Genomic DNA, 69,196 nt, shown 5'->3' on the forward strand with positions numbered 1-69,196 from the left:
CGTGGAGTTTTTGTAAGAGATATATTGCCAAAAAAACCGAGAAAAAAAGAATGCAGGATTATCAACACGGGGGATTCGAGCACGGGAGGATTTCATTGAGTGTGCTGGTACAAAGACGGAGACGCAAAGTTCAGCTTTGACTCTTACGCTCAACTCCCTCTCGTCGAGCTCGTCGACTATTTAAAAAGCCCTGTCTTTTACAACAGCGAAAGGGTTCAATTTGGAAACACGTCTTATTGCGGCCACTTGTGTCTTTACGTCTTGAAAAAATGTGAAGAGGGAAACAGCTTTCAAGACGTCGTCAACACCCTTTGGTGATTGCAAATTGAATTTAAAAAAAATTTCGCCCGTTTAAAAAATGATTGACAAATTCAACAGAAGCGAATTCAGCGTTTATTTCGACAACCTTGCATCAGACTCAACAAGCAACGTTTATATTAAAACGGACGGGTCCAGCACCATCACTGCAGACATTGATTTTAATTCTCAAAAAATCATTAATTTGGCAGAACCAACCAACTCACACGACGCCGCCACAAAAAATTATGTGGATACGCGTGAGTCAGGAGAAACTTCAGTTGGAACAGCAGACTTGGATTTGAATTCCCATAAATTGATCAATGTGCTTAATCCGTCAAATGAGCAAGACGGGGCGACAAAAAGTTACGCAGACGTTTTGTTACAAAGATCCAACTTTTTAGGATTTGTTCCAGGATCAGGATTCACCAGTTTGGGTTAAAAGCAACAAACGATTGCCGCTGGATTGCCTGATGCGGCTACTGTTTTCACTTACTCAGACGGTCCTGGAGTTCTGAGAAGGTTATGGCTTGCTCTTAATGGAACATCTACAGGAGTTCCCGGGCTAGTTTTTATTCGAATATTTACAGACGGAGAAATTAACGTTGGGAATTATTCAACAGCCAACGATGGAATTGGAGTGGACACCACTGCACTTGCTTGTGACTTGCTCTTTTCCCCTCTCGGCGGACCGGTTTACGCCAACTCTTTGCAAGGATGCAACGTTTTCAATACCAATTCATTGGGAGGATATTTTACGCTTAACATGCCGTTCAGAACAAACATCACCATTCAATTGTACAATAAAACAGCAAATCCAGTAAATAAAACAGCAAATCCAGTAAATTACTGGATTCAACCCTTCATTTCCACATTCCCATCCATCCCTCCTCTCCTTTCCTCTGTTAAATTGTACTGCAGGACGTTTAGATATTTTAGCACCACTTACGGAAGCGAATATGTTTTGCTGGACACCAATGGAAAAGGAAATGGAGTTTTTTTAAAATACATCAAGATGTACCTCATCGGAGCTTCTGGAAGCTGGTGGGAATCCAGAGTCAGAATGTACGACGGAAATTTACCTCCAGGAAATGGAACCGTTCTCAGTCCTTGGACACCTTACAATGCAAACAATTACACCACTTTTCCTGGATATGACGGTGACAGCAAATGCATCTTCTCCTCGTCTGGATTGGAAGATTTTTATTTGTCTTCGTGAAACGGAGCAAACTTAACCTCGTTCAACAACAAATCGTCAGGATTGCTGTACCAATCCACCGCATCCATCGGCCCCACCACCATCATTTCCTTTTACAGAAATTTTGCAGAGGCAGATTCCATGCCCAGCGTCGCATCCGGCAGAAGGCTCGTCGTCACGCTCAACTCCGGTGATGCACAAGTCGGTCAATCCGGAAGCTTTTACATTATTCTCGGACAAGCGTATTATTACGCCTAATTCTCAAGAGTGAAAAAAAAGAAATTTTTTGGGCAAGATTTAAACAGCTTTACAATAATTAAAAAGTTTTTTCATTACGCGTTATCACGTCATGAAAAAAAAATGTTTTGTCACCGGAATTTTTTTTGAATTTTTTTTTTTTGAATTTTTTTTTTGTCCCAGAAAATTTTCACCCCGCGATTATCAAAATTTTCACAACCAAGATGAAAAAATGATTTTGTCCCAGACTCTCCTTTCCTAGTAGTGATGCACTTTCATATACATATTGACTTTCAGTATTTACATGTTTATTATATTTACATCATTACAATTAACACTATTTAAACCAATATTTACAGTTTTTTCTTGCTTTCTTATTCCATAAAAAGAACGTTTACATTTTCTAAGACGTTTAGTTGAAAAATTTACTCTATCAGTAACACTTTAACACAATTTGCTATTTTAGATTTGTTCATTTTTACTCAATTACAGATTTGTAGCTTGAAAAGATGACCTAAAATGAGGAATTTTAAATATGAGGTTTTGAAATATGACTTGTAGCTTGCGTTTCTAACAAAACTGAAAAAAAATAATGCAAAAAAAGGGGTTTTATTGATATTTTTCCTGTAACCAGGGACGTTGCTAAGGAAAAATGACACATAGATGACCATACAAAATTGTGATTTATTTAACAAAAAGTTTTGCTTTTTAAAAACTGTTTTTACCATTCAATTTCTTAATAATTTTACTTTCGTATTAGCAAAAAAAAAAAAAAAAATCATAAAATTCCTAAACTTTGAGGGACTTTCCCCCTTAATACCTACACACACGCTAATTGCATCTTAAAGACGTTATTCACAACACCATAATTTACAAGCATGGTGACGGCTCCATCTTGTGTGTTAGAAAAAATCTCTAATGCAGATTTTATGAACGAAGTTCAAAAGTTTCCAGTTTTGTATGACAAATTTGATAAGGAATTTAAAGACAAATGGAAAAAGAAAAATGCATGGGAAGAAATCGGTCGTCTGTCAAACTTCTCTGCTAATCTAGCGGAAGAAAAATATAAAAGCATTCAAAGTAGTTATGGAAGGTGGCTGAAATCAAATTGAAATATCCCATCAGGTTCTGGAAGGAATTCAGTTCCACCTCAGTTTCTTCAGCTCGATTGGCTAAATAGTTTTATAGAATATCGTGAAACAACATCTAATATTTGTTAAACCACTGATTCCATATTAGAAACAACGAATTTGGAGGAAAACGTTGAGGTGGTTTGTGAGCAAGCTGAACATATTCATCATCCATTGAACAAGGAGCTAAATAATCATTTATCTGAAGATGTGACTGAAAAAAACGATTATGTTAATTCTTGTGTGTAAGTAGAGTCAAGTGAATTGACAATTCATCTTAATAACAATTCATACTAATAACAGCCTCTGGGTTTAACCTATTAATGTGAATAAAAAATGTAAATATTACATTCTAGCTTATTATTTTGTTAAAACAACTGATGTGAAAAACTACACATTCTGTAAAAGCCTTTGTAGTTGTAAAAAGAAGAACCTGATTTTGCAGGAACCTCAATCCGTACATGTTTTCCATCTATAGCTTCTATGCATTGTGGAAAGTTCCAATTCTGATTAAACTCTTTAATGATGTTTTGCTATTCTTTTATGTCATTTTGGGGCTCTTAGAAATATTTTTTTGAGAATTTCCCATACAGCACAACAAGTTTCTTCGATTATATTACAAACTGTAGCTCTCCCAACTCGAAAATAAAAGGACTGAGTTTGTTGTGATTCTCCTGGGTATCGAATCTATAATATAATTCCTACAGAAATGCTTAATGTTTAATGCTTAATGTTTAACGTCGTTTCGTCATTAGTTACTAGGCTTTGAAAAAGCGCGATTTTAATATGCACGCGGCCATTGGAGAAAGATCCATGAAGCGAGTTGAAACTTTCTTTCTTTTGGAATTTAATTATTAGTTTAGATATATTACGTAAAGAATCATATGAAGATAAATAATAATCGTTAAGATCATCTTATAATTGAAGTAAGTATATAAAATAGTTATATATACATTTTTATTAGATAAAGTAGAAAGGATTTAAATTTTAATTAGATAAAGTAGAAATGATTTAAATTTTTATTAGATAAAGTAGAAAGGATTTAAATTTTTATTAGATAAAGTAGAAAGGATTTAAATTTTTATTCGATAAAGTAGAAAGGATTTTAATTTTTTAAATCGTTTATATTTTGTTTGTTTTAGTTTTTCTTTTTGCAGTTTTGTTTTTATTATCTTATTTTTTAGAGGGAAAATAGGGGTATGTGTGTTATTTAAAGTTATACTAATGGTATTTCCATAAAATGGTTATTACTACATTGAAATTTCTGTGATGCTATTAACTATTTTTGTTCTTTTTCAGAAAATTAAGAAAAGTAAATTAAACTTTTGTGCCAACACTGACATGGCATGTCACATGTTATTGTATGTAAAGGTTAAATTTTGTTAAGAGGATTACAGTTCTTATGAAGAAAAAAAAGAAGGTAAAGAGTATTGTTTGTAAATATTATTTTGTATCTTTTTAAATTTTCTTGCATCATTTTTAAAATTTTTGTTTGCACACGTTTATTGTTTGCATATATGCTTTTTTGATATGTATATGTATGTGGTAATAAGTGCTTTATAGTTGTTTTATCAATGTGTTTTTATAATAATGTAAAGTGTTTTTTTACTGTTTGTGTATGTGTTAATATGTGTTATATAATTGTTTTAAAAATGTGTTTAAATATGTATATAAGGAATATATTTAACCTTATATACATATTTAAACACATTTATTGTGTTTATAGTTAGTACATATGTTTATATTATGTTGTTTCTTTGTTTTTAAAGTGCTGTGACTTGGTAAACATCTACCTGAAAATCAATTATTGTATTTTAGAGAAGGAGCAGAACAAATGGCTTTATATTGTGCAGCTCAACGTGATACTCACCAAACGGCATGGTTTAAGTTAAAAACTGAAAATGAAAGAGCACATTGCTATTCTTATGTAGACATTCCTTATCACTTTATATTTGATGATAAACATTGTAAATGGAAGGTTAGACAAAGGGGTGGTGATAATCTGGTAATAAGAATGTATAAAGTTAATCCAACTGGAGAATTGTTTTTTCTCAAACTGTTACTTTTGCAAGCAAAAGGAGCAACATCTTGGGAGGATGTGCATACTGTTAATGGTATTGTTCTTGAAACGTTTCGTGAAGCATGTGTTTTGAAAGGATTGTTGTAAGATAACACTGAATGGCGGTTTTAACACGTACGCCAAAGCAAATTAGACAGTTGTTTTCAATTATTTTGACCTTTTGTGAATCTGACAATCCTTTACATCTCTGGAATACATGCAAAGCTTTTATGATGGAAGATTTCATTCACCGCTCAATTCCACTTCTAATAGCTGAACAAGCTACTCTTCATCAAATTGAAAAGATTAATAATCAAAGTGGTGAAATGCTGACTGATTACAATCTGCCTGTTATTGATGAGTTTATTGGCTTAAAATTTTGATGAAAATGTTCAACAACTGAAATAGAATAATTGTGTATAAACACAATCAGCTGAAGAAGTGCTTGAATGTCTGCCGGGTGAGGTCAAAATTTATTTAAGTGCTGATCAAATTGATACTGATGATCTTAATGAAAGAGATAATTTTCCTTTTGAGTTGAACAGCTTAACTCCTTCAGGTATCCTTGAGAGAACAGCTTAACTCCTTCAGGTATGCTAACTCATTGTTAAAAATTGAAAATTGGTTGTGTAATTTTGCTGCTGAGAAATTTAGATCTCAAAGCTGGGTTATGTAATGGTACTCGAATGAAAGTTTGTGCTCTTCAAAATAATTATATTGATGCAGAGGTTTTGACAGGTGTTTCTGGTGGTAAATGGGTTTTCGTTCCTCGAATTCAGTTGGCTCCATCAGATTCTAATTTACCTTTTGTTCTGAAACGTCATCAGTTTCCTATCAGATTGGCTTATTCAATGACAATTAATAAAAGTCAAGGTCAAATATTTGATAGAGTTGGGGTATATCTCAAAAAACCGTGTTTCTCTCATGGTCAACTATATGTTGCGTGTTCAAGAACTAGGGCATTTAATAGTTTGTTTTTCAAAATTGATAAACATCTCATTCAAGGTATGGTAGGTGAAAAGTGTTACACAAATAATGTTATATTTTTTTTATTACTTTAATATTTTTTTCATAGTTTTTGATAAGTATACCTGTCATTTAATATGTTTATATGTGTTATATGAAACCATATTTGTTTATAGCTGTATATATGTTTAAATTATGTTGTTTCCATGTTTTCAAAGTGGTGTGAGTTGGCATTATATTGAGCAAGATTGATAACCTTGCCAGCCAAGGGGTGTGTACTTATAGCAGAGGTGTGACTTGGCAGCATTTAGTGTCAGGCGGTTTTACTGCTTTAAAGCTAGGTTGTGTTGTCTAGCCTTTTTTAATTATTCTGGAAACACAATAATGTCTGTTAATGTTTAGCGTAATGTGTATGGGAGAGTATGCAACCTTGATCTTTAAATCAAGGGTGTTTTAATGTCCTAAATTTGAAGTAATGTAATAACTAATATTGAATATAAAAACAAATATACTTTTATGTAGTTATATGTTTAGTAGAAAGATAAATATATAGTTAACTTTAAATTGGTTTTCTACTTTTGCCTTTCATATTTTTATTTGGTTTGTTATTTTCGCTGGATTTTAGGATCAAGGGTGTAAATATTCTATTGTTATGTGTTATTGTTGCGATAGTTTGTGTTGATAGACTGCTTGGCTTACCTTCACGTTGGTGTCTATTGTTAAAAACGAATAATAGGTAGTTTCATTATTGGAACTTACTGCTTTTATTTATTTACTAAAAGTCAACATTATGCTAAAAATGCAGTTTATATCTTAATTTGATTTTTTTTTTATTTTAATTTATTTTAGTATTGTTAATCCTTTGCACTTCGAAACAGATTTTATAGTTACATTTTCGATAAATGTTTTTATTAACTGCCATGTCAAAATAGGTTACTATAAATAGGTAAATCGATTTTCAGTTTTTATGTGTTTTTTTTTTTTTTTTTCTTTAAGATTTACGATTGACGCATTTATACGATTTATAAAAAGAAAACCTGATTACCTTTTATTGTAATTTTTTGTCAGTTAAAATGATATAAATATATGCAATTAGTTCAATTTTTTCTTTAATTATCTCTATTTTGTGCCTAATAATATTTGTTGTACGTAACTTAGGGTATCTTTTTAAACGGGGGGTGAATATTGTAATTTTGCGCATTTGTCAAATATCGAGTTACTTAAATTTTATAAGGTGTTTAACTAATTAAATAGCTTAATTTTGAGGAAAGAAAAAATTCTTATATATGTTAAATTCTTAAACCATTGTTTCACATTTTATTATTCTGGTTAAAGGTCTTCATCAAAAACTTGATTACTCTTAACAAAAATAGCTATATTCTCCTACCACCATTAAGGCAAAAACGGGGAAGGGAGGTCCTTTATTAGTGTCAAAATATTTAAGAGAATTAAATATTTAACAAAAGGAGTAACAAAAGGAATTTTTAGTAAATGGTAGCAAATTACCGTTTACTTAAAACTATTGAAACAAAGAGGCCATATATAAAAATGGTCAGATTAGTGCCATAAATAGTAATGATCAAATGTTCTGTTATTTTTAATTTATTTAGTTGTGTGCATTTAACGTTTTAAAGACAATTTCCTTTTTTAAAGAAACATGTATCAAGGGGATACCAAAAAATTAATAATTCATGTATAATTAACGTTCGCTTTATATTACACTTATTAACTAAAGTTCATGTTATAAAAAATATTACAAGAATTTAGCTTTACTTTTTCGTCAATTTAAAGCATGACGAAGTGTTATTATTTTGTGTCAGTAACTAATAACGTATTGTTTTGAACTTAGCAATGTCGAGAAAAATGGTTCTGCCTTACACTGACATGACCTATGTCAGTTTTAAATTTCTCAAATAATGTTAAATAATTGGTAAATTATTTTACCTCCGCATACTTTTTATTTTAGTTTTACAGATGATTTAATTTTTTCAATTTGAAGGCGTTTTTCTAAAAGGGTATTAGTAATGGTTTCGCAACTTTAAATTGTGGAAAACAGCCACCATAAATTAATAGACCGACCATAACCCGTATTACGGGTTGCTTTTTGCTAGTTGTAATAATTAATCTTTGCGATGGATATAGAGACTCCCCAGTCGGCATATCTAGTATTGTAAATACTCGGAGTATTGATCGCGTATAACATACCGCCGTTAATACCAGAAAAATACGCATTTAGTTTTAAGTTTCTAATTCGAGTTCAATACGACTTATGTATCAAAAATATGTATTGATATAATATTTGATCAAAATCGGGAACGATATCGTACCCGATTTTGATCAAATATCAACATATAATGGTTAAACGAAAATCTTCGCTTTAACTAAAATTGCGAAAGCAAAATTTAAATGAAAAAGGAGAAATTTAGTAAAAAAGCTTGTCTTGAATGGAAAGGAATCGTCAGGAATACATGAAAAGTTAGATGAAGAGATATCGCTCTGCTAAAGCAGTATCACATATCTCCAGTACAGTTTTTACTGATTATCAGTGCAATATTTACTTATTTTTATCAGATAGATTATATATAGAATTTTTTGTTCTGTTTTTTATAAAATTTAGAAAAATAAATTAAAATTCCGAGCCAACACTGATATTTTATTGTTGTTAAACGTTAAATTTTGTTATAAGGATTGCAGTTCTTCTATCTGTTTTTTGTTCTTTATTCGATAAGTATTTGATTTAAATTAAATATGATTATAATTTGATATTTTGTTACAAAATATTTCTTTATATATGAATATATATATATGAATCTTTTTAGATTTTTTCATGTTATTTTTAAATTTTTTGTTCGCGCAGTTCAAGTTATATATGTTGATAGTTTGCATATATGTTTATATTATGTTCATATTAAGTTAAAAAGTTTTTGATAAATATATGTATGTGGTAATATGTGTTATATAATTGTTTTATAAATGTGTTTTTAAAATAGTATAAAATGTATCTATTGTGTATATAAATATTATATGAGGTGTTTATATATGTTATATAAAGTTAAATAAATATATTGTGTTTTATAGTTAGTATATATGTTTATATTATGTTGTTTACATGTTTTCAAAGTGTGTGACTTGGCAAACGTGTTGAGCAAGATTTTGTGTAAAGTTGTTATTTATGTTACTAATGTTGTTACATTTGGCTTACCTTTATGTTGGTGTCAATTGTTAAAAATTATAAGTGGTTTTATTATTAAAACTCACTGCTTTTAATCGTTTACTAAAAGGCACTCAAGAAAAATCATTTTGCCATATATACATTTTGTTTATATCTCAGTTTGAATTTTTAGAACCATGGCGTACCAACATAAATTGTTTTCTAAAAACCAACATGAAATAACAATATTTAACAACTACTACTCTCTTATCATGACATCTTATCTCTATCAGATATATTGATTTAAGATTCATATATGATGTTTTCCTTTGTATTTACTTATCCACTTATCCATTACATTTTTTCATTTCAGATTTATCATATGATGGATTTGTAAGATATAAAAGAGCAAATATATGTAAATTTAAATGAATTTTTTAAAAACATCTGCTAATAATTAGTCAAGTCAACGTTCAAACTTCAATGTTGCATATGTCATTTTTAAGTAGTTTCTAGGCTTTTCTAAATGTGTTTCTTATTCACATGGTTTTACAAGCAAGGTCTGCAAGCAAATTTGAGCTGAAAATATTTTTTTTTAGCCTTTAAGGAGAATTGGCGTAATTCTTTGTTTAATTTAATTTGCTTAAATATAATAGTTCTAATAAATAAATGTTTGTTTTTTCTTGGTTTTTTACTTATCTGTTTTCAGATTCTTATAAACTAGGCAACTCAGCTAAGCAAGTTTTGTTTTATTTTTTAGTGCAATTGGAAAGAGCTGAAAGTTATTTTTTAGAGCAATTGAAAAGAACTGAAGTGTTTTTTAGTTACATCATACAGTGTAACTGATACTGATTTGAGTAAGTTTATTATTTTGTTTTATTTTCTATTGGATTTATTTTATATTTGATATATACTTTATGTATTTAACATGAAAAACTGGCTGTAATCTGTTGGCATGAAAGTTTATAAACATAAATCTGCCTATATTTCAGTATATTTTATATTTCTTTGTATCTATATAAATATTCTTTCTTAGAAAAAGTAACAGAATAGAAAAAATAAAAAAATTCCTTTAGAAAATAGTTGAAAAAAAAAATGATGATATTTTTCCATTGTGCATTGCAGTCTAGATTCTTTGTTGAATTAAAAATAATTGATGTAAATAAATATTGTTTAATATTTTTGATAAACAACTTATGTATATAAACATATAAAAAGATATGGACTTCAATAAATCTTAAGTTTAAATAAAGTCTTTGATTAGAAAAGATCACAATTTGTAAGATTCCTTTATGTTCATTTATTCAGTTGTAACAATAGTAAGATTACTGGTAATATGTTTAATGATAATAGTGAAATTGAATTAGATAGTATTAGGCTCAACGAAGTTGTTAATGTAACTGCTAACAGGCAACTTGAAAAAAGTTGTCAAATGAAAAAAATAGATCTAGGCTGGATGAAATTAATCATTGTTGAAATGTAAGAAATGCTACTCGGTGAGCAGAAAACTTACTTTACAGAATTCAGTGTCAAGCAGTGTTAATGTCTGTTATTTTGATCTTACTTTAGACACTTTAGAACAAAGCAAAGTATGAGTTTAACTATTTATAGTAACAATTAACACTTTTAAATTTAAATGATTTAAATTTTTTTACAATTTCTATCATAATGATGTTCTTTTTTTCTTTTTTTTTTTCTTTTTTTTTTTCTAGTTTGTCTTCTCTTTGTCATCTCTTGATTAGTTAGCTTACTGTTGAAACATGGTTTTAATTTTGTAAGTTTAATATGATGTGATATTTACTCTATTAATCATTAGTCAACATTTAAAGAGAAGCTGGAGCTTAATTAAGAAATGCTGGAAATTAGCTTTTAATCAAGGTAAAAATAATTTTGTTTACTAATAACATAATAAAACCAGTTACTACTATTTATTCTGTGTTTTTATACTTTTGTTAACATGCTGCTTTGGAAACACTTTCTTTCTCTCCCTCTCTCTCTAAGATGAGAGGGAGATTTAATAAAACTTATGTAATTACTGAGCTCTTATGTATTTCTTGATACCACAAATGATAATGACCATTTATAAGAAATATTTTACGAGTTGCTTGCTATTTTATGATATAGTTGCTCAAATTGTTTAACTATAATTGTGCCTTGATTGTTCAAATATTGTAATAAATAAAATCTTTTTAGTCCAAGTATTCAAGTTAATAAAATATCTTATAAAGTTGTGGTGTTATTTGCTAGTGTTACTACATTGTGTTGTCTAGCCTTTTTATAATCTTGTTAATATTATTATTATTATTATTATTATTATTATTATTATTATTATTATTATTATTATTATTATTATTATTATTATTATTATTATTATTATTATTATTATTATTATTATTATTATTATTATTATTATTATTATCCTAATTCTACTAAAAATAAAATGCAAAAAGTACTTTTGTAATTAAAAATTGTAATTTTTTTTTTTCCTTTCTTTTTTTAGGTATTTGCAGGCTTTACTTGACTTCCCTTTTCTGGTACCTGTGTTGTGACAGATTTTAAAAAGAGCTCAACTGATGTTAATGCGGTCTTTAGGTCGTTAACTATAAGCAATGACGTTGCTGATAGGGAATCAAAGTTAAAATATTTATAGATAAAATTATATTTAATTTTTTAGATAATATATCAAGTTATTAATGTGTTTTTATTTTTATTAATGATTTAATAACTCATAACCCGTATTACGGGTTGTTTACTGCTAGTCATTATCATTATGTTATGAATTCATATTAGTTAATAAAATTGTATTGAATATTCTCTGGTTATCGTGTTTTATGCGTGTTTAAATGCGAGTTTGATACTCAGTAGGCGTCGTATTGTATACGCATACGTCTTTATACGCATCTGATGTCTATTTTTAATGCTCGTTCGACACGATAAAATGGCTAACGTATTCGTAAATAACGCGTATTCTGGAAAGTTTTAAATACTCATGTAATACCAGGAAAATATCGTATTGAATATTTTCTGGTTATCGTGTTTTATACGTGTTTACAAGAGTTTCAAATGCGAGTTTGATACTCAGTAGGCGTCGCATTGTATACCTGTCTTTATACGCATCTAATGCGTATCTCTAATGTGTGCTCGACACGATAAAATGGCTAACATACATACCACAACGATACGTAGTTAAACGAGTTTCTAATGCGCATTTACAATTAAATTTGCCGACTGGGTCTCCACTGGGACAATACTTTTTCGTTAACGAAGATCCGATTAATGAGAAAAGGTGCTCAAGTCTGTCAGGAGACATTCTTAAATATCGATAAAAAAAGTTCCCTATCAAATAGCATCATTTCTTGCACCAAATAACTAAAAGCACCTTGTTTAACGCGATTTTTAGATAGTTCTCTGACCCAAAACATATGCTTTCTTTTCTTTACGCTTTTTCGGCGTCTTAAAATTAAAAGTTTAAGAAAAAGTGGATAATTTAGAATGAGATTTTTTTTTATGACGGCCATTTTTTGTTTGTTTACACTGTTTTTTTTTGAAAGATTTTTGCGCTAATTCAATCTAATGGAAACATTGTGTTGCACAACAATTTACTGTACAACAAATCAAACGAATGTTGCACGATCATTGTACGATATTTCTACAACTATTGGAAACCAAGCTTTATAGGTCCATGGTTCACTTTATAGGATAAGAGAATATACCACGGTCATATACGGCTATCCATATTGATAATTTCCGAAAAAGTTATTGTGGAGAGCCGTATCAGATCGTGGTATGTATGAGCCATTATTTCGTAATTCAAAGGCAATGATATATTATATATACTAGATTTCTAACTTCGATCCGAAATGTGAAGCCGTGGGAGCCATTTCTAATTCGGGCAAAAACGTGCATTTTTAACTTTTATTTCGCACGTCGGATATAGTTTTTGCCCTTATTACAAATGGCGGATATAGTTTTTGCCCTTATTACAAATGGCGGATTCAATTTGTAAACAAAAAAAGCGGCTTCACTTTTCGTCCAATAAAATCCCGCAAGTTAGACATCTAGTATATATAATATATCATTGTTCAAAGGCTGTAGCCATCGATACATCGATCACAAATAGTGTCTTAAGTACAATCAATGGAGAATTTTTTGTATATTTGGCTCAAAAAATTTACGAGGGAGGTCGCTAAGCTTCAACATAGCAAGTCTTGAGTGATTGCATCAAATTAAGACGAAAAGAAATTCCTTTGAATTTTTTACAGTCGCTTATAAAAGGTGTCAAAGCAAAATAGAGATATACTGCAGATAATAGGGTTTTTTCATAAAAAAAGTAACTAATTTTTATTCAAAAACAAATGCTTTATTTTAGAAAAAAATCACATAAGTGTTATGTTGAATTAAAATGTTAAGGTTTTTGTTTTGTCCGATAACTTTTGCATCATCCGTTAAACTGGTGTATAAGTGAGAGACTTTAAACCGCTCAAAGATGGATCAAAAGCCTAAGACGAAAATATTAACCGTGGAAAATATACCTCGAACTTTATATTGATTATGAAACGTTAAACTACTCTTTTCAGTTATGACAAGGAAGCCCACTTATAAAATGTGTGCAAATGCTATGTAAAAAAAGGTGTCAGGTAGATCTTTAAAAACTGAAAATATATAAGATTTCCATTTAATTTGCTTAAAATACCGAATTTGCTAAATTGCTTGTTGAACCTTACATACATAATTATCTTATTTAATTATTCCATTACAAGAAACTCTTGTTCGAATGCTTTTTTACAAATGGGGGTGCATGACTTAAGTTCATCCGCAACTAACAAAAAAGGATCTGGTCACTCAAAGCACGAAATTTAGCTAAAATCGCGTACCTTGAATACTCTTTAAATCCAACACAATAATTTATCAGGAAGATTTTTTAAAAATCGAATTAAATATTATAATTAGACAACTTTGCCGCCCCTGTTTTCTTTGAAATGCTGTAATAAATTAACAAATTTGAGAAAAGATGGTACATAAATTGAGTAAAATCTCGCAGACTTCGTAGGTAATAAAGGAGAATCAAATTTGCTGCAATGCATAGAATATTCAGTAAACTTCTTTTTTGGATTTCATATATTACCAAGTAACACTAAAAAAGAAAAATTTTCTGTTAAGCCATTCATTTATGTTGCCTGAAGTTTGACAATTGGTCACTTTAATGACAAAATTGAATACTTTACAATAATAAAATTAGCAACATACTTTACATACTCTATAACATATTTTTTATAACAATAAAATAATATATGCTTTATGACTATACATTTATAGATTTAGTGACCTTTTAAATAGGTAATGGAAACGAATGAAACTCATAAGATATTTTATCTCAAATCATGGGAAAGGAGAAGCAGGAAAGTGAAACGCGGCGCTATCTACCGCGCTGCTAGACTACCAATAAAGGCTAAGATCGACTAGTAAACTTACACTTATAAACTTCCCAGATTTAGGTTTAGAACATCAACGAAACCAAATGAAGAAAAAGAAATTAAAGAAATTTGCAAAGAACTACAAGAAACCAAACTTTGAACATTGATGTCTTGAAAAAAGATTCACAATTAACATAGTCTGTTAAAATACTGTTTTCAAATTATCATAGAATCACATTTGATTTTTTTTTTTTTTGCATGACAGTAGAATGAGAAAACTTTTTAGTTTGGCACAAAAATAATATGAAAAAGCAGTAGGTAGCTTTTTCTTTCTTTCAAGTTATTTTTATAATATTTTAACGAATTCTCTTGACCCTTATAACATTAAAGTTAATGAGTTATTATTGAGAAAAATTAACAATGTAACCGTTCAAAACTAAATTTGTATTCAACATCAAAAGTATACATCAGCAGAGTAATAATGCTGCATTTGATACTCTTGGAATGGCTCATAAATATTATTCCTTTTTTTTTGTGTGTGTAGATAACAATTGATTTAGAAAAAAAAAAAAAGGAATAAAATTCTAAATATCAATAAGTCAATAAGTCAATTTCAACAAACTTCAACAGAGTAAACAAATTCTTATAACTTCTCAAACTGTTATTCATGACTGCTTTATTTACTAATACTAATTAACTATTTTCCGAAAATGGCTTTATAAAATTGCTAATGATGAAACAAGTCATCAAATCACATTTACAATTTTTTTTGGAGAACTTAAGTTTTTAAAATTAAAATATATAGAAATTGCTCGACAAGCCGTAAACAAGCGACAGATAATAGGTATGAAGATGGGCCCACGATCAATAAAAGGAAATAGCAAGAAGATTCTTGATTTCCGAGAAGGTCAAAAATTTTACTAAACATTTACCTTCGAAAAAACAACGGTGTTCATGCAGCTGTTAAAAAACCGATGACGAAGGCCAGAGACTCAAAAGATTAAGGTGGTGAAAGGAGAGAATTGCTTGGTCAAGACAAAGGTGGAAGCAACTAATTTACAGTGATGGAAGTAACTTTAAAGTAATAGACAGGAAAAGAAAAGTTCCCTTTAAAAAATTTAAATTTGAAAAGTATAATAATTGCTTTGTCAAAACAAGGTCGACTGTAGAAGTTTGAAACGGCTTCAATTTTAACGAGTAGCTTTTTGTAAAATCTAACAAGTAACATCTTTGTTTAATACATATACAAGTTGAATCAACTAACACACCTATATAGAAATGCTAGACAACTGCCTGTTTCCATTAGCAGACATGCTGATTGATTGAAATGAATGGTAGCAGTTTCAACAAGATACATCCCCTGCCCACACAACATTAATGGATGCAAGTGAAATAAATTTGCTCTATGCCAGCTCAATCACCAGATTTTAATCCAATCAAACATATTTGAGTTTAGATGGACCAATAATTAGTTAAAGTCTGAATAAGTTTCATAAGAACCCTAAAGCAAGACCTAGAGAAGAGTTCCAACCGAAATGAATTGTAGGTAGTTGTTACTATGACTGGTTGTTTTTTGTAATTGCTTTTTTTCTATTATGGCATTCAAAACTTTGAGAAATATTTTACGAAAAACTTATGGATCAGAAATAATGTGTCTATCATAGCCATTAAATTTGTATATTTTTTAGTGTGTAATATTTAAGCAATTTACATAAAACTTTTTTTTTTATTTGAATAATTTTAAACCCATTTTTAAACTGCAAAACGTAAAACTGCAAAATGAGAATACCAAATGTTTCTCTTATAAAAGCATAAAGAAAATACCCAAAAAATTTTATGGCCAATTTACAGCTCAATTCGGATTTTCCAAAGCAGGAATTTTTAATGTTATCAAATATTAAGAGTTGGGTATTAATCAAGAAAAAGTGCAGGACGACTTGTTACAAACAAGAGAAGAAAGGATCATGTTTTTGCATAGTTCCAATCAACAAATAAACTAGACTTTTTGGAACTATTTTATACTCGTATGTTTTTATTGTAAATTATGAAAGATTGTCATTTAAAATGAAAAAATACCAATAACCATATTTAGTTTTGAGAAACGGAAAGTACTCTAATTCATTTTTTTTTTATTTTCTCAAATTGTGTTTACTGCCTTTTTATTGCGATATTGTAACGTTATAGCTGTTATAACATACTAAGAAAATGTGAGAAAGTAAAAAATGGAGGAAAAGGGATCATTTCATTATAAGACTTGAAAGAGTAAAGTTTAAGTACAAGTTAGGCTTCAGTATTACTTTATTTTAAACCAGCAGTACTCAACCTTTTTTGCCCTCGGGCCGCATTCAAAACTTTTGTGTCTTGCGCGCCACAACATTTAGATATTTTAGACATTGTAGGTATATGCATAGTTACGACATCGATTTTTTAATCTAAATCTGCGACCATTTTATCATTGCGCGCTTGGCGTATGTGTTGTAAGAATGCATTTTGTCGTGTTATTTTTTAGATTTTTATATCAACATACTTATTTTTAAAAAAGTAGAATAGTTAAACTTCATTTTTGTGTGTGTGTGTTTTTTTGCAGTTATTACTGCTATTATTGAACTTACTGTTCTGAAAAACTTCGTTATAGTTCAGATATAAAATTGATATCGAAGGTTTGTTGAGTCTTTTTTTAAATGTATTGGGCGCAGTTTAAAAACTGATTTTTTATGTGCATGCAAAATTTCATTGAAAAATATTATGTGGCAGACACCTGAATTTTTGTAGCAGAATAGGTACCTTAGCTTAACATTTTTCGCAATATTATAGGGGATAGGGGGGAGGATGGAGGGGCCGGCCCTCACAACGATTTCCTAATTAAATGAAATAGATCATCATTACAGCAGATTTCTTCAAAAACAAGAACGAATATCATCATAATACGTTAATAGCTTGAAAAAAAAGCATCCATATGATGCACCTCTGATTTGTTCATAATAATTCCTTTGCACATGATTATTATATTATCATAATTATTATAACTATCATAATAAAATATATTTTATTGATTAATATTGTTAAATAATATTATATTATTTTAATAATAATATGCTATCGTTTAATAGTTCAATTTTATATTTTAATTTATTGATAATTTATTATGATAAATTTTTTATGATGATTATGAGTGAATGATGGTGTGCATTATAATGCATCATATGGTCCTTTTTTTTAAAGAAAAAAGTTTAGCATGCAAATAATATTTATGCTATGATAAAATTGGTCATAATTATCATTAAATGATAATCATGTGCACTTTTGTTATCTTATCAAGCAATTCCTGTGTTTTTGGATAAAACAGAAATATGTATAGTAAAACAGGGTAGAATGAAATAGAGGCTAGAATGAAATAGTTATGACTATGCTTATTCTTTTGTTCTTAATTAATTATTGAATAATTTTTTTTCAAATACTTTTTGATCATGTTGTAGAAGATTTTTTTCTGAATAAGATGATATCAAATTTTAATTTAAAAAAAAAATTTTTTTTTGATAATTTGTTAAGTTTTCGAATGCGTGATATTTTTTTTCTTTTTTTTAAAAATAGACATAAAACTCTCGGAAATTAAATTTCATATTAATGAACTTAATAAGTACACTTGTAGAACTTTTTACGCTGGTCAAGAATCTTTTTTCAAAATTAAATTTGCTATTCAGGGAAAAAAGTTATGAGATAAAAACGAAAACGGACACATGTGGAGTTGAATGAAATACGCTAATTGCTCACTTGTTAAATCGGCTTTTATCAATTAAATCTCAAGTGACCAATCAATCTCTATGAATTTTTTGTATGAATTTTAAATCAATTCGTGTTAAATCTATTCTAATATAAAATATGCCTCGAAACTAGGGTTTTTACCCTATTTATACAACTTTAATCGGTTAAAAAGAGATAACTTGGTTTTTTAATGATCATCATAAATGTGCTATATATGGCACACTCAAGGTAATTTGTCACCACAACCACGCAGGACCGGCATGTCCAAGTTACAAAACTAATTTTTACGTAAATTTCTTCTGATCAGAATATGTAAAAAATAAAATTTGCAATATATTTCAAATCTGTAAATAAAAAATAGCAAAAATAATAGTAAGTTTGTCAGAGATGAATATAAATACTTTAAAATACGTTAGCTTTTCTACTATAATGTAAAGTAATACACTACATTAGTTATTGTAATTGTTTTCATCAAAACAATACAATAGTTATTGTAATTGTAATTCATTAAAACAAAACAATACAATAGTTCTCGAATTTTATCTTATTGTTAGAAAAAAAACAATACAATACATATTGTAATTGTTTTTCATCACAGCAATACAATACCAAAATAAAATTTTATTATTGTTTCTGTAATATTACAATACAATGTTATTGTATTGTGGTGTGTAATTGTATTTAATTTTTACAATTACAATTACAATAGTCCTAACCCTACTCGAAACAAGTTGGTCTCAAAGAAAAAAGAAATAGCATATCAGTAGCAACTCTTCACAGGCGTGTCCACGGCATAGGTGAAACAATTGGGAGTGGTTCAAACACGAGATTGTCGCAACAACTTGAATCAACTTTGGTAGATATCCTAATCAAATTATCCGATTGGGGCTTTGGTAGAACTTACAATAGCTACCGACTTTTTGCAACCCCAAGGTCAATCTCATTTGTTTCCTAATGGTACACCAGGGAGAGATTGGTATAAGCTTTTCATAAACCGGTGGAGTCATAAGTTAAGCATCAGGACCATAGGCAATATTTCATCACTCAGAGCCGCTTCTTGCACACAAGAAATAGTTGCAAAGTATTTCAACACACTGCAAAAAGAATTCAACGAAGCAGGAATCAATGAAAGTACTTCATGTCATTTGTGGAATTTTGATGAAATTGGATTTTCTGGTGATCAAGGAAAGCAACATATAGTTTGCCGGCGTGGTGCAAAATGACCATTGAAATTGGTTGGCAACGATGAAAAAATCCATTATACAGTTGGAAATTGCATCAATGCTGCTGGTAATCGTCTTGCTCCATATATTATTTTTAAATAAAAAAAACGCCTGAACAGAAATTGGTGCTTAAGTGGTCCAGACGATGCCCTTTACGCCATATCTCCATCCGGATGACTGGCGTGTATGCTCCTGCCATTAAAAAAATTCCAGGTAGTTAATTTAATCTTTACTTCAATCAATTAATTACTTAATTAAACAAATCTAATTACAGTTATCCAATTATAAGCATTCATATTTTAGTCGTAGATGGACATGTGAGACATGTCACCTATCGGGTCGTACTTATTTGTATCAAAAACAATATCTTGTTAATTTGCTTACCAGCTCATTCGTCACACATTCTGCAGCCACTAGATGTCGGTGTTTATTGTCATGTCAAAAGAGTTAGGCGTAAATTACTTCAACAGTTTTATGCAGAGACAAAGTTAAACAACTTATTAAAAGAATGTTTTAGCCAACTGCAAGCAAAACTTTTTAGCTCTGGTGAAGGTTTTACACGCACCCAAATAGTTAGTGGATTTCAGAATACTGGCTTGTTTCCACTCGACATCAGTAAAATTGATCAGTCAAAATTGCAAATTGCTAATACGTTTGAAACAATAATACAGCTGCAAACTAAGTGAAGTGTAAAAAGTGCCGTAAAGTTTTAAGCGAAGCTTCAACAAGTCAATACATGGAATGGTATCAGTGTGAAAATTCGAAATGCAAGGTTTGGCTTTGTCAAACATGCATACCAAAGCGATTTGTAAAAAGGCGCTGAGTTTTATTGCACCAAAAAGTACCGCATAAGTGACAATTCAGCTCAACCTCTAGTACCTCTCTACGACTCAACATCATCACAAAAGTAAAGTTTTTTTTTATTTGGTTGTTTTTAATTGTTACTATTGGTTGTTTTTTAAATTGTTGCTATTGGTTGCTTTTTGTTTTTTTTAGTTAAGTGTTGTTTTAATTACACATAGATTTGCGTATTTCATTCTCCCCGAATGTGAGGGTAGAATGAAAAAACTTTTTTTTTTTCAATTAAATTAATTTTTTTAAAAAACTAAAAACTATTTTTACTTGACTTGAATATATTTAAATACAGCTCAAATTTCTCTCCAATTTAAAAAAAACAAAAAAAAAACCTTTTTCCCTTAAAAAAAAGTTAATTAAAATTCTTAACTAATTCATTTGACCCCATTTTACTCTAAACATTATTCTCTTAAAAAATTTTTTTCCTTTTTAAAATAATTATATTTAACATTTTAAGGTATCATGGGACCCAAAAATAATATGTTTGTGATTCATGGTGCAGCAAAAAAATATCATTATAGCCAATAAATCAATCCCAAATTCAAGTTTTATCATTATTTTACACTGTTTTACACTATTTCATCTTTGTCAGTTAACTCATCTCCTAAACATATAGGTGTTTTATCTTTATCTGATTCAAGACTATCATTATCCAGGTTAAGAGCTAACCAGTTGTCTCCTAGAACAAAAGTCCTAAAACGATGGTTAAGTATTTTGGCTAGCGAAATTGCTATCAAAATGCAAAAGCATATAGAGAATGTAAAAGTGTTAAAGTAAAAGGTTAAGGTAAGGGCAAGATTTAAACATTTCAATGAGACTATCGCTCACAAAGACAAGGCAATTAGAAGTTTGAGAAAAAAATTAAAACTCCAACGTTTAAGCTTACAGTTGAATAAGCTTAAAGTTGCAAATTTTCGTTTAAGAAATCAGCTAGAATTTGCCCAAACAAAGCTGTCTAATGAAGAAATCATTAAATTGCTGAAAAGAATGTAGAGATTTATGTCCTTCAGAATGACATGCTTATGTTACAGGAGAAGGTAGAACAAATGCAGCAAAAAGTATAAAACACCAGGTATAAGAATGGCTTCTCATCCAATATTAGGGCAGAAATCTATGACAAGCTGGTATGTCAAGTTCCTACTCACTGTGTGCCACAACATCTTCATCAAACTGGAGAACACATGGATATATATTTAGTGACATTCCACATCGCACAACTGTTGAGCAGATGATGCGTGAGCGGGTGCAATTTCAGAACTCCAGACTGCTGAGATGTCGTAAACTTAACAACTAAATCTTTATGTATGGTTGTAGCCATCGATCAACATTGATTGCTGGAGGTACAGCTTATGACTATTTGAGTCATATTACAAAGTCTTTGGATAATCTTGCTAAGATGTATAGTGACTTTTACCAGAAACAATATACTGATGTACGAAGCACTATCATTGGCAACATAGTTAACACAATAAGTGACAAAGTGGCAGTGAACCATGCAACAATAACAAAGTTAAACACTTTTTGGTAGAAATCATTAAATGAACTGAACTGTCACCTTCACCCCTTAGACACAATCACCGCTGCTTACAAGTAATCACTCAAAGCCTTGTAAACTTCAAAAGGCAAGCTTTTTGTTAGAGATGAGTTTGCAGCAAACATTATTGTTCAGCTCAATAAACTCCTTTACAAGGACAGTAAAGGTAAATAGATAAATAAATAAAGGTAAATGTACATAAACTATTTATATTTTTACTCTAATATTATTTTGCCAATAAAATTATGATTTTGAATAATATTTTGAACATAGAAAATTTTTTGAGTAGCATACTTGTTTCAAATTTACAAACAAGTTCTTCGCATGGCCACACTTGCTGATAATTTTTTTTAAAAGGTGATCCAAAGGTTTTTGTTAACTTTTTGGACAACCATGGCTTGTCCAGAGGAATAATACCCTTAATAATGACCTTTATGGCATATTATATTATATTTAATTTAAGGTATCTGCGAAATGTGTGCCCTAGCTTTAATTGGAAAGCTACTGACTTGTCCTTGGATCAAAAAGTTCTATGTTGCATCAGGTCATGGATTTGACTACTTGTCTGGCATTCAAGTTGTCAAAGATGTTCGCAATGCACTTGTTGAAAGCAGCACAATGGCCCTTTCCCTTATTCACAGAAAAACAGACTTTTTTGGTGGTGATCTTAACGATCCAGTTTTTAATTCAATAACTGACTTTTGCCCAAGGACTGAGTAAATGAGAGGCATATTAGCCAGCTGCCTAAATGCTATAATAAGTGTTATTGACCGTCAGTATGAACGACAGTTCAACATGACCTCAACTGATCAATTGAAGTCCCAGACGTTATTGGTACGACCTCATAAGATTGACTCTGAAGAACTTGTAGGTATGCTTAGTGTTGCAAAGCAGAAAGCTTGTAATTCCACGCTTTGTCTCAAAAATAGGACAACTGATTTCCTTTCTAAAAAACCGACTGATATACGAAATAAATTGATAACTTGATCCATCTCTTCAGCCCGAAAAAAGCGGTTAGCAAACATACAATACCATGAAGAAATGAAGGTGAAGTTGAATAAAGACATGGCTAAAATGATTCAAATTAAGGAGGACAAAGAGAGAAGAAAAGTAGAAAGTATTAAAAACTTGCATGCCTCAGGAGATAAAGCAACTGTTTCCTGATTTTGAAAGTAATGTGGCTGCAGATATTGAAGACATTCTCAATGGTACTGCTGTTAGAAGAAATATACGCCACATGTGACATAATACTGACTCTAACAGCCAAGATATATACTATGGCAGACCTCTTAGTATCAAAAAAAAGAACAGTGCCATACACAGTGGTTTTCATAAATTTAGACGCACTCATTTTTTTTTACATATATGTAAGAAAATGCTTAAAATAAAAATAAAATAAAAGTGCTACAGCTATGTTTGATATATAATTTAATAGAGGAATTGAAACTCTATTATAGAGTACCTTAATTTTTTTTACAGGATGTTTATTACTCATTCTATACCAATTAATACAAAAACGTTAATTGATAAGCTTGATTTTATTTTATTCATAAATTTAGACGCACAATCCAAAAAGTCTTATATCTTGTTAATTGATAGTTAATTAGTAGTTTTTTTCTCCCATATTTCTCATTTATAGGTCTAAATTAATTGATTTTGTCAAAAAACCTTACATAAATATGACTTACATGCAGGAATACAAAAATGTAATAAATCCTCGTTTCATTTACTTAAAAGCAGATCAAGAAACTTTTCTTGAATACATTGTTCCTCCACCTGAGCTTCACATTATGATGAGAGTTGTGGATAAACTTTGTACTTTGCTTTAATATGTTTGGCCAGCTTTTCAAAGCTGGTTGAAAACACATTACATATTAATGAGAGGGTATCATGGTGTAGGTTTAGATGGAAACAATGATAATTTATTTATGCCCCAGTTAGATATTTTGGAGTGGGATGTTACCTTAACTGCCGCAATCAATATTTTACGAATAATGAATTGCTTGCGTAAGTTTTCATTAGTGAAATCAGCTGTGTTTGGTTTGGAAATGGGTACAGATATTTCTGTTAAAATTGAAGATTTCAAAAGTTCATTTTCTAGTCTTTAACTATATACAAAAAATGTATTTGGCTATGACTTGACAGTTTCATAGAAAATACATATTTTAGTGTGTCACATTCTCACCTTTGTAGATTGCAATAATATTAGCTTAGGTAGCTATGCAGAATAATGTGGTGAATCAGTTCATCACAAATTTAAAAAAACCTTGGATGAACTATAAAAGAAACATAGGACAAAAAAGTTATGGAGAGCTAAACACTTCTGTGGTAAATTTTAATTTAAACAAGCATTAACTTAAATATCATTTGTGATACAAATGTTTTTATATTATGGTTTTTTTGTAAATGAAATAAATAAATATTAATGGGTTATTTTAAATACCATAATGGCTGACTTTATTAAAACTTTGGAAGAAAAAAAGCCAAAAATTATGCAATTTAATTTTGGAAATATACATATTTAGCACTTAGTTCAGATTTTTTTGACAACATATATTGTGTTTACTAATGTTTATGTTTGATTAAATGTAAAAAAATCAGGAGTGGGGAGAGTTTCAACCTGGGGGTCAATTTGGAGAACAATGTTGCTTCATTTTTTCTTCACTTTTTCATTACGAATTTTTGTAAAGTTAGACATCTAGATAATATATAGAATTGGGAAGGATTAACTTTTAAAACCGGTAAAGATAGGCAAAAGGACATCTTGACTCGACTTGAAGATTTATAATATATTTGAACTAAAATTTGGCATTTAAAAAAAAAAAAAAAATTGTAATATTGTAAAAAATATCGTTATTATACCGATAAATATCGGTATTCTCGTTATTTTTATGTATTCCGATAAACCGATAAAAAAAAGCCGATATTATCGTTTCAAACGATAGGTTATCGTTTGGTTATCGTTTCAAACGATAACTAAACCGATATTATCGTTTCATAGACAAACTCATATCGTTTGATATCGTTATCGTTTCATATCATTATCGGTTCAAAATAATAACGATACGCAGACCCTTACTTTATTCCGGGACAATCGTTTCATTTGTCTCGTTTCTTTTTCCGGGAAATTTCTCGTCTCGTTACGCTTTTCCCAGTTCATTTCGAGAAAACGATTCCGAGACGCTTAGTTGCCAAATCATGTTTATTTGCAACAAAATATTATTCTTCCCAAAAGTCCTGAAACAATTTTTTTACATCAGACATTTTACGTTTACATTTGGAAGAAATTCCTGGCACTTTTTAACTATTACGATCTCTGTGAACTGCGAACCGATAAAATGCAAACATTTTTGCAAACTAAAACATATTTTAAGGACCATCGCATTTTAGCGCCTGATTTGCTAAAAAAGCACTTTCCTATGGATGTCTCCTAGACTACACATAAAAGCTTGGCGGACCCCATATGACCACAGGCAACAGTTTGACTACCGCTGTTTAAAACACCTACTTATTTGATATGAGAAACTTTTGGTTTTAATGAGAAACATTCCTTAGCCAAACTAGGCAATTTTCAAAAAAAGATTTAAGAGTATGTTAAGACTTTATTTTGCTTTTTTAGATTTTTCTTGAATTTTTATCAGGCTATTCTTAATGTTAAATTATGTGTTCGTACACTCAGCAACTTCTCCTAAAATTTACCACATGTATCAACAATAATAAAAAAAAATGTCACAAGAAATTTGAAGAAAATGTGACAGGTGTAATCAAAATAAATCACATGGAGATGTTTATTAGATACCTGTACAGGTGACTTACCTGCACAAAGTTAAAGATGGCTGATAAAGCGAAGCAAATACAAATAATTAACCAGTGCTTCTGTGGTAAAAAATAAAAATATAAGAAAAACAATCATAATTTACTAAGGGTTAAAAAAAATAATCCTCACCTCATATATTTCTAATTAATATCTTAAAACAACGCTACAGTATGCTATTTGAATATGTAAAAGTCAGGAATGGTCTATACCTTCCCTTAATTTTTTTATATAAATGGATCTAATCTGAAATAATTGCAGGCCGAAAGTTTCCGGACACTTGGAATTTGTTTAATTTTTTAATTAAAACTCCCATAATTATTTCAAAAAAATTCAAATATCATATTTATTTTATAAAAGATACATATAGTCACTATTTAAGGAAAAAAAAAAAAGACAAAAAATGAGATAAAAAAATACTAACAACACTATTATTATTAAACTGTCTTTTCGTCAAAAAATAACCCATGAGTTTTTATCACTTTTTTTGCAATCCGTGGCATCCTATTTATTAATTTATTATTTCGGGTGTAATTGATAACCAAGATTCTTCTAATATCTGCCACAGGTGCTCTTTGGATGTTGGGCATTTTTGTCTGACCTTTCTGTCCAATTCTTCCCACAGTAACTCTATTGGGTTCAAATCTGGTGATTGGGCTGGCCAGGTCATGTTTTTGAGGACATTATTATCCTCTTGTTCCTTTATATATTTGGTCTAGGAATTAATTTGTGCGGTTTGATTACGAAACTAGCTTATTGTCTCAGCGTTTCGTTTAGCCACGCATGCGTGCGAAGATCACTGTTATTGCGCATCATTTTCATTATAAATCATTTGATTTAAGCGTAAACAACACTATTTTTAATTTAACTGATAATGTCGATTTTTGTTCCTGATAAAGTGTTTTTGCGGGGGATTCTTCTTTATTACTTTAACATGAAGAAAAGTGCTACCGAAAGTCATCGTATTTTGGTTGAAGTTTATGGTGACCATGCTCTAGCTGAGCGAACGTGTCAAAAGTGGTGATTTTTGTTTGGAAGACCAAGAGCGACCAGGACAGCCGAAAAAAATGGAACATGCAGAATTGGCAGCATTGCTCGATCAGGATTCTTGTCAAACGCAAGAGGACCTTGCAAAATCGTTAGGAGTTGAACAATCAACAGTTTCCAGACGCCTCAAAGCCATGGGTATGATTCAAAAAATGTCTCATTGGGTTCCACATGAATTGAAAGACAGAGACGTGGAAAGAAGAAAGACCATTTGTGAATTGCTGCTTGAAAGACAGAAAAGAAAGGGATTTTTGCATCGAATCGTTACTGGTGATGAGAAATGGATTTATTACGAGAATCCTAAACAAAAAAAGGCCTGGGTAAAGCCAGGTGAACCAGGTCCATCACAACCCAAACGGAATATTCACTGTGCAACGGTTATGCTGTGTATATGGTGGGATATGAAAGGTGTGGTGTACCATGAGCTTCTGACACCTGGTGAAACTATTAATGGAGAACGTTATCGACGACAATTAATGCATTTGAAGCAAGCTCTGGTCATAAAACGACCAGATTGGGGTAACAGACATGATAAACTCATTTTTCAGCATGATAACGCTCGACCACATGTCGCAAAACCTGTCAAAAACTATTTGGAAAATGTCGGATGGGAAGTGTTACCCCACCCGCCGTATTCTCCGGACGTTGCTCCTTCTGACTACTACTTGTTCTATTGCATGAATAACGATTTGATTGGACAGCGCTTCACTTCTTCAGAAAATATCGAAAAATGGGTCTCTGATTGGATCACTTCTAAGGATGAAGCATTTTTTCGACACGGAATTCGTAAATTGCCGGAAAGATGGGCAAAAGTAGTGACTAGCGATGGACACTATTTTCATTAATGGATTCATTCATTTAGCTTTTGAAATAAACCTTCAATTTTCAATTAAAAACCGCACGAATTAATTCCTAGACCAAATAGTTCTTACATAATTTTGAGGTGTGTTTAGGATCATTGTCCTGCATAAAAACAAAACCACGACCAATAGTTCTTAAGCCAGAAGGTATAGCATTGTTTTCTAGAAATGTTTTATATTGTTCTTTTTTCATAATACCCTCAATTTTAACTAGGTCACCTACACCAGCTGAAGAAAAACATGACCCACCACCATGCTTGATTGTTGGCACTAAACACTCTGGGATCATTTTTTCTTTTGTTGTTCTTCCGATGTAAATTCTACGTCTTAACCCAAACAGTTCAAGTTTGGACTCGCCGGTCCATAGTACTTTTCCCCAGTCTTCTTCTCTCCAATTTTGGTGGTCTGTAGCCCATTGTAACCTTTTCTTTTTATTTTCAATCCGTAGCAACGGTTTCCTGACTGTTATACGGCCAGAAAGTCCTGCTTGTCTAAGACGTCGTTTCGTAGTGGTTAATGAAATAGATTTTGAATGGTTCCTATTAAAGCCTGAAGTTGTTTCCAGGACTATAAGCCTTCGATTTCTTTTACTCATCAATATTATAATATTATCTTTTGCTTTCGTTGTCTTCCGTGGTTTACAAGATCTTTTTTTGTATTCAAAAATGCCTGTTTCTTTCCATCGTTTGATGGTATCTTGTACAGTAGGGTAAGGTTGCCAATATTGTACCCCCTAAGACAAAACTAAAAAATGTAGTCAATCTACTGAGTGGAAACAGGGATTTTCAATTGAATTTCATAATTTAGGGATTGTTTGTTGTAAAGACGTTAAAAAAAACTCAAAATTTAAAAAGCGTTAAGTCTTGAAGAATCAAATTAAAAAAATAGCGCTAAGAGTACAATTAAGGAAACTAGATCCTTAATTGTACCGTTGTAATCCAATATTGTACCACTTTCTTGATTTCAATTACTTTACAGCTTTGCACATATTTTATGATTTTAGATTTAAGGGATTTAAAGAACTGATTAAAAGGAATGGTTTTTATAAAATCAGCAATTAGAAATATTCTGATATAACATAACATAAAACCTAACTGCCCGTAATATAATGAAATGAAGTTTTTTATTTAATAAACTCTATGCAACTTGAACTTTTTTTTCTTCTGGAAATTGCCAAAAACAGGTATCACCACATATGGCACAATTTTTATTTAAATTGTATGTTTACCAATGGGTTAGCTAAGATTAGAATAGAGGAGGAAGGTAGGCATTAAAGATAATTATACTAAATAATGTAAAACAATATATACTATATCTGTTTTAAAAGCAACCACACTAAATATTGTAAAATAAAATACATAAAAACATTATTTTTGGCAAAAGTTTCAGATATATTGTATCTGCTTTTGATAAACACCTGCACAGCCAACATGTCACCAGCCTTGACATATTGGTAAAACTGAACTAGAGAGTGCATCTTTTTAAGGACTGCTTGTCAATACAAGAGTAATACTAAAATTTTTATTTTTTGTTTAAGTGGTGAAGTTCATATTGTAAGTATGGATATTTTTCTAATTGGAATCTCAAAAGGAATTTGTTAAACTTTACACGCATTTTTAGCGGTCAGAATGGTTGCGTCGGTACAATTTAGGACATGCCTTGAGGTACAATTTACGCAACTAATCTGACATACAATTAATTAAAAAATTTGACAACTAAAAATAAGATATTTTAAATTCTAGGTATTTATTTTGAATTTAGATAAATTATGCTTTAACATAAATACACTGAACAAATCATATCTTCTGCTTTTTTTAGTGAAATATGCTTAGCCATAAAAACCTAAAATAAGAAATCTCCAATAACAAACCAAAAAGAGCTTACTCTGGCCTTAATGCAGTTGGATGATAAAAAAAAACAGTTGACTCCTTAATTTCATTCAGCAAAGATAAAAAATAAGTTAAAAAATTTCTTGTGGGTTGTAAAAATAACGAGTTATGTTAAAAGTACAATATAGGCATCGGTACAATATTAGCAACCTTACCCTACTTCTGGCAACTTTTAATTTTTTGCAAATTTTACGAACTGAATAACTTTCTTTATGTAATGTAATTATTTCAGAACGTTTTGCAACCGTTAAAGAAGGTTTTTTATCCTTATTTTTAATTAAATAGTTGAATTATAAAATTTTAAAATTTTTTTGAAGATTTTTTAATGCAACCGCCATGAATATCAAATGAAAAATACAAAACTAAATATTCTTAATCATTTTAGTCGGCTATCATTATATTATAAATATTTACTTCATGTTTCCACAAATAAATAACTTTAAGAAGACCAAACTCTTAAGAGTAATGTAACGTTATATATCAAGTTAAAATAAACAATTAAAAAAACAAACTTACAAAAACACCTAAAATTAATAAGTTTAAGTATTATAGATTAATATTATTGATTAATTTAATGATACAGGATAAATTTTAGCTTTTTATATAAAAATATCAAGTGTCTGGAAACTTTTGGCCTGCAGTGTAGTTATCTAATCAATCTTAACTTTATTTTTAATGTTAAAAAGAAAAATAAAGCAGCACAATAAATTATTAGCATGATGTCAACTCATAATTTATGAATCATCTAGATTGTTTTTGCTATATTTGTGGAAATTTTACAATAAGTTAAAGGAAAAACAATGATTTTGTGAAGAATGCACACACAGCTTACTTTCAGACTAAAACTCATGATTAAGATAAAAGTGTAAAAGTCATGTATTGGAAGTTTATTTCAGTGATCAAAATGGAACTAGAAATAATGGCATTCAAACTGTATGGTGAGAGCAAAAGAAATATAACTGACTGTTATTTTTGTCTCACAAAGACTTTTGAATATTATTTTAAAAAACTCAAAGAAGGTCATTTACTAAAATTTAGTTTTACCAATCCACTCAGTGCCCTTTTTAGATGAAATATCTGTACCTGTTTTCTCACAGCTTTCTTTTAGAAGAAGAAAATGACAGCAATAAGTTTCACAGTCTTGAAAAAAATTAATGATGCTGATTTTGTAGATGCATCAACAAAGACCAAAAACTTTAATTAGGCAGAATTGAATGACTTGATAAAAGCTTTAGGCTTATCAAAAGAAAACACAGAAAAGAGTAAAAGATTATTCCTCATTCTGTTTCTGATTTGTTTCAATATTATCTTTATCAAGAAGAAAAAAAGTGTTTTACACCTAGATAATATGAATTTGACATTTTATCTGAAAGTGAAAGTTATGAGAATTACAAAATTTCCAGGTAATTGTTTGCAATTTTAATGTTAATTATTTAAAATGAAATGATAGTAAATAACTTCATGGTTTACAAAAATAAGTGAAAAATGTTAATTGCATAACTAAAACAGCCTCAATGTTGATAAATTGCATCAACTCATTGATCATGGATATACAGAACTGAAGTAATTGCAGCTGCAATATGACAACAATATAGTAGGTTGTATAAGAAAAGTCAATAATATTAAATCCTTACCAAAAACAGTAAAACTATGTAACATGTAAAGAGCCCACTGAAAAAAAAGTCGCATTTTATAAATTTTGGACCTCCCATAACCTAGAACCACAAATATTAGCTGCAAGCCTCACCATAATTTATTTAACAATCTCAACACCTTATTTGGATACTCATGCAGTACTATTTTCTTTTAATGAGTGCATTTCAAGGCTGATATACATCAATCAGCAGCTGATGAAAGAAGTAGCAGTCAAAAGATAAAGTAAAAGTTAGCAACAAGATTCTTTTAGAGACAATTAACTACCACAAAGAGCTTTTTTACAACAAAAGAAACATGAGCAAAATAACAATTGACATATACTTCTATTAACAAGAGTCCTTTCACTAGCTTTAGATAAAATGTTTTTTGTTTTTTTTAACGATAAAATGCCAAGAAAGGAACTGAGGATGTGGCAAAAATGTAGACCTCTTATAATAAGTATTTTAAATATTACAAGTTATATTCCCCAAAAGAGGTCATTACTATATGAAATATGACCAAATCTTAGGCCTTGTAAACAAAAAGACATATGTTTAAACACCAGCTGATTGGGTACTCCATTTTTATGCAGTAAGAAAAAAACAACATTTTGACCAAAAATCTTGAAAGTAAAAAAAAAAAATTGTATAATAACAGCTGATTTATTTTTTGCAACTTGAAAACTATCTTTCATAAATACTCTATTGGGAATATTTAAAACAAATCTCTTTACTTTAAAGCAGGGAACCATTTCTTAATTAGATAAGTCTATATATATTTTTCCATTTTTCCATTTAATTATACAAGATATATGCAATTGCATGAAAAACATGTCTTTGTAGGAAATGTTTTGTTTAAAAAAAAAAAAAAAAAAAAAACTTCAACCAACCTCATCTTCCTGATCATCAGGGTATTGAGCAATGAATACCAATAGCCTCATGAAGTTTAAAAAGGCACATAATAACACCATCATAAATGATACTTTTCTTATAAGCAACAGAGGAGCCAGTTTTGCTGAACATTTTGTTGCTACATAAAGTATATATATTACATCCTTAATAAAATATTAATATCATAATTAAAAAAGCAGATGTTGAAAAGATGCTAAAAATTACTTCTTTAGGATAAGCCAAAACAAAATAAAAAGCTTATTTACATTACCATAAATATTTATGTTAAACTTAATTTGATTAACTTAAAACAGAAATTTTGTGATTGATAACTATTGAAAAAGTAGGGAGGTGTTTTTAACAGTTTCCATTTTAGCCTACTTTCCCTAATCCTACATATTTTACTTACATTAAAATTTTTATTGTAACAGAATTAATGTAATCCTCTAAATATTTGATCCCCATAAGCAGTAAAAGGATTTCTTTTTTTGATGAAATATGCTCTTTATAAAAACTTAAATTGAAACTACATTAGAACTGTTTTATGAAGTCACAAATTGATTGTATTATAGTTTAGGTAAACCCAATTGATAAGCTTTTTTCTAATCCTCTTCTCCAATTACTCTTCGAATCCATTTAAATTTTGCCAGCATTATTGTTATTATTCCAGGGACATTATCTGTCACCAATCTTTACTTAATAACCCTGCAGTGCTTGATCTATATTGCTGCTGATAGATTTTTTATTAACATTTAAAGGGACAAAAAATCAATCCATAGCTTACTTGGCAGTGGTGTTACTTGTACTGTCTTGAAAAAACTTGCAGATGGTATAGTAGTACTGCCCAGATCTTGTTCTGTTAACTCAAAAGGAGGATTATTTTGAAGCTCCTCAGATATGTGACCCAGTGAAACTTTTGTACAAAGTGTTCTTGTATTATTATAGCGCTGTTTTGTTTTTTGAATTAACCCATCTACAATGAAAAAGTTTCCTTATTGATCAAACACAACTTTTTATCAGTTAATATGCTGCTGAAATATCTTGCATGATCAATAATAAAAATTTTCATCATTTACACTAATTAAAAAACACTTATTTTAAAAAAAGAAATTTATGTCATTTAAATTTCTTTTTTAACAATAAAACAAACTATATTGCCATTAAAGGACATGATACAAAAAACAGCTAACCAAATTCGATAAATGAATAGGGTCTGATAGCCTTCCTTACTGCATCAGGTGTATATTTATTTAAAAAATCTTTCTTCAGTTCATCAAGAAAACTATATGCAAGAACTGGTTGTAGATTAGCTTCACTTATCAAAAGAAAGCAGCAGTCTGATTCACTTGTAAAACTAAAAAAAAAAAAAGAAAAACTGTATTTCCTTTATACATACATACATACATACATACATACATACATACATACATACATACATACATACATACATACACACACACACATACATACATACATACACACACACACATACATACATACATACATACATACATACATACATACATACATACATACATACATACATACATACATACATACATACATACATACATACATACATACATACATACATACATACATACATACATACATACATACATACATATATACATACATACTAGTATTTATGACTCTTAACTTATAAACAATGTTACAAACAATTGAGTTAATGTTATCTAACAACCTCCCAAATTGAGAATTCTCAAATAAATAAGAGCTTAAAAAACCTTACTAAATTAATTTGATGCTTGTTTTAGATACTTTTTTAAAACTTGACTGAAGTTTGATATACCAGGCTAAGCAGAATAGCCTGTTGTTTACTTACAAAATCCTGAACTGCCCAACAGCCATCCAACATCTTGTTCTAAACTGCTTTATTTTCCGAGTTATAATTTTAGCATAGCGCTTGCTTTCTCTCAGCTCAAGCCCAGCATCAATATCTGTTGAAGCAGAAAGAGCAAGACCATCCTTTACTCGATATATAACTGCAAAACGTATCATTTAAGCAGCTAAAAATGTACCTCCAGTATAAGAAAATCCTTAAACTACAAACTAAGTAAACATTAAAAAAAAAAAAAAAAAGAAAGAAAGAAAAAAAAATACATACATACATTTAACTTTTAATATTACCTTGAAAGTATATACCATTTTTATTTCTATTTTAAAGTAATTGAAACCAAAAAGTTCTAAGTTTACTTATTAAAGCATTCAATTTTATTTGTGTTTATGCATTACATTATTTACAACTAATAGCCAAAATAGTGTAAGAAATGTTTTGAAAGGATGTAAGTTAAATTTTCTGAAAGGATTAATTTTACAACTTTGTTGCTGCACTGTTTAAACTTGCTCATATTTAAAATTCCATTAAAAATTGTGGATTTTTTAATAACTTTAATGTTATGTTATGAGTACACAGTTAATTAAAAAAAATTTTTTATTTCATTTACTTTTAGTAAATTTACTGTATTATGAAGTAAACAATTTATTTTATCTAGTATAAACTGACGTAATAAAAAGAATATATGATCAAAACTTTTAGTTTAAAAATGGCTCTCGCATGATACTTTAGGAAAGCCTTCGCCTTTTTTAACAATCTATTGAAGGTCTTAAAATTTATGATTTTGTTTGAACATTTAAAACTATTTTTTTTTATAAATATTCAGTTTGCTTAAATGTTCCATAGATATACAATTTTGACATATTTATCTAGAATTTTTCTATTTAAAAATCGCAAAAATTTGGATTGTTGAACAGCATTGTTCTTCGACAATTAATTTTTTTAAAAAAGCAAACATTTTTGTTACGAACGCATTATGTTCTGCCCCAAGTTATTTTTATTCTATATAAAAGAAATTTCTTCAGGTCCAACAAACTTAGAAACGCTTATGTAAGAAGATTTTCTAGTTTTATGTCCTATTTTTAAAATTATTCAAAGATTGTAACACTTGCTATTATATGCATTTATTTCAATTGTATTTTATTAACATCTAAAAGTAAAAATTTGAGTATTAAAACATTTTCCAATAGAAAATTAAAACTAGAGATGTATTCTGATGTAAAATTAAATTTTACATAAGAATAGTTATCTTCTCCCAAACATAACTTTTGATTAAAAAAAAACAACGTCTCTGAACCCATAAAGAGTTTTTTTCTCTTATGATTAAATCGTGGGCCAGTGAAAAGTTAAGCAACTCTTAACTTTTCACTGGTCCACGATTTAATCATAAGAGAAAAAAACGATTTGTTAAATCTTTTAGTGAAAAGTTGGGCAACTCTTCACTAAAAGATTTAACAAATTTTCGAAATACTCTAACGAATGTGGACGGGATGAGAAATTGTTTTACTGACCAGTTAAAGTTTTAAATAAAAAGAATTTAAACGGTCAAATGCAGTTAAAATTAAGTTCTCGTTTTTGAATTTAATGAAGTACAAAAATGAGAACATAATTTTAATTGCATTAGGCCGCACAGTGACTCAAAACAACAAAAAAATGGTAATAAACTCCTCACAACTTTTCTATAAATTAAGTGCCCTTTTTTAAATAATATTAAATTGCAATAATTTTTTATTTCAAAAGTATAAATAATTGCTTCATAAAACTTTTATTTTGTAATTTATAGTTAAAAGAAGTATAAAAAAATGGTATTATTTTCAAAAAAATCTGAAAAATGTGAGATTTAATTAAGTTTAAATGTGAGATTAACTAAAATAGAGTATTTTTAATTTAAATAAAAGTGTATATTTATTTTGAAGATAATCTTTTGGCTCTATATATTTCAAATTTACTAAAAAGAAAAAAAAAAAGTCTGATTTTTTTGTTTAAATTTTTTTTCTTAAATTCTAAAAAAAAGGTAGCAAGTAATTGTATTTTTTTTGTTTATATATCAGCTAAAAAAATGTTCCACCGAGTTCCAAGAATATATACATTTTTTCTAGTTAATTAACATTTCTAGTTTTAAATTATAAAGGGAATACTGCGGTCTCCTGCGGTATCGGAAGATGTTAAAGAAAAACAAATGTTAATAAACACTTAAAAACCTTGTTTTCCGCCATTTTTGAAAGTATTTATTATTTAATAAGTACAACATGTTTGAAAAAGCTTAACTGAACAACTTTAGTATTTCCTGTAATATAAAGTTAACTTAGTAATATAGTGTTATTACAGAATGTAACAATGTGATAATTATTAAAGCCATTACAAAAATAAAATTTTAAACAATGTAAAGTAAAAAAATATGTAATGTAATTTAAAATGTTTCTGATATATTAGTTTTATTATATTGATGGTTATTAATAACAATAACAATGAAAAGATTAGATCTTATCCCAAATATACGTGAATTAGGAGTGGATAAATTGAGATTATGGAAGGATTTACTTAATGAAATAAGAAATGCTGAAGAAATTCGCAAAGAAAACTTAAATAAAGTAAAGGTTGCTTAAGGTATATTAATTTTAAAGGTGAAGAAAAAAACTAAAACAATGTGGACGAAAGTATCATTTACAGAAAAAGAAAATCTTTGGCTTCAACGAAATCTTATGAACAATAAAATTAGTCATTTTGGTTCTGGAAGGCCTCATAAGCAATTGAGTGTTCTTGGAGAGCAAAGCAAAAGAAAAAAAATAAAAGAACTAGCCACTGAACATCATGAAGCTCTATTTTTAGCTTCTGCAAAAAGTGCAAATGCTGCTGGAGAAAAAAAAAAAGCTTCTATTTTAAAAAACAATATGTCTAATGTTTTAGAGATAGAAAAAGTTGATAAAACTTTGGATAAAACCTTTCCCATTATTATGAGTGTAGAGGAAGCTCTTGCAATGAAAATGAATACTGATCTCAGCGATAAACAATATCAAATGATCAGAAAATCAGCTGTTGTACACAATGTACATATTTATCCTACCTTGCACGATATTTTCGTGGAAAAATTGATATGCTATCCTGAGAATATACATTTTTCTAAAATTTCTGCAAAGTGTACTCTTCAAAGCATGTTAGATCACACTGTGAGTAGAATAACTGAAATGATTGATATGCCTAATTGTGGTCAAGGTAACGAAATATTTGGAGTTTTATATGGAAAGATTGATTTTGATGGAAGACTGTAAATCTTATGTGGAGGACAGTAAATGTATAAGCGAGAAATCATAACGCAATCTTCATGCCAAAAGAAGATAAAAATATTTTAAAGTTTGCTGGTTATCACAAACCGATGCGTGTTCTCTATACCATTTATGCAAACTTTGAGGGGTTAAATTAACCAGTTAACAAAAGTGTTTCAAACTCTACACGTTGGATCTTTAAGCAGCTTGCATGCAGCTATTGTTATTTAGTAGTCCCCAATGATGGAGTGCTGAATGCACCAATATTTTACCGTGGTGAAGACAATGTGGAGCACTTTTTGACAGCCATACAGTTTTTGACTGCTAGACAGTTGAACAGGAAGGTATCAGTGAAGTCTTACGCAATCCAGAAGTGAATGAGTGAATCATGAGTGAATGTGATTGAAAAGCAATTGATAATACAACGCACAGTCGTATAAATGACAGGATTCAGTGCTTGAATTTCTCTCTGGAAACACTTGCGCCAAAATTGCAGACAAATGATTTAAAGTTAACTAAAAATGATTGCACAGAGAATGAGTTAAAATTGTTACGCCGCAAAGGTGCGTACCTATATGAGTACGTTGGAAGTCATGAACGTTTCAACGACACAGAGTTACCACCAGAAGAATAGTTTTATAGTCAGGCGGCTGGATATATTGTGGAGACTGATATTGAATATCGTGAACACTTGCACGACGATCATAGTATATTGGCGCCGGAAACGATGATGTTCCTTAGTCATCGATTAGTGACAATCAACATAGTTAGGTGAATAAACTGACGGGTAAATTCATCGATTTTGTGAAGCTGGTCCCGAATTTATGCAAAAAGGAGCGGTATGTTGTAAATTACCGAAGCCTTAAACTTAAAATTCATTGAGTAGTCAAGTTCAGGCAGGCAACCTGGATAGTGCCATATATTCAATACTAATCTACAAACGAAGGCCACCGCAAAGTTTAAACAAGATTTGTTTAAACTCATGAACAGCATAGCTTTTGAGAATACAATGGGAAATTTCTGCAAATGCATTAGAGTTGATCTAGCCCGTGGTTTTGAGCTAGATGCGCCACCTTGTTGCAAACTTAGCTCATCTATCTCATAAAATATTTGACAGAGACCTTGTAGCAAATTCATACTGAACAGCCCAATGCATGTTGGTACGGTGTCCTTAACTTATCCAAACATTTGATGTACAACTTCTGGTATAACAACATTAAGGCTAGATATGGTGACAAGGCTAATTTGCTATACACAGACACCGACAGCTTATTGTTTCAGGTTGAGACTGAAGACATGCAGGCAAGCTCAAAAGATTATAATTTCAGCGAGTACCCTAAGTATAATCCATATCACAATTTAGAAAATAAAAAGGTTGTTGTTAAGATAATTTTAATTTACGCCTCATTTTTATTGAAGAATTCCTCTTTGCTGTTAAGCCAGATGAGAATCCTATCAGGTGGTGACTCTGTGTCAGATGGAACAATTATCAGCCCTTCACGAATAAATCTGTATAACAGCCCATCAGTTAGGTAGTAAAATGCAGACTGGTTTCTTTGACGGATCACATTTTTAACATCTTTGTGCAACTGCATTGATTCTTAATGCATCTGAAGTTTTCTTTCCTGTTAGACGAGTTGGCTCTTTGTTGAGTGTATGCACAACTTCAGTCAAAGCTCGCACCCATTCATTACATCTCTCTGGCGAGCATCTTGCATTTACCAAAATCCTGTGCATATTGATGTCCAAATATTTTCTCAGTAAGTGTCCGGTTGAATCTCTCTACAATGTCTTGGTCTCTATAAAAATCCACTCTGCCACGACTCACCTTTGCTATCAAGTGACTAAAGGTCATGAACTCATGACCAGAATCTATCTGTTGCAAATTTGGCCAAGTAAAAGTTCCTCGCTTGTGTATTTAAGTCAATACGCCAGCAACCTTTTTATGTAATGATTTTAATAAAACTTTTAAAATAGCGCGGGTGTATACACCAATGCTTGCACCATAACTAATTCTTCTTGGGTGGAGAGAAGGGTTGACATTAACAACCTAAACTAATATCAAAAACTAATCGCAACTAAGGGTTGAGATATGACATGATGTGTATGCATAAAAAAAATACACTTCCTTTTTTTTTCGCTCTATGAACAGCTTGCCAACTTTTTTGTTCGCAAGAGTTAGCATCTGAGCTCCTTCAGCAATATCACATTTCTTACCATACAAACATTTAGAAACTTTAAATATCCTGATCGTTCTTGTAGGTGGTCCCTCATGGGTCAAGTTTAACAATTAAGCTCTTTTTACTTTTAATTTTAAACTTTCTAAATTAAAAGTATTTTTGTTCACTTTGTTGTCAAAAGATTGTTAGACATCAATAAAACACAAAAAAACAAGAAACTCGAATTATTTTAAGTTATGCAACCTTCAAAAAGTTAGACCACTTATCGCTGCCGCAACCTATCGTTACAAGCCCATTTTAGAGGTCTTAAAGACCTTTGATATTGGTTTCCGCTAAGACTTTAATACAAATGCATTTTAAAGACATAGAAGATGACTTTATTTGTTATGACAAAGTAACCTAGAAGATGACTTTATTTGTTATGACAAAGTAACCTTAAAGATGACTTTATTATCTAAGTCCTACTTTGCGACTATTTACTTTCTCTTCGAACTTTTAATTTTTTTGTTTCTGATTTTCATAGCAATGACAAAGGTAAAGACACCAAACAAAATATTTAAATAGTAATGTAATACTATTGCATACTCACTCAGTGCAATGTTGTGGATCTAGCCTTTAAGGGATTGAACAAATGTACCGTTATTTACCTCCTAAAATCAAATTAGCTTATGTAGGATAAAAGCTTGACTAAAGTTTAAAAAATTATCAAAGTTCTTACTTGGTACATTCTAAACATTAGTCAGAGCGTTTAATATTTATTAAGTGATCTGATTAGTACACCAAAGCCATTACCAAACCAAACAATCTTCAAAAAACTTTTTCTTTGAAATCATTTTTCCGAGCTTGACAGTGAAGATGATAATATTTCTGGCTCTGGAAGGAAATCAGGATTTGCTGAGTGCAATAAGTGCAAAGAAGTGATTAAGATGTCTTAAGGTAGCACCAGTGGAGTTAAAGTGTTACTTTTTTTCTTCCTACGATTTAGTATATTTTAAATCCTATTAATTTTGCGTAAATGCAGTAAATTGGGCAAAACCCGGAATTTCTGAATAAAAAGCGACTTTTTTTGAAGAAAAAAAAAATATTTTGAATTATTCAAAACACATCAATGTGTCTTGTGGTTCACGTATTTACTATTTATAAACTATATACTATTGAAATATTGTAATTTGCATCTTATTTAACATTTTTAATTCCACAATTTATTTTAGATCCACCTGGCATATTTTTACCAGATACAAAAAGCGAATCATGAAAATAAAGAGAAGAAACTTCAAGAAAAGAGAGATGCTCAAGCAGGAGCTGTTAATTCTGGCACCATAAGAGGATATTTTGGGCCTGTTAATAAAAATAAGAGGCTTGACAGTCTCCCCCAAGGTGCATTACCAAGTCTCCAAGAAAAAAATTGACGCTTTTACTGAAACCATAAAGTGGCCTCCAAGTGCTTAACAGTTAGAATTACATTTTTCTCGATTTTCTGCTCTTTAGAGGGAATACTTTTACAAAGTGGGTGTTACTGATGCTGCAGCCAACATGAAGAACGTAATCACGGAAAATAAAGAGACCAGAGATCATCTAATCTGTGGCGATCATCTGCTTTAATACTTGCTTAACAAAGACTGGAAAAATCAGGACTCAATGCTATAATCAAGAAAGGTAGAGGACTTGCTCAAAGGAACCACCAAAGTTCACTGGACTGGCAAGACATCAAAAAATCACGTGTAACAGCAAATATAAAACTAATTAAGATCATTCAGCATGTGTTAACAAGATTGAATTCGAACTTCATGATGCTTATGTTAATCCTCAGACTTACGCAGGTTTACTGGTTGCTCTTTTAACCCTAGACAGACCAGATCTTCAAATTCCGGATGAGTTAGAGCTTCAAAAGTTTTCACTCAAAAATTTACCTTTTTTTTTTCTAGAAGAATGTAAAAAATCCTCTTATTCCTGGTTTTCAGAAAAAAAAGTGACCACAAAGTTCAAAGACATTAAATCTCCATCATCTTTGCAAAAGAACCGTAAATTGCATTGAATCCAGTTTTTGTCATTGAATGATAATCATACTTTGCCAAAAACATCAGACCTCGATGAAGCTATGGATCCAATGGACCTTGAGTTTTTTTAAAGACAAAATTTTAATGCAACAATCTTTCGAGTCGAGCCAATCAAAATCAAGCCACCCTTGATGCTTCAATGTGAAAAATACCAGACAATTGCCTTACTTAAAAGGGATGTGGATGCTTTGGTATGGTGAAAGCAAAATGAAAATGAGTTTGTTACCTTTGCTAGCTAGTGTGGCTAGAAGTTAATTGGCTATACCTGTAACTTTGGCTTCATTAGAAAGTTTTCAGTATTAGGTAGTTACAGATTTTAGACATAATGTAAACCCAGAAAACACTTGCATATTAGTTTTTGTAATTTAGAATTAAACAAAGGTTCCTTCTAACCTCAAAGATTGGGAAAAAACTTGTGAAAGTAAACCATATGGTTATCTCATGTCACACAGCCACCGGAGAAAACTCAACAACAGGTAAAATCCAAAACTAAAACTCGAACACAAAGTCAAACTGAAACTAAAAAAAAGAAAAATCCACCTGAAAAGACCCCTAAGTCAAATAGCAGAAACTCTAACTGGTCCTGAGCCTAAAGAGCAACAACAACTACAGCTAGACACTCAGGAGAGCCAAAGGACTCTAGCTCAGCAAGAGGGGACTCAAAATGAAGACCAAACTTAAATTCTCTTTTATTAGAAACAGATGATGAATTTTGAAAACAAAAGTGAAACCACTCCAAACATTGGTTTTATTCGTGGAAAAACCTCTAAAGGTTTCTTATATTGTGCTTATCGTCTAATTTTGATGAAAATGTATTTAGTTCACAAAATTATAAAGTATTTATCAATTTTAAAATAAAATTTACACAATGTTTATGCTTGGTATTCAAGAGTTTATATTTTCAAACACATTAAGGGTGTTTCGACCTCTACATTGAATTCTACAGTAGCAACCAGTACAGCATAAGAATTATTTTGTCCGGTACTTACACTGGTAATGCCATTTAATTTGAAAATAGAACTCAGCAGATTTTTGGAAGAGAGAAGCTCTGACTTAGCAATTATTAAATAGTCGTGAAGAACAACAGGTGAATGCAAGCATACACTGTAAACTTGCGAAACAGCTGGTAATTCTCCACAAAGTTTACCAACAAATTCACCAGATCCAGCTACATCAATACTAATTGCAGGCCATATTCCGGCTTTCGGTTCTGTTAAAATAACCTAAAAATTTTTTTTAAAAGAATAAATTTACGGCAGTTTTAAGATTTTGAGAAACACAAAAAAACAAAATAAATATCTTTGATTTGTTAGAAATTTCAATTATACAAAGTTTCAAACCTCAACATTAGATTCTTTGAACAAAAACAAAAATTAGCTTCTAATTAGTATTATGGCGCTTATTTTACTGCTATATGAAATACGTTTGATAGCAATAGTTTCAAACTGGTACATAAAGCAAATATCTATTAATATTATCACTACAAATGGGCACAATAGAAATGAATAGAACCTGCGAGAGCTTTTCTTATTAACAAGAAACAAGTCCTAAAACACATTAGCCACTCAATTTAACTGAAGCGTTAAGCGGTAATTTTAATGTTTCTTTATACATTTATAACTATAAACTTACGTTGATGTTAAGATCTTTCAAAATAGTGACTGCATTTATAAGATTGCCAGAGGAAGAGTGATATTTTGAAAAACCAAGGCAAAAGGCAGAGAGTAACAGCCGTGATGCTGGTGCTAAAAGTTCTCCATGTACAGATATACTTACTTCCGTTGAACCCTTAACATTTGAAACAAGAGCACCCAATTTCTCAGCAAGCTTCATCCAAGGAATGTATTGAGGATTGTTGATTTGTGAAAGTGCAGGAGCATTAACCTTACATAAAAATTGTTTGTGCATTAGGAAAACAAGTTTACATAACCAAATTATATATTACAACCAACGTAGTACACATTCAAATTTAATTTTAAAAATTTAAAAGGAATTTAACTTTATAAACGTGACAAAAATTTTAAAAACTATAACCCTAAAAGAATATTGTCAAAACTATAATTCTAAAAAAAAACTTAGAAAACGTTGTTTTCGTCTTGATCACGTTATGATGTTTCATGTGATATATATTAATATGAAATTTATATACACAAACAATTACACAACACATTACATAAACAAAATACACATAAAATAGACAATATTCAGATATGCATAAAACATACAACTCATATTAAAACTATGATATAAATTGATCTTTACGGAATTACATTAAAGTCTTCGTGCAAATCACAATGTATACTTGACATGTTCTAAAAGTCATAGGAATTTGCCAACATGAGAAAGCGTATTATCTCCATATAATGGAGTCTCCATCACAACTTATTACATTTTTAGAATAGTCATACAAGCATTTTAGTTCCATCTTACATCGATCAGCTGTTAGTGACCTAAACTACTACAGCGCAAACTCCTTATTTTCTTTTGCACACGTAAAACCAATCAACATGCCACATTGATATGTTAATTCTTAATCTAAACCAAAGAGGCAGGTGGGTATTTAAATATTTGAAGAAGTCTCTCTGACAATATGATTTTACGTGTGCAGAAGAAATTAAGGAGACTGGGCTGCAGTAGTTCAGATAACTATAAGCTGATCAATTTGAAGTTGAACTAAAACATTTATTGGACTTTTTTAAAGATGCCATAAAGTTAATGTTACTACTATGTAATAAAATAAAATAATGTACTGTAACAAAATATTGGTTAAATCCTAAGACTTTTTGAACATGAAAAATAATTTTGATTTGAATGACACTGCTTTAATCTAAAGAATATTTTTTAACATTGTTACACTTCTAAAAAAATTTAACAAAATAATAGTTTTATTGGACATTTTGTCAATAAAATTCAGTTAACTAGAAGTCAATGTCGCAATCAAATGAAAATGAGTCGTTATAGAGGATTTTAACATTGAGAAATATGAATTTATGAAAACTTTCATTGCACAACTTTTTTTATTTGTGATGCAAAAACATCAAACTAAATTAGACTTAAATTTTAAATAATTTATATTTTTATCTAAACTTTTTTTAGAAAAAAATAGTACACAAAACGTTTAAATAAAAAAAAGGAATCATAGTGAGTCGACTATGTGGTTAATTGGTCGAATATCATATTAGTAAGTACTTCGAATATCATATCATCAATTTCCTTCAATGAAACAAACTTTATCAAAATTTTTTCTTCATCACTAGCAAAATAATAACTACAATACATAGCAGTGTAGTTTTTGTAGCAAAATAAGAGGTTTTTTTGGCTAAAGTTATGTAGACAATGAAATATGTAGACAAATATTAGAAGCTAAAAAAAAAAATAACACAAATAAAATGAATCTGAGTTTTTGAAGGAACTAGTTTGTTTGATAATGCAAATAAGAATGCTATGCAAATAATAAAAATAGAGGAAGATAAACAGTTTGTATAAGCACAGAGAGCTGAAAGATAAAACATTCTGAATTGTTAAAAATTAATGACACCTGAACTTACAGTAGTGTTAGTCAGAGTTAAGATGTCTGATTTAAAAGCTGTTTTAACAATTGCAGCTACAGCACAATAGAGTTTCATCAACCAAGAAAAATATCAATCCCTCAATGATGAAGACTTGAAAAATAATCTTTTGAAACACTTGAAAGATGAAACAGTAATATTTGCAACAAAGCGTTTGCAAACAGATGGGAAACAACCAAGGGATGACTACAAAGGGTTTTTAGAACTGATAGCTTTATGTATAATCGTTTTCCTTTTAGAGGAAAACGATTCAACATGCCTAGTGCTTTTCAATATGCTCATTGGTTGTCAAAAACTATCTACTGTATCAAAATATACATATTTAGAAAATAGCATAAAATAATATTAAAAGAAGAATGTCTTCATGGCTTTCATGCATATTTCCTGAAGATGCTGCAATTAATGACTTATAATTATCAAAGAAACTTGACACATACAAATCCATTAATGAAAAATAAGCCAGTCAGCAACAACAGCTGCACTAAAAAGATATTTGTGATATTTGAGCGAAGAACTTATTATATTGTAATTTTTTTCAAAACATGTTTCATTGGAAATAAAACAAAAAATGATTTCTAAATTCAATGAAGTGATTTAGAAATTGCTAATATCTATTTGAAGTCAATTGAAAATTTTGAAACACCATAGTTATCAGTTACTTTTGAACATTTGTGAGGTTGATTTGCCATTGAACCAAGTATCTGGAAATGCTCTTGAAATATACAAAAAAGGCCTAATTAGAATTAAAGGCTTGCAAGTCATTAATAATTGTGCTGAATATAGTGTTGAACTGATTAGTTAATATGATGAAATACTGACAGAAAATGAAGAACAGAGACAATAATTATTAAATGTTGTTCAACAACAGAGATAAATTCAATCAGCAAACAAATTATTGCTTACTCAAATGAACACAGATTAAGTAATCAAGGTATTAGGGTTATGGAGCTGATTCCAAGTACTTTCTATATTTTATTTATTTTTTATTACATAACATTTTTAATAGTTGTATTGTCAAGTTTGATATTAGTTAGTTGTAGATAATCTTAACTTTTAGTTAAAACTATTAATAATACTAATAAAATTAAATGATAAATGACAAGTTAATGATGCATTTAAAATTGAAACTAAAAAATAATTTTATTATTCAAAAAGAATTTATTTTCCATTTTTCTTTAGGGAAAAATCACAGCAAAACTCTATGTAGTTATCATTTTAAAATGAGTTAAGATTTGCAAGTAGTCTTTAAATATTTATAGTCAGTAATTGGCTAGGGATTGCAGGTAACTGGATGGTTCATTCTTCAAATCTTGGAGCTTCATCAGACTTATCTTTTGAGATAAGCTTTCATTGTCTAACATCAATGTTGTCCTAATCTTGCTGAAAAAAAAGGAATTTTTCTCTTTTTCTGGCTGAGGTTTTGGCAGTTTTTTGTTTCCACATAAAGAAAAAGCTTGCTCTCATGAGGATGGAATACAAAGCTAGCGGCATACAACATATGCAAAGATAACCTAGAACCAATAAAATTCTGCTTTGTATAATCATTATCAAAGTTATTGATTGAAAATTAATTACAATAATAAATAAAATTAAGAATAAACCAAGTTTTGAAGACTTAAAGAGTTTTTTGATGTTTTAAATACTTTTTCATTCAAACTTATGTCTACAGAAAAACATGATTTTTTTTAAAAAAAAAATTCAAATTCAAATCACCTGTAAATTGTCTGACATTGAGGACTAAGTTTTGAAGCTTTCATGATTTATTGATGTAGTGAATTGTCAAGGACTAATATGGATCAACCAATTTTTATGTGCAGACATCAGTTAACACTGGAATGCTACTACAGTAGGGTAACTCTTCTAGGAGGACTTTGTCAACTGCAAACCTAAAAATTTTCATACAACAATGTAAGCTTGAATCTGCTATATACTGTTGCTGTTTTGAAATTGAACTTGGAGCATGCAAACTGGAAGAGGTTCTTGATGCCACAATGTTTTCACAATATTGAAAGGTAGGTTGTTTCTTGCAATAAATTTCATAATTTTTAGATCTCATCTCAATTTCTTTGTTGTCTTTAATTTTATTTTTTGCATAAGTACTGAAAAGACAAAGAATAATCGCTTTAGGTATAAGTTGAATAAAAAATAAAAGAGAATATTAACCTTAAAATTTTTTGACTTTCAATCTTCTTTGCTCTTTTTGCTTCTAAGAACTTCTGAGTTATTTTTACACTGCTCTTAATTATCCAGATCCATTCCACCATAGGTTTGATTGTCATGCCTTTGATAACTCTTCAGATTTTTGCACTTTTTTGAAATTCTTTTCATGATAACAAGTAAAACGCAAGTTTGTTGAAATCTCTGCTGATCAAATAGTACAGGATCAAACTATTAAGCTTATCTTAGATCTCAACTATTTCTCTGATGTTCTAAGATGACTAACTTTCACAATACTTGTCTTGTTAAAAATCAATAACAAGAAGATCTTGTTATTTCTTAATTAAGGTTTTATAAAGTTGGTTTTGGTTGATTCAAGTCTTTAGCAAGACAAGACCAAAATGGTCTTGTGTTGCTCAGTGCTGTCCTGTCTTGCTAAAAAATGCTATGACAATATTTTTTGATTCAAAACACAGGCCCTTATTTGAGTTGATTTAGCCAAACAGATTTACAAATAAAATGATGGCAGGAATAAATAACAATTACATACCAGGCCAATGATTGTTTTTCCATTCCGTGCATCAACAATTTGCTTAGCAATTTCCTTTGCAACCCTTAGCTGTGCTTCTGTAGTGCTTGCACCCAAATGTGGGGTACATAAAACATTAGGATGCCTCACCAATTCAATACTTTTTTCTAAAAAAAAAAAAAAAAAAACCTTTTAAATATTTTTTAAATATTATCTTCTGCAAGAAAATAATTTTAAAAATTCATTTAGTTGAGCCTCAAAACAAAATAACTATGATCCTAACCTTTTGGGGGCTCTGTAACAAAAACATCAAGGGCAGCTCCACTGCATATACCCAAATTAAGTGCTTCTAAAAGATCTGCTTCATCAATAATACCTCCACGTGCTACATTTACTATCTTTACCCCAGGTTTGCACAATTTAAATACCTCTTTGTTAATAAAGCCTACAAAATAAATAACATTTAATAAAAACTTTAATAAACTTTTAAAATACATAGTAGTGGCCACCTCTTTCTTTAAATCACTTTTCCTTGTCCAATTTTTATGGCAGTTAGTTGGTATACTGCATTTTATTTTGATTGCTTTCATTACTTTTACTGTGGCATTTTTATTTCATAAGTTTTAATAACATATAATGGAAATTACACAGGCCAAATTCTTGAGACCATCACAGCAAATGAAAAAAAAATTTAATTTTTTTTGTGTCACTTATATAAAATCAAATAGTGAATTAAGTCACATCAGTGAATTAAGTCACATCAATACTTAGATAACCTTTTAAATCAATTCCAAAAGCTTAGTAAAAAAGTCTCATCTTCTTGGCAACTTACATGTAACTTATAATGTAAAGCAAACTTTTCATCCTGTTTAACAGTTGGTTTTTCTGATGTAAATTAGAAAAACTGATGATCAAAGTACAAATCATTTATTTCTGATAGTGAAGAGCATTATTAACAAATACATACACTTTTGGGCTGAAATATTTTTTTTTTAAAAAAAGTTAACAAGAAAGGCTAAAAAATAGAGACTTAAAAATATTATCAAACAAAAATTTAAGACTGGTTTAAATTAAAAGTTATTTAACATTGATACTATTTTTTTTTTCAGAATAAAATTTAAAAACCTTTAGTTTGTGGTATTAATGGAGTATGAACAGTGATAAAGTCAGATTGAGGCCATATTTCTTCTAGAGAGAGCGACTGCACCCCAAACATTTTAGATTCTTCAACACCAATCAATGGGTCGAATCCTACTATCTAGATTATAAAACACTGTTATCACTATTAGCATTAATTTTATACAAAGGTCTAAAAAATCATAAAAAAGATATTATATAACAAAAAAGGCTTTAGCAAACAAAATGCCAACCTTCATTCCGTAAGATTGCATTCTCAATGCAACTTCCCTACCAATTCTTCCAAGACCAATAATGGCAAGTGTTTTTCCCATTAACTCACAACCCATAAACTAAAGGAATTTTTAAAAATAAAGTTATCTATGTCTTGTAGTCTTAAAATCTTTTCAATGGCTAGAATTACAAATATCTTGAAAACTTGTTACTAAAAAAATTGAAACAAAAATAAAATGTTCTGTGATGCAAGATTCTTCATATTATAATGTAAAGATGCTTGTTTTTGTAAAACAAAAAACATTAACTGCGTTTTATGTTTAAATAAAAAACTTCAAAATTATTTTTATAAACTTTTAGGATTACATAAATAAAAAAATGTCAAACACTCAAATTCAAAACTATTTTAGTTAACAATTTGGAAACAAAACAACAACAAAAAAACACAAATGAAAATGATTTTTATGATAGCTTTACAAGAATATTATTGGGTTATTAGAGAAATAAAATATCAGAAGTTTTATTTGATACTGGAAGTAAGGTTAAAACCGAATTTTTCATTGTAATTGACCAAATTTTATAATTGTTTTTCATTCATACAATTTGGTACCTCCATTGGAAACCTTTTTTAGAAGTAAGTTTACACAAGGTCAATCCTCTTTTACTAAAAATTTTAAAATTATGGCAGTGTTGAGAATCTATTTTTAGTTTAATTCTATGAATTCAAATTCATAAAATTGAAGTCATAGTTTAATTCAAAGTAGTTTTTTTTGTAATAACACATTAATTAGTTTGTTTTTTTTTTATCAGTAGTTGAGTTACCAAATTGTTCTAAATAATTTAGATATTAAGGACAGAACACAGCTTAAGGTTTATCTGGTCCTGTGTTCAAATCCTGGTCTTTGCACATGTAAATATAACAAATACAATAATAAATACATTCAAAGACATAAATAATATTCTTTTGCTATAATATTTTTTTCCTTATATCTCATACTAAAATCTCATAATGATTATAAATCATGAGCTCTTTTTTGTAACAAATATAAACTAGGTTTTGTTTTTGAAGAAGTCCATTGAACTGTAATGAGTACCTAACAGTTAAGCAATATAATGCAGTTAGTAATTTTGCTGGCCAAACAATTTTCTTATAAAGATCTGTTCTTATAAAGCTCTGCTCTTCTGCATGAGCAAAAAGTTGTTTTTTTTTTTGTTTTTGTCATTTCTTTAGATTTCTCTTGAATTTCTTTTTTTTAAAGAAAAATTTATTAGTAACTTTGTTGATTACAACCTCCATTTTTATTAATTTGTAGCATAACTTCTTATTGATTAAGAGGTCATGAGACTCAAAAAGCCAAGACGCCAATGTCTTACTGCAGCAGCTTAATGCTATGGTAAAGCAAGATAGAAGTATTATGCACTTAACCACAGTACACAGATGGACTTTATGCAGGACTTTCTCATAGTAAAATTGTAAATTTAAAAAAACAAAAACAAAAAACAAAAAAATAAAAACAAATCAATTCATGCCTTAGAACCCTCCCATTTCCCCTCCAACAATGAGAGATAGCCTTGACCAATATTCCTGAAAATAAAACTTTAATTAAAACTAATAAACTAATTATAATTATTTTTTTTGCCCTTATTCTTTTACCATGTGAGCCAAAATTTCTTCTTTCCAAATTCCCAACAAGTTTCCCATTCAAAAGAATAAGATTTTCTCTTTCTTGAACTTTGTAAGGTTAGAAATTGTAAACCAGTTCTAAATAATGCATCATAATAACTTAAAATACCTTGCAAGAGCAGCAATAAGGGCGCAAGTGAGTTCTGCAGCACTTATAGTATTGCCATCAGGAGTGCTGGAAAATTATACAAGAATTAAACAAAAACATTTAAATGAATGAGAATAACAAGCTGAATATCACAATTTATGAAATAGAAAAATATTAAACTTATATTCATACAGTTAACTCTATTAAAGCACTTAATAAACTTTATAAAAGTAAATTTGAAAATATCAAATAGTAAACTATCAGACAGTAAAGCATATATATACATATACACACACACACACACACACACACACACACACACACACACACACACACACACACACTAGAAGAATACTAGAAGCAATTAAACTTGTATTTAGTATCTAGTTCATAATCATCCTCAAAATCCCATGTTGTTGTTTTTTTCTGTATATCATTATAAAACTCTCAAAACATGTTAAAACTCATCAACTTCTACATTTTAAGTTTTTACAAGTTAACAAATAATATCAAATTGATATTTACTGAAAAATTAAAATAACAATGGATAGCTGATTAAGATTAAAATAAATTTTATATTTTACTATTTAGATCTCTATTTGCTTATTCCAAATAAAAAAATATTTCTTACTTCATTACTAAGACACCATGATTTGAGGCACTTGTAATATCAATATTATCCACACCAGTTCCAGCACGCCCAACTAACTTTAACTTTTTTGCACATTGAAAAACATCAGTAGTTACTTTGGTTGCAGAACGAATAATTAATGCATCATAATTCTAAATCAAAATATAAATTTTTATAAAAATAACTGGAAGTGAATATACATATTGTGACTAAAAAAATTTAAACATGCAAACAAACAAAAAAAACAGACAAAAATACATGCATATATACATGCATATATACATACACACATACATACATACATACATACATTCATACATACATACATACATACATACATACATACATACATACATACATACATACATACATACATACATACATACATACATACATACAAATTTTTAACATACGTCTGTATACCTATAAATACACATGCATAGATATTCTAACAAAATTTTATAATCTTTTAAATTTCAGATCTTTTAACAAAATAAAGGCATGTTTATCTTTTATTCTTTGCTAAAATATTTTCTTTAACAGCTATTTATGCATACATACTCTATAAATTTAGCTTTACAGACATAAACTATATATCATAATACTTTACATTACTATATATAATTAAGGCTTACTGAAATAATTGCCTTTAACTGCTCCTTTTCAATACCAGGTTTGTAATCTACTTCAACTCCATTTGTTAAAAGAAAATCTTGACAACTTACATCCACTTTATCACATATTAATATCTTATCAATATTCAAAATCATTTTGTTATATTTATAATACCTATATATCTAAAAATATCATCATGAACCTAAACTGAATCAAACCATAAGTATATTTATTTAACAACAAATATATTTATTATAAAAATATTGTTAATTTTGAAATTTAAAAAGTAAAGCTTTCATTTGGAATTAACACATGTTCCTAATTCCAAATGTACATATCAAATCCAAAAAAATGGCATTCAATTTAAAAAAGTAAAAAACTTATACTAGCGTAGACCTCTAGCTTAGAGTTATGTAAAAAGATTTTTAAAATTTAAAATTACTTTTATTTTAAAGTAAGGGTAGAACATTGTGTTGGTGCAGAGTGTGCATTACCTATTTATTAGATCCTGTCTTCCAATAATTCTTTGTAATCAGTTAAAAAAAAAAAAACCTTTAAAGTCACTGCCTATTTCTGTTAGTTAACCAGAAGAAATCTCAGTTATTAGGTTTAGGTTGGTTACAGCCTTAGCGAATACTACCCCATTAATCAAATAGTAAGCTTCTAGCTTCATCCCAAAGGCTTCCACAGGAAATACAAAGACAATTGATATGGTAGGGATTACAGCTGGCGGCAGGAAGACACTCAATACTTTGACTAGTAGACATCTTTGTTGTTTTTTTTATATTTTGACCATTTTCAGGGTTTTTTAAGTTTTAAAGCTTATTTTCTTCTTTTTTTTTTAAACTTTTGTTCTTTTAGAATTGCTGAGTCCAATTTTTTTTTCTCAAATAATTATTCTGGCTTCTTTTTCATCTAGTTTTTTTTTTTTTAGCAGCTTGTGTTGCTTCGTCCTGAGTCATTACAGATAGTTCAGTCATGTTATAACTTGTTGTTCTTTTAATTATTGTTCCCTTTTCTTTACTACTGGAAAGAGGCTTTAATCTATCTCTAAACACACTGAGTACTGATTTATTAATATCAAAAGATGCTTGTTTAACGGTATATTTGATGCTATCTCATTCTTTGAGCAATACTTCTTTTGTTGAAAGTTTATTCATAGAGTTTTTTGAATTTATTTTATTAGTTTTATCGAGTGAAACTTGTGAATCGGTAGACTTTCCAGAAAAACAATTCTCAATTTTGTAATTTTGTTACATCTTGGAAAATAGCGCCGATTGCAGTTTTATTTGGAATTATTTTTGTAAGATTGAGTGGAAATATGCCTGTATTTTCAAAACCACTTCGAGCATTTTCCGCTTTAAAGCCTTTATTTGCAATAAGGTCTTTTATCATGGCTGGAAACTGCCGGTTACTTAAACTTAAAAAAGAATTTCTAACCAAGTAAACTTTTACAATTCGCTTCCATTCCGCTTTTACTGTTTTTAAAACTTCAACATCTAGTGGTTATAAAAAATGACTTGTATGAGCTGGCAATCGGAATAAAATTATGTTGATGGATTCAGATAATCTTTTTAATTCAAAATTAATGTGAGATGCATGGCTGTCTAAAAATAGAATTTTAGATTCTTAAAGTTTGTTTGCGTGAACTAAAAAAAATTGAACAAATCCATTCTATGAAATTTTCGCTTTCCATCCAACCTGATTTGCTGGTAGAATAATAAACATCAGAAGCACCACCTTGAACCCAAGCTTTCATTAAATTTCGACCTTTGTAAACAACTTGATGAGGTAGGACTTTACCTTGATCGAATTTCAATCCACTTTCATCACAGTTGAACACATGAAACAGCTTTTCATTTAAATTAGGCTCTCGATAAACAGCGTCAACTTGGCAAAACCATTTATCGATAGTTGCTGATTGCGAAGACACCGCTCTTACAGCTTCCATGCTAATAGCCTTTCTTTCACATATATTTTTCGAATATTTTTTTATGAAACTATTGTATTACTTTCGAGTAGGTTTACCGGTCTTGAATAAATGATTTTGTTTAGATTCCTTCAAATAATTTTCGACCACATTTAAAATATTATTTCTTTTTAAGCTGAAGCCAATGTCACTCATAAACTGTACAAATTCAACTATAAGCCTCTCAGTTATTTGGCTTATTGCTCTGGGCTAACCAACACCAGCAGCTCCATTTATTCCTTTTATTCTGAAAAAAATAGTTATTTTAGGAACGTTATAAAATAAAGCGGGTTAAATATTGTTGTTACTTACTTGTAGGGGAGAACGGGGTGAGATGGGACAAAAAAATTTGCTTGCGTGCTGCGCTTTAAATTTTCCACAATAACCATACAAATCGGTTTAAAACTATAGTCCAATGAATTGTCATGTTAAATTATTGCAAAACCCATTATCTAACCATCAAATTAAGTTCAAGAGCTTGGTTTTTTAAAGTGACACTGTTTGTCCCATGTCACCCCATGTTGGGGTGAAATGGGACAATGGTTGGGGTGAAATGGGACAAAAATAGAAACAAATAATTTTAAGCATTATTTTATTGTTTATTCTACTCCTTATAAAACATAACTATACACAAAATTTATTTATGTTTAACAAAAATAAAATACCATTCTAAATGCATTTGTAACTTTGTTCAACAGGTTGCTTGATGTTTAAATTGAGTCAAAATTACGTTGATGTCTGAGGGGGTAACTTTTTTTCTTTTTCTTATCTTTATCTTCTTTTTTTCTTTTACATTCTGATAAACTTTCAACTAGTTCATTTCTTGTTGGTGTGTCAGTCAATACCAGAGACCTAGAACATTTTTTTTTTGCACTTTTTCTCTTTGCCACCCTTTCACCCGCTTTTGGAAATGGCCTTATATCTTCTGCTGTCCAATGGTAGGCAGAAGTGCTGATTTGCTGTTTCTTTTCATTAACAACTTCAGATACAATACACAGTGATGTGGGGATTGTTTGTTTGTCGGAATTGTCATTTGCTGGAATTGGTCGATCAGATACATAAGAACATAAAAGGTCGACATCACTGAAAACATATGGATCGTACGGGAAAATGCCAGCTGCTTTAAAACCATTTTGAATGTTTTGGGAAGTAAAGGCTCTCGTATAAGCTATTCCTATATTTTCAGAAATGTCATATATCGTCATAGGAGTATTTGGATGCGCCTTTAATCATGAATCACATGCTGAATTGTAAAATTTCTTTAATGGCCCAAATACTGATCTGTCAAGTGGTTGGAGTTTGTGGCTGCAATGGGGTGGTAATGTCAAGAGCACAACATTGCTTTCCTTAGCTTTATCCATCAGTTCAATCGATATATGAGTTTTGTGGTTGTCCATTATTAAAAGTAATGGATGATCCTTGCTGGGATGCCCATACTCCACAAAATGATCAAACCATTTCAAAAAAATTTCTGTATTTATCCATCCACTAGGATTAGCATCACCTTTTGTACCTGTTGGTGCACCTTTAAGCATATGGCTATGAAAGTGGACACGAGGAAATATCAAAAACGGTGGAATAAAATTTCCAAGGGCATTAATGCAACCCACCATTGTAACTAGGGTTCCCCTTTCAGCAGAAGTTACCTGTCCTACTTGCTTTACTCCTTTACCAGCAATCACTTTCACTGGCTTATGAACAGTTGTCAGACCTGTTTCATCAATGTTGTAAATGCAATCAGCAGAAAAGTTATAGCGCTTCTGCACACTGTCAAGGTTTTTGAAGAAAGTATCTACATTTGTGCGATTGAAACTAGTTGTTCGACTGAGGCTGGTAGCTTCTGGCGTACGAATAGATAATTTTGTACGGTTTAAGAATAAATAAAACCATTCAGTTCCAGCTGTTTCACTCTTTTTCCAGTTTTCTGGTATTTTAATGTCATTTTTAATTGCATATTGATATGCAAGTTGCTTTGTTTCTCTAACATCAAGTCCATAATGCATATTAGATGCTTGACGAAGATATATTGAAAGTTCATCTTCTTGTGTCTTATTAAAAATATATTTATGTTGTTCATCAAAGTATATGTTACTGTAAGAAGTTTCTTTGTTAGCCTTTATTTTCCGCTGTAAACTTGATTTTGAAATTGTATACTCTTGTGCAGCTGCTCGTAGTGATAAACAGCCAGATTCGACAGCCATCACAGCAGCTTTTATTGTATGAGCATCAGGCTTTAACCGACTTGTCACTCATTTGTACTTTCTTGGCATCTGAAAAATTATTACTCATATTACTCACTCCATTATTAAAAAAAATTATGCTCTTTTTAATTGCATTAACCAAAATCCAGATTAGGCTATAAATTTTAAATTTATTTTAATGAAAATAAAATAGTATCACAACCCTATAAAACTTATAATGTGATTAAATTTAATAAGGCTATTAGTGAAGAACTTTATTTAAACTGAATTTAAAATACAAAAATGATTGGCATTAAAACAATACTTACTGTGAAAGATGTCTTCAGGACAAAGTAACAAAGAAATCCAATATAATAATTATTATTTTTTATGATAAAAAACACTTTACTATAAAGTAAACATTGAAATCTTATCATAAACATAAACATAATTTTCTGTTCACTTGCTTTTTTACAAAAATATTGATTATAAAAGTTAAAGTACAGTAAATTAAAAAAATGATAAAATTGAACAGTGTCCCATTTCACCCCATATCTCCTGTCCCAAGTCACCCCATTACTCGTAAGTGTGAGAAAACCTTTATTTTATATAGTTCTCGTAGCCATATGCTAATCATATTTCTTCAGTAGTTAAATAAAACAATAGTGAATAATTAAAAACCATAAACATAAAAATATATGCAAACAACACATGAATATTTAATATTAATGATGTCTTCAAAATCCAGGAAAATTGTTAGATTTTTACATATTCGCAAATAATCCGAAAAAAAAATACTTATGAATCTTAAAAAACACAATAATATGAAGAAGCTATTGCAAACTTATAACATATATAAAAAACTTTTGCTTTATTAAATTTTTCACTGAGATATTGCCAAGTCCCATCTCACCCCATGTCCCATCTCACCCCGTTCTCCCCTACGTAAAAACGCTAACTTTTGCAAAAAAAAAGTGCATTCCAAAATCTGTTCGGAATTTGGGAAACGTTTTAATTATGCAGAAAAGTACTGCTTTTAAGATATCTTACGAAGTATTGCTAATTTTTGACTTTTTTTTTCAGATAAATAATCACCATCAAATTCTATATCGAAGAGTGCGCAATTTAAATTGTCTTTTTTTTGTGTTTATACTTGCAATTAAAAAAATTTAATGGTATCAATATATATTTTGATACCATTAAATTTTTTCATATTTTTATTACCCTAATCTTCCAATTTATTTATCAGTTTTCCTTTTAAAAATCCCACAAAAATAAAAAATGTAACAATAAGTGAACTAAAGCTGTTCGTAATTAGGGACTGTTCGGAATTAGGGAAATCTACGGTACATCCCAGCCGGCACGCAACGTTGTATTAACGCTGTATTTACGTTAGATTTTAAGTTTGTACAACGTTGCCGGTTCGGCAAAATGGAAAGGTTTTGTAATGTAAAATTCTTACGTTAGATTTACGCTAGATAGTAACGTTATACAAACGTAAAATTCTAATGTTAGGGCCTGTTTATATGGAAAGCGGGCTGGCTCGGCAAACGAGCCACCCCGTTTGCCGAGATCTCGACGTCATCCTTATTGCAACTTAACTTTATTTTGCGTTTATATGAATAAACGAACTAGCCCGGATCGCTATCCGGGCCAGCTCGTTTATTCATATAAACGCAAAATAAAATTAAGTTAAAATATTGATGACGCCGAGATCTCGGCAAACGGGCTGGCTCGTTTGCCGAGCCAGCCCGCTTTCCATATAAACAGGCCCTTAGATTAACGTTATACTAACATAAATTTAAGTTGGAAAATTATTGGCGTTTTATATTAACGTAAAATATTGATTGTAATTGTGTTTAATATTTAATACTAATATACTGTTATATTCATATAAACCTGCCGAAGCCTATGGCTTCGTGTCATGGTTTTTATATGAATATAACCGTATGTAAACGGTTTATATATACATATAATGTTAACATACTAACATTAAATGTTTAACACAATTACAATCAATATTCTACGTTAATATAAGGGTTTCTAATCCCTTACAAGGCGTTAAAAAAACAGTTTCGGGGATACTCAAACTAAAAATACAATAAATGTTTTTAAAGACGTTATTTAAAGATGTATTATGTATTCTTTTGTATATTATATAGCATATATAATAAATTTACAAAAAAACTCAAAATTAATAACTGTTAAACAATCACTTGCTTCCTCAATTAATTTTTTTTTGCTTCCATTTACAAATGGTGAGAACTTTAAGATGCATCCTATTTGACCTTTTATTTGTGATTGCGTCGAAGACTCGTGCATTAGCAGGATGACTTCTAAAATACAACATGGGATACTGTTAATAGGATGTTAAAAAAACAGTTAAAAATACCTTTTTCTTATAACTGACTAGTTGCTTGATTTTTTCTTAACGCTAACTTTCAAGATTCAAGACTAAGATATATCTAAGTATACAAAACATATGTAAGGAAGAAGAGATAGATAGAACAATATTGACATATTTAGATCTTCATTATCATCACTCATAAGAACCTCAGAGTCTAGGTCAGAACTCTCAGTTCCAGAAGTATCTTTACGATCAGACACACAAAAAAAATCGTTATAGTTCTCCATTTCAATGTTTTGGAAATCAATGCTACTCTCCACTTCATTAATAGTGGATTTGACATGCAATGAGTTGTCAATTTCTTCATTTACAAGAAGATTGTTTAACGCTCGATTACTTTGCCGCCATTCCCTAAAGTATTGATTTTTCTCTTGTTTATTCATTTTTATTATTCTGAATTAAACCTAAATTTTAGTAGTTTTGACAATAACAAGATGATAATAAAAACTGAACATAATAAAAAAATAAGAAAACCTAAATTTATAATATAATTCCTAGAGCTAATGTTCAATGTTCAATGCTCAACGTCGCACAGTGGAGTATTTATGGTAAAAAGTTGATCAAAATTATTTTATGGCTTTTAACAATTAGATAAACAATTAAAAGCAGTATGAAATCATAATATAATATTTAAAATAATTGTGCAGGTTTTTTTTTACTCAAAACACACTTTTGCATATAAACCATACAAAAAGAAGTATAAAAAAAAAAACTAAACAACAATATAAACTGTTAAACTTCAATTAAAACATTAAATGCCTTAAGAGTAAAAATGTTTAAAAAAAGTGATGCAAATACAAACAATTTAAACAAAAGGAAATATACAAATACACATACTATAAAGGTGAAATAAACCCTACTATAAAGGTAAAAACAACATAAAATAAAAAAATATACTTAAAAAACAATAAAAAATAAACATTAGTCTGATTCATTTTCGCTAGATGCCTCCTCTTCATATTGTTGCAGTTCGTTCAATGTTTCTGGTTGCAAGAACTCTATTGCCTCACTGGAAATAGCATTTTTTTTATTCTTGAGCCTCTTTCTGACACTGCTCAACAAAGGATCGGAACTTAACAGAAGTCTGTTTATGATATCCCTATTACAAATTTCTCTTGAAAATTTCCTCGAGAAATTCTGTCTATAATCACAGAAGTGCATGTTTCGAGCCTCAGCCTCCTCTTCCGATAATTGACCAATAGGCAATATAGCTTGATCAATTATTGTGGCACCATGTCTCAATATCTTGTGCATCGTAGGAGTCATTGGATACCATCCATAAATTTCAACATAAAGTTCTGCTATCAGTTCTGCAAACTTTTCAAATTTTTTGATATCTATTTTATATCCACTTGACAAGGTTTCCAAAATGATACTACAATTTTTAATAAGTCCAATGTTAACTCCTGTAATGCAGGATGAGGTTTGACGATCTGAGAAAAATCTTCTTGATGTATTGCCATCATTAGTATTCCCAAAATCTGCAGTTGGAATATCCACCAGCAGCCCCATTTTCTCTTTGAAATTGTTTTGAATGTTTTTTTTTGTTTCAGCTACAATTATTTTATCATCTTGTGTTCTTGCTTGCCATTTTTTTATGGGAATGTGGTATGATAAATGTAGTAAAGATTCGAAAAACCTAATCCTTGTATGCAATATTGATAAACCAAATTTAAGGGCATCTGGATTATCTATGTTTTTTATGGTTAAATTATTAAAGTCTTTTGATGTTAGTCCACATATATAGCACCTCATAGTAGGTGTCGTGTTGGTTGCAGCATTGCATACTTTTGCATCAACCATTGTAAATGCCAAGGTATGCTTTATATGTATAATACCACCTAAAAACTTCGATATTTCAGTTTTTTTTTAAGTTTTTTATTTGATCTTCTACATAGCAGATTTCTTCATTTGTTATGTCTTTAGTTTCATGGATAAAACGAATTCGAATTGGGCGACAATATCTTGTAGAAGAGGGCACAGGGTTTTGCCAAATAATCTTCTGGCTACCAATATGACATATAAGCCGTAGAGGCACAAATGAACTTTCAAAGATTATAGAGTCACTATCTGTACTATTTTGGAATTTTTGTTTAAATGTTTGCTGCTGTGAGCCATCACAACCCCATTTTGATAACATTTCTAAATTGCTTCTTTCTTCTTCGTTTAAGGTTTCCAAAACTTCATCTAAATATTCACACAAGCGTCTAGTTGTGTGGTCTAGAATATCTTGTAGTTTAATTTCACAACATGTTTCTGAAACTGTCATTGACTCTTGTGGAGGATAACATTGTTTTTTTTATTCTTTCAAAAGCGAATAACATGGATAAATATTTTTATTAGCTGCATCATATTGTCTCCTTGTCATATTGGCTTCCACAAAAATTGATAATACTTCCAATGGTGTGTTTTTTTATAACATTCGTCTGAATGGAATTGAAGTTTTCTCTATATTTGTTTGCCTTTTCCGGTGAGCAGCTAATATTTTTCATTATTCTAGACGCATCACAATGTCCTGCATCACGCTGACTCATTTGGGCAGCATAGGTTAGTTGTGCATAAGATAATTGGTCTCTCAAAGCTTTTGTTCTACGCCTCTTGCTTGGCGAACTCAACAACTCGAAATCTTTTGATGGTCGACCACACCTTTTTATTATACAGGTGGGTAAACTTATGATACCATTGAGCCGTAGTTCATTGTGCTTCAAAAAACGTTCTTCTATGTAGTTAGCAGCTATCCATTTATGTTTAAAATGAAACTTGAAAGTATTTAAGGCATTTTTTAGTGAACTTTGTTCATTTTCAGTACATTTTGTAATAATTTTGAGATGATCTTCTAAAAACACAAATTTGTCATCAATTTTTTTCTTTGGGCATTGTTTCATAACATCGTAGAGTTCTTTTCTAGTCATCTCTTTCACCATTGGTTGGGATTCTGAAAAAAAAAATGAAATAAGTTTTTATTCAAAAGACAACGTTTTTGTCGTATTATTTAATCAAAATTAAATTTTAAAAAATGGAAGATTTATGTGGAACATTTTATTTCAAAAATGCTAACTAGAATAACTAATGTTTAAGTTACATAAAAAATCTTTGCTAAATTCGGCTTAATTCATATACGAAAACAATTTTGAATATAGTATTTACAAAAAAAAATCTAACAATTTTAGTCTCGAATATATATTTTAAAAAATCTCACTTTGTTAAGTAAAATGAAGAAACTATACATTTATTTTGGGTTAAATCGTATTTTATGTACGTAATAGGGTGGAGTGATTTCGGAATCAGAACTGTAGTAACCCTGGAGTAAATAGATTATCAAAAAATAATAATAAAATGTATAACATGTACTTGCTAATAATGCCTGGAAAGTGGCTGGTTTACAAAAATGTACATTTATTTAGACATAATCAATTTTCGAGGAAAACCGCCATTTTTTGATTTTTTTTTCAAAGTGGGCATGCGCATTGCGCATTGTTATGTTGTTTTCAGATTTTAAATTATAATTTATTAAGTGCCAAATAATTTATAGAAAAAATGCCTAAGAGCAAAACAAGGAAAACTCGTTTGAAAAATAGCCTGAAATACGGAGGTCTCCCATCAGAAATGCCTTCAGCTGATCTTCCAACATTTCGTCAAGTAATTCAGTTTTTTTATTTCACTGAAAACAATAACCAAAATATTTCAAAACAGAATCTTCTAGAAAAGGTTGAGAATTCTCTTAGTACTTTGTGGAATAAAGTTAACCCACGTCTTCCTCTTCTTCAGAGAAATTCAATCTTAAGAAAATTGAGAAATCTTTTCGAAAGAGTAAAATCTGTAAACCGAGGACGTTGTAAATCTAAAAGTAAGGAGTATCTAGATTTGATTTTAGATAAACTCTTTGATATTTCATCGTGTACTTGTGAATTAGCAACTGTTTTGTGTAATGACAGAAATGTTAAGTGCAGCATCATCAATTGCCAAGTAGAGCACATCTTGTGTCTTTGTAAAAATAGAAAGGTATTTGGTTAAATTTTTAATATATTATTGTATATATTGGAATATTTGTTGTTTTAATCTGTAATTATTGTACTAGGAGTTTTTTATTATACTTTGATTTCACTTCAATCAAACTGAAGTAGTTATATATTTTCAAAAATTATATCGAAGGTCCCTTCTGAAGACAGGGCATATATTCGTGACCAGAAAAAGAAGGTTGGTCCTAAAGGTATTTATCAGCTAGGAAAGGCTGATTTAAAATCTGGTACATTTACTCCGGAAAGGTTAGATCAAGTAAAGCTTATAGATCATGTTAAAATGTCTTACGCCCATAACTCATTGATTGATTCTGGTCACATATCTGAAGTTTCAGCATCCGATCCAGATGTTTTGGTAACATATTTATGTATATTTGTATATATATATATATATATATATATATATATATATATATATATATATATATATATTATGTTATAATAATCTACAAATGAGTACTCAATGTTCTTAAAGAACAGAGCAATAATAAATTAGTAAAAACTAATTTATATATATATATATCGTAAACAGTACAGTTTGTTGGTGCAACACTAAAACAGCTTTGTTTCAATGATTTCAACGTTTTTTAAATGTTAACCCAACAAAGTGAGCTGTTTGAGGTATATGGCTTTTCATATTTTAAAATACTAAGTATTTTTACAGGTAGATGATTCTGAGGAAGAATATAATCCAAAAAAAAGTTCTCAGTATAATTTAATTAAACTTGATAGATTTGCAATGGAGGCTGTCAGGTATATAAAATTTTTATACATATTTAGTTTAGGTGAGAATTTTTTATATATACTATATTAAAAATGTAAAAAAAAAAAATCATAAGTTTCACCATTGTTCATCCCCAGTAAGTTTTTTTAATGTGGGAGAGGAGAGGGTGAATATAAAATGTTAAGGGATCACATATAGGTAATATACTTTGCTTTTTCAGTTTTGTTTATTTATTTCATAGTTTCCTATTTGTAGGTATGATGTCTCATCTCGTGCTGCAGCTGCACTAGCAAATGCTCTACTTCTAGATTATGGAATCATTAAACACGGAGATTTGAATCAAGTTGTAGATCGAAGCAAAATTGAGAGGTAAATACTATTTTATTATATAAGTTAGGCAAATATAAATATAAATATATCTCTTTATTTATTAGTTTATATAAATGTTTGTTTACAAAACATTTATTATGATATTTAGCTAAATGTAATACTTTGAGTTGTTTTATAGAGAGAAAAAGAAAGTAATGTCAAGATATGGTGATCAACATGATAATAGTTTAAGTAACTTGGTGTGTTTGGGTGTTGATGGTAAAGATGATAAAAATGTTCTTCAGTTTAAGGATATCATTGAAAATGGAGAAACTCGCTTGTCGAGAGTTACTGAAAAAGAACATCATTTAACTTTTACTAATGAAAATAGTTTTAATAATGGTTCATATCTCTCTCATAAAAATCTCCCATCAAATGGTGCAACTGGTTTGCTTCAAAGTGAAATTGTATTTGATGTTCTGAAAGAGTATGATAGTTTAAATTCAGTACAAGCCCTTCTTCTTGATAATACAAATGTCAATACAGGTTTCAAAACTGGAATTGTTGCATGTTTAGAAAAGAAATTAGGAAGAAAAATTCACCTTATCGGATGTACTTTGCATCACAATGAACTTCCATTTCGAAAAGTATTCAAAATAGTTGATGGCAGTACAAAGTGTCTAAATAAATTTTCAGGACCTATTGGAAAGCAAGTTTCTATAGATTTCCATCTTAACCCACAAGTGAAGTTTACCAAAATCGATACTCCAGTGGTGATACTAAATATTCCCATTGAAGTGATTAATGATTTGAGCCACGATCAAAGACTATTATTTGAATATTGTCTTGGAATTTCTAAAGGATTTGTCAATCCCATATTTTTTAGAAGAAAAATTGGTCCACTAAACAACTCAAGATGGTTGACTTTAGCAATTCGAATCATGGCTTTGTATACTCGTACTGAAGCACCAAGTCTAAATCATGTAAGGCTTGTGAATTTTATTGTACAAGTGTATGCATACATTTGGTTTCTTATCAAAAGGTCTTCTAAATTTATGTATTCTCCAAGTATTTTCTTTAAAATGACAGAACAGATAAGGAAGCAAGATGAGGAAATACAAAATATTTGTTTTAAAAATTTAAAAAAAAATTCATATTGTCTATTGCCTGAGAACTTTTTATATTGTATGCTTAAAGATGAAGATTCTAACATAAGGGAACAGGCGTTACTAGTCATTAAAAAACTCCGGACGAGTAAAGATAAAGAATGCCATGTTACAAATATTGCTAATGTTGACATAAACTTTCAAGCAACTTCTTGGACAGAATTAATTGACTTTAAGAAAAGCAGTGAACCAGCATCAACAATATGGTTGAAGAATGACGAAATCGATGCACTAATTGCAACTAAAGAAGTTCCGAACTTACCTGAATTTCCTTCTCACGCGCAGAGCGTAGAACGCGCTGTGAAATTAGTTACAGAGGCTAGTCACCAAGTATATGTCAGGGAAGCTCGTCATAAATATATTTTGACTAAACTAAAATCCAGGAAAATTCAACCATATTTTGAAACTAAAAACGACTTTGTGGTTTTTTAATAAATAATTTTTTTATACATTTGATTTCAATAAAACATATTTATATGAATGTACTTGCTTTTACTTTTTTGATTGCGAGGAATATAAAAGTGTGTTTAGGATTTAGGACCAATGCAGTGGTAGGGTAGTGGTAAAGTGTTCGACTCACATTTCCAAGATATTTATTTTAGAAATATTTTCCATATGCCCAAGCCATTGGCAATTGAAATCTTGGTAAACACTTGTATTCATGAATTTAAGTGTTTGTAGTGAAAAAACAATAAAAAAACAACTTAAAAACATGTTTGGAATTTGGTGATGGTTATCCATGACTATTTTTATTACCCGTTTATTAAGTTGATCACTGTAATAATCACTGTTTTCGAATAAAAAATTAAGCACTTCAGGGGTCAAAGAAACAATTTTTGAAGGTTTTTCCAAATAGTCTAATGGTTGCAGATCTTCAGCCTGATCTAAATTCACGATTCGCTAGATATTTTAAACCAAATAGGTACACGTACCAATTATGTTTAAAGTATTTAGTCAAAATTAAATTGTGCAATTTATTAATCCTTTATTCATATCTGGTAATTATTAATCTTGAGGCCAAAATTACTCAAGTTGTTTGTAAGCACTTTCAAGACCTAAATAACTAAAAATACCTAAATCCTTTTGTATATAACTATATAAAGTTTTCAACAAATTGTACTTTAAAAAACTAAAAATGACTTACATAAGTAAACTTTGTATATACAGTTTAGTGATATATGTAATTTTAAGTTTGCTGTTTAAAACTTGATTGTATTTTACATTATTAGATGTGCTTTAAAATGAGGTTTGAAAAACGAGTTAAAAATAAATTAAATGTTTAAATGCGTATATTGCTTAATACCATTATATTAAATAAAATCTTCTATAACTTGTTATTAATTTATTTGACCATTTTGTAATGAATAAATTTTTTTGAAAAAAGAAACTTTTGACTGGTTTGATATTTTTATTACTTGATTTCATAAATTGCAGAAAAACGTGAAAATTAAGAAAAATTGTGTGTTTTTAGCATTTTTTCAAAGTCGATTAAGCGTGCCATTTTTTATTTTGGATAGCTGAAATTTTTCATGAGCTCATAGTTTACCATGTTGAACTTACTCCCGGGTTACTAAAGTTGAATTTTGAAAAAAGTATGAAAATCACTCCACCCTAGTACGTAAACTAAAACAGTAAAAAGCGCAACTTTGCGTATTTAATGAAAAGCGCATAATTATGCAACAATTCTAAAGATCTAAAATGTTATTAAATCACGTTCTTTCAGTATTCCTAAGATAAAAGTTCGTTATTATCATTTTCTTAAACTTTATCTTTTTTTTCTTTTTTTTTTAAATTTATTCAAACTAGATAAGTTAATATGACTAGTTAAAGGAATTCATTAAAAGTTAAAGCCTTGTTTGCGATCGAACTTTCATCTGATAAAAGACAAGGTATTGTAGTGTTTTAAGTCCTCCAGCAACTGCCTTGCAAACTGCTCACCCCTCTACAGGGAAAACCCAAAAGAATGTCGACCCTGAGTTTGCCTCCCTTTTAAAAAGCGGGCGAGAAAAAAAAATAAAAGCATTAGTTTGATACAAGCACACCGGTCTAGGCCAGCCACACTTGACCTTAGCCATAAGGTCTGATAAAAGACGATATAATGTGGTAAGATTGTATCTTAAAAAGAAAACGAACCTAACTCATTATCTCGAACAGTAATACGATAAGCTTGAGGTCTTGGCATTTTACAGTTTTTTAAATGAAAGACAATCATTTTCATTTTACAAATATTTTTAATTTAAAACATTTTTTTAAAATAAAATTGAAAATTTTGTAAAATTCTTAATTATGCAAGCTCTTTTGCAGAGTTGTTATCTGTCCAATATGTCCAAGACAAATTTTCTGCCGACATAAAATATGTCCGAATTATTTTTCTGCCTACCAACTTTGACATAATTTTATGTCTAAAACATTTTCTGCCGACATAAAATATGTCCGAAATATTTTTCTGCCTACCAACTTTGACATAATTTTATGTCTGAGACATTTTCTGCCGACATAAAATATGTCAGAAACATTTTTCTGTCCACTTACTTTGACATAATTTTATGTCTAAAACATTTTCTTTCGACATAAATTATGTCAGAAACATTTTTCTGTCCACATATTTTGACATAACTTTATATCTGAGACATTTTCTGCCCACATAAATTATGTCAGAAACATTTTTCTGTCCACATATTTTGACATAACTTTATATCTGAGACATTTTCTGCCGACATAAAATATTTCAGAAACATTTTTCTGTCCACATATTTGGACATAATTTCATGTCTGAGACATTTGTTGTTTCTTATTTTAGAAGAAAAAATCGTACAACTTTATTGCTCATTTCAGATTAATTTGACGAGTAAAACAAAAGTTTCGATTTCCCCTTATTAGAATGTAAAAACTTAGTCTCAAACTTAGTTTTTATTACTGAATGTGGTTTTTATTATATGGCGTCCTGTACCACATTAGAAATTATGTTAAGTAGAAAGAAAAGTAGAACTTTTAAAGGGTCGAACCATTTACAGCATAAATTCGACGATCTAATCGTCTACAACATAATAAAAATAGAAAATAACTCTTTGTCAGAATATTTAATTCCGTTCCAGGATAGGTCGAATAATTTATGGTCGAAGCTTACCTTATTAAAAATTTAATTTTTCACCAGCGCGGCGTTTCAGGTTAAAATAGAGTAACCATAGGACAACCGACAATTTCAAGCAGCGGTTAGAATGCAATTTTTAGCCGTAAGAAAATCTCTGGCCAAAATTTATCTTTTAATTTAACCGAACCGTCAGAATCGTTTTTTGAAGAGTAGTGATCTTAACCGAAAATTTATTTCAAACAAAACAAATATCAATAATGTTTGGTTGTTAAAATTTTTTTTCTCTTACACGTTTTTTAAAGAGAAAATATCCCTTTTCAGATTGTAAATGATACAACTCAAACAAATTAACTGGCAATTAAATGCCTTAGAATCAATTATTTATGTCTGCTCTCCTCAATCAAACCACATGGCATTATAGGTTGCTAAACTTTGGAAAATTGGCATTTTTTTTTTTATCCAATGGTATTTTATGGCCTTTTACCTTTATTTTGGCATTTTGACACAGAAAAATTTAAGTTCTTCAAAAAGTATTTATTTTGGAAAAAAAAGTTGAAATTAATTTTTGCCCCTCAAGAATTTTTAAGGATAATAAAAAACACCTTTTGACTTCCGATCCGAAGATTAACTAGTTGATTTCATTGATTAAATTTGTTCAAAATAAAGTGACGGAATCATTTTTAAAACAGCCGCGATATGAAAAAGGGCATTATTATGGCATTTTACATTCACGCTTTTGGCATTTCACATGTAAAAAATGTTGGCAACACTGAATTTAATTGTCAATTAAAACGACTAAAATATGACGACTTGGAATGCTCGCTTCCACGTTTGAGACATTAAAACGGTTTTCCTAGCCGCATTAAAAAACGATTATTAATCTAATTATTCACACACAAAAAAATCCCACAGCCCTTAATAGGTTTTAATTACGGAGCAACAGTTTTTATTTTCTCTATACGTTGGCACTTGTCACATTCTTTTACCCATTTGTTTATATCATTAACCATCCCTAACAATTAAATTTAACATAAAAAAAAATCAAACAAGAATAAAATACATGTTGTGATAATACCTAGCCAGTAGAAAGAACTTTTTAGCTTTGCTTTAGTGTTGTTGAGATCAACATGAGCTCCACGATTAGAATCATGGACATCTCTAAACGCTATCATTTTTTTACAGTCGTTTGTAAGAACTTGTAACTTTTTAAATACAGTTATATAATACAATTTACCATCTAAAGTATATAAAAAGTTAGATTTAATTCAATTATAATAATTATTTATTCAGCAAACTATAATGTAATGTTTACATACCACATAGTTTAATTTTTTTGCATACTTCAAAAAAGATTTACGCTCTGACTTGTAATATTTTATCCTTCCATCA

At 29.8% G+C, this 69,196-nt stretch overlaps 4 protein-coding genes, 1 long non-coding RNA gene and 3 pseudogenes across 13 annotated transcripts; 4 read left to right on the forward strand and 4 right to left on the reverse strand.

Moving 5' to 3' along the window:
* The first annotated feature begins 3,639 nt into the window (after positions 1–3,639).
* LOC149886914 (uncharacterized) lies at positions 3,640–6,988 on the forward strand. 4 transcript variants are annotated; one of them, XM_090090719.1, is made up of 4 exons: positions 3,646–3,788; positions 4,162–4,282; positions 4,681–6,623; positions 6,737–6,988. In XM_090090719.1, exon 3 carries the CDS (start codon positions 4,697–4,699, stop codon positions 5,027–5,029), a length of 333 nt encoding a protein of 110 aa, XP_089946845.1. In that variant the 5' UTR covers positions 3,646–3,788; positions 4,162–4,282; positions 4,681–4,696; the 3' UTR covers positions 5,030–6,623; positions 6,737–6,988. The 4 variants fall into 4 exon arrangements, with proteins under 4 accessions (XP_089946844.1, XP_089946845.1, XP_089946846.1 ...); XM_090090720.1 differs by having other exon boundaries at positions 6,884–6,988; XM_090090721.1 differs by lacking the exon at positions 3,646–3,788 and having other exon boundaries at positions 4,681–5,926; positions 6,513–6,623.
* A 1,088-nt stretch (positions 6,989–8,076) lies between these two features.
* On the forward strand, positions 8,077–11,810 carry LOC149886915 (uncharacterized). 3 transcript variants are annotated; one of them, XR_016453460.1, is made up of 4 exons: positions 8,077–8,410; positions 9,799–9,895; positions 10,751–10,916; positions 11,539–11,809. It is a non-coding gene; the product is annotated as an uncharacterized LOC149886915 (long non-coding RNA). The 3 variants fall into 3 exon arrangements; XR_016453458.1 differs by lacking the exon at positions 8,077–8,410 and adding an exon at positions 8,797–9,456 and having other exon boundaries at positions 11,539–11,810; XR_016453459.1 differs by lacking the exon at positions 8,077–8,410 and adding an exon at positions 8,799–9,456 and having other exon boundaries at positions 10,855–10,916; positions 11,539–11,810.
* A 2,132-nt stretch (positions 11,811–13,942) lies between these two features.
* Positions 13,943–34,771, reverse strand: LOC145190030 (vesicle-trafficking protein SEC22a-like). 2 transcript variants are annotated; one of them, XM_090090367.1, is made up of 6 exons: positions 33,808–34,771; positions 33,152–33,315; positions 32,746–32,934; positions 31,961–32,100; positions 25,643–25,702; positions 13,943–14,172 (listed from the first exon to the last, which is right to left on the reverse strand). In XM_090090367.1, the coding sequence occupies exons 1-6, from the start codon at positions 33,981–33,983 to the stop codon at positions 13,972–13,974; spliced, it is 930 nt and encodes a 309-aa protein (XP_089946493.1). In that variant the 5' UTR covers positions 33,984–34,771; the 3' UTR covers positions 13,943–13,971. The 2 variants fall into 2 exon arrangements, with proteins under 2 accessions (XP_089946493.1, XP_089946494.1); XM_090090368.1 differs by lacking the exon at positions 13,943–14,172 and adding an exon at positions 18,496–19,629 and having other exon boundaries at positions 33,808–34,677.
* On the forward strand, positions 20,174–23,168 carry LOC149886916 (uncharacterized; annotated as a pseudogene).
* Positions 34,772–42,134: 7,363 nt separating the features above from the next.
* LOC145189886 (D-3-phosphoglycerate dehydrogenase-like) lies at positions 42,135–52,181 on the reverse strand. Of its 3 annotated transcripts, none has more exons than XM_090090649.1 (10): positions 51,963–52,181; positions 51,328–51,479; positions 50,718–50,783; positions 50,455–50,509; positions 48,945–49,043; positions 48,700–48,832; positions 47,858–48,019; positions 47,596–47,741; positions 42,952–43,203; positions 42,135–42,542 (listed from the first exon to the last, which is right to left on the reverse strand). In XM_090090649.1, the coding sequence occupies exons 1-10, from the start codon at positions 52,095–52,097 to the stop codon at positions 42,213–42,215; spliced, it is 1,530 nt and encodes a 509-aa protein (XP_089946775.1). In that variant the 5' UTR covers positions 52,098–52,181; the 3' UTR covers positions 42,135–42,212. The 3 variants fall into 3 exon arrangements, 1 of the variants encoding a protein (XP_089946775.1); XR_016453410.1 differs by lacking the exons at positions 42,135–42,542; positions 42,952–43,203 and adding exons at positions 46,027–46,399; positions 46,602–46,774 and having other exon boundaries at positions 47,052–47,741; positions 51,963–52,180; XR_016453409.1 differs by lacking the exons at positions 42,135–42,542; positions 42,952–43,203 and adding an exon at positions 46,027–46,399 and having other exon boundaries at positions 46,602–47,741; positions 51,963–52,180.
* Positions 52,182–54,827: 2,646 nt separating this feature from the next.
* On the reverse strand, positions 54,828–56,207 carry LOC145180918 (uncharacterized; annotated as a pseudogene).
* A 4,149-nt stretch (positions 56,208–60,356) lies between these two features.
* Positions 60,357–61,440, reverse strand: LOC149886917 (uncharacterized; annotated as a pseudogene).
* Positions 61,441–61,928: 488 nt separating this feature from the next.
* Positions 61,929–66,103, forward strand: LOC149886918 (uncharacterized). The gene is made up of 5 exons (XM_090091729.1): positions 61,929–62,500; positions 62,651–62,872; positions 63,182–63,270; positions 63,497–63,610; positions 63,750–66,103. Exons 1-5 carry the CDS (start codon positions 62,036–62,038, stop codon positions 65,146–65,148), a joined length of 2,289 nt encoding a protein of 762 aa, XP_089947855.1. The 5' UTR covers positions 61,929–62,035; the 3' UTR covers positions 65,149–66,103.
* Positions 66,104–69,196: the final 3,093 nt, after the last annotated feature.

The sequence above is a fragment of the Hydra viridissima genome, unplaced genomic scaffold (genome assembly GCF_058129835.1).
Source record: "Hydra viridissima isolate aposymbiotic clone 2 unplaced genomic scaffold, HvirCarnegie_v1 scaffold_6, whole genome shotgun sequence".
Lineage (NCBI taxonomy): Eukaryota > Metazoa > Cnidaria > Hydrozoa > Anthoathecata > Hydridae > Hydra > Hydra viridissima.

Excerpts from the sequence above, each read along its gene's own strand:
- LOC149886914 (XM_090090718.1), top strand. The coding sequence starts at position 4,697 with ATGGCTTTATATTGTGCAGCTCAACGTGATACTCACCAAACGGCATGG.
- LOC145190030 (XM_090090367.1), bottom strand. The coding sequence starts at position 33,983 with ATGATACGTTTTGCAGTTATATATCGAGTAAAGGATGGTCTTGCTCTT. Across the intron at positions 33,316-33,807 it reads GTTGGGCAGTTCAGGATTTT|TTTTACAAGTGAATCAGACT; the intron begins GTAAGTAAACAA and ends TTTTTTTTTTAG. Across the intron at positions 32,935-33,151 it reads CTATTCATTTATCGAATTTG|ATGGGTTAATTCAAAAAACA; the intron begins GTTAGCTGTTTT and ends TTTTCATTGTAG.
- LOC145189886 (XM_090090649.1), bottom strand. The coding sequence starts at position 52,097 with ATGATTTTGAATATTGATAAGATATTAATATGTGATAAAGTGGATGTA. Across the intron at positions 47,742-47,857 it reads TGTTACAGAGCCCCCAAAAG|AAAAAAGTATTGAATTGGTG; the intron begins GTTAGGATCATA and ends TTTTTTTTTTAG. Across the intron at positions 43,204-47,595 it reads GAAAAACAATCATTGGCCTG|GTTAATGCTCCTGCACTTTC; the intron begins GTATGTAATTGT and ends TTTTTATGTAAG.
- LOC149886918 (XM_090091729.1), top strand. The coding sequence starts at position 62,036 with ATGCCTAAGAGCAAAACAAGGAAAACTCGTTTGAAAAATAGCCTGAAA. Across the intron at positions 62,873-63,181 it reads CATCCGATCCAGATGTTTTG|GTAGATGATTCTGAGGAAGA; the intron begins GTAACATATTTA and ends GTATTTTTACAG. Across the intron at positions 63,271-63,496 it reads TTTGCAATGGAGGCTGTCAG|GTATGATGTCTCATCTCGTG; the intron begins GTATATAAAATT and ends TCCTATTTGTAG.